Source organism: Aethalodelphis obliquidens, unplaced genomic scaffold (assembly GCF_003676395.1).
Source record: "Aethalodelphis obliquidens isolate GAN/ISIS:26980383/991018 unplaced genomic scaffold, ASM367639v1 scaffold25, whole genome shotgun sequence".
In the NCBI taxonomy this organism is placed as follows: Eukaryota; Metazoa; Chordata; class Mammalia; order Artiodactyla; family Delphinidae; genus Aethalodelphis; species Aethalodelphis obliquidens.
The window spans coordinates 16,178,557-16,250,645 of record NW_020837969.1 but is presented as its reverse complement, the minus strand read 5'-3'; positions in this window follow the sequence as shown (position 1 = coordinate 16,250,645).

Genomic DNA, 72,089 nt, shown 5'->3' with positions numbered 1-72,089 from the left:
TAGTAGTTCATGCATATGTACTTTTTCTTTAACCCATTTTCATTATCCATTCATCTTTCTTAGGTTGTTTCCATGTCTTGGTTATTATGATTAATGCTGCAACAAATATGGGTGTGCAGATATCTCTTTGAGATCCTGTTTTCATTTTCTTCAGATATATACTGAGAAGTGGGATTGCTGGATCACACTGTAGCTCTATTTTTAATTTTTTCAGGAACCTCCATACTGTTTTCCATAGTGACTGTACCAGTTTACATCTCTACCAGTAGTACACAAGGATTCTCTTGTTTATTGCACCCTTGCTGAACTCGTTTATTAGTTCTAATAGTGTTTTAATGGATTTCTTAGGATTTTCTAAACATGAGATCATGTCATCTAAGAGTAGATATATTTTATTTTTTCCTCTCCAGTCTAGACACCCTTTCCTTCTTTATCTTGCCTAATTACACTGGCAAGAACCTCCAGGGTAGTATATAGACTAGAATAGAAATGGTTGGAGTGGACATCCTTGTTTTATTCCTGACCTTTGGGGGAACACATTGGTGTTTCACCATTAAGTATGATGTTAGATGTGTGTATCTATTTTTGCCAATTCTCTCATTTGTTCCAGTTTGAATGACTTATTTTTTCCTCACTATGTGTAGTATATTTTTGTTTCTTTAACGCCTCATGATTTTTGTTTGGATGCCAGACATTGTGAATTTTACTTTTTTGAGTGCTGGGTAATTTTCTAAAAATTCTCTTTAGCTTTGTTCTGAGATAGTTCATTTACACGGAAAGAATAGGATCCTATGAGGTCTTGCTTTTCAGCTTTGTTAGCATTTAGTCTAGGGCTATTTTTTCCCCATTACCAATACAAAACCCTTCTGAGTATCTTACTCAGTGCCCAGTAAATTGCAAAGTTTTCCAGCCTGGTTGGTGGGAATAGGCACTCTTTCCACTCCTCTGTCTGCTTCAGCTGTTATTTCTGGTGGTTCTTTTCTTGGCCTTGAATAGTTTTCACATATACATTCATTAATCAGTAAGAAGCTATGTATATAAGGTACACTTTATGAAGGTGTCTAGAGTTCTGTCTCTGCAGCTCTCTCCTTTCCAATAACCTGTCCTGCAAACTCTAGCTGCCTTGGCCTTTCCAGTCTTCCAGTTATGTCTCCTCAACTGTGTGACACTGCTGGTCTTCACTAATAACTCCCTTCCCTGCATTTCAGCCTAGAAACCCTCTCCAGGCAGCAAGCTAGGACAAGTACAGGGCTCCTCTTATTTGTTTCTCATCTCTCAGGGATCACTGTCTTCATTGCTTAATGTCCAATGTCTTAAAAAATGTTGTTTTTTATATTTTGTCCATCTTTTTAATTGATTCAGGAAGGAGAATAAATCTGGAACCTTTTACTCCATCTTGGCCAGAAGCAGGTGTCTCTTATGCACGTTAAAATTTGACAATCATAATTATGTGGATTTTGGGGCCTCGGAGCTCTGGTTTGAGTTCTGAGTCTGCTGCTCAATCAGTGATACTCTTAGGCAAGTTATTGAACCAGTTTGTGCCTCAGTTTCCTCATCTGTAAAATGTAAAGACAATACCTACTTTGTGAGTTTGTTGACTTTTAGGTGAGAGGAAGTCAGGGAAAAGGGGCTTTTATTTTACTCGATACTATTTTCTACTGCTTAAATTTTTAATGTCAAAAGTTAATGCATATATTAATATACAATTTTAGAATAAAAACCTTTATAATCTAGTTCTGTACTTAGTTGCTAGCAGTACATAAGTCAACAGGCAACATCACCCATCTTCCCTAATTCTACACAATATGCAATATAAAACAACCTTTATTGAATTATGTAGCATAAAAGTTCTCAGATGGGCACTGCATGAATGTGGACCCTAAGAACTACTTTAAATTTATTTAATTTCTTCAAAACAAAAAAAAGGCATAAACAATTAAATGAAAATATGAAGTTTATTTTGAATTATACAAAGGTGTAAAGTGTATAATAAATCCTGTAAATTACACAAATTTAAAAATTATTTTTCTTTGAAATTTTAAGGCAAATTTTACTCTACCATAAACTTGTAATAACATTATATTGGGGACAAAAAAAGAGCAATCTGAGCATGTACTAATTTACCAATTCTTGTTTAATTTGGTAAAACTTTTGAATTAAAAATAGTGAATTAATTCAATCCAAGAGTACTCCTGTGTTACACCAGATTTAGTCAGTAGCATTGTATACTTCTTTTGCTTTCTGCTTTCTCAGCTGTAAGATTGGAAAGTTAATAGTGACAAATACTAGGAGGATGTGATAATGACTTGTAAACTATCTTACACACATCTGACAAGTGTTATAAAAATAAGAATGTCATTTTTATATTTTGAGAAACACAAATTGTCCCACTCCTATTATCAGGAGTCAGCCAAATAGATGTGTTAGCAAACAAATGCTTGTTCAATCTTGAGAGCAAGTCTGCCTTTTGAAGAAAGATTCTTTAGAAATGTTATGACACATCATGAGCTCATGTTATATATATACTAGGAAAATCTTTCTGAATTCCATACCCACTGTTATGGTATTAATTTTTTAAAAAGCAATACCGTTTTTATGTTTTTTTTGTAAGTGAGAGATTGCCTATTTCCCACAAAAGAAATATGCTTCTATTCTTTGAATCTATGGGATATAAGATTCAGAAATACTTTAGTGTTATTTGGTCAAATGCAAAAAGTCAGGAACGTTTTATTTTTCACCACTTATTCTGAATATATGTCTGATGAGATCCTTCTGTTTCTTATAACCTGGGAAATAGCACTACAGGGCTTGCTGTGAAAGGATGATAAGTGAGTTACCACAAAACCCATTTGTGCAAAACCATGGCTGTGGTTCCCCGTAGGAGTTGCTTAGCTGAAAAGACGAAAATATGGTCCAACAGAGAAAGTTGCTGGATCCTGGAGATCAAAATGCAATCTTCTGTGTGACTTGCATGCCTGCATTAGAGTATCTGTAATTTATCTTCTATTCTGGACCTCTGGATATTTGTAGTAGGAGTTTGGGAGAGCGCCTGAGCAAGAAAATGGTACTGGGCTGTGTGTGTGTGATCTTTGTAATAGTTTACATTAAACTTGATCCATTTGTCTTCTAAAAATACATCATTTGTAGTTTATTTGTATTAATAATAGCAAGAGATGTCTGTGTAAATGAATGGACTTGGTGATGTGGATTTCTTGATAATATATAACTGAACAATATAATGACTATCTGAGCACCCAAAGCAGCACTGCCTTACACACAGTCTAAGCAATCAGTTGTCCTTATAACAATCTCAGTGATTTCTCTGGCTCTTTTTTCTCAGGTTAAATCAGAAAACTTGGTTCCATAAAAGGAAAAATAAATAAATGTACCATAGATACACAATTTAAAACAAAACCAAAGAGCAGATCTATGTATTTGTGACTAGCAAAACTTTTTCCAACCCTCTAGCATAGGCAGACAGATCAGCGTGTTGCAGGAACACAACCTAAGTTGCCTTCTAAATTTGTCCAATTAACCTATGTTATGCTCTAACCCTGCTGCTAAAACTTCCTCTAACTCCTTTTTAAAAATATTACTACATGAAGAATACTCTACATGCTCCAGATTTAGCATTATAAACTTAATGGTAAGTTTGTAGCCACAATGAAAAAGGGCAAGAAAAATTATCTGTACATTAGATCCTGAAGGGATCCACGTTTAATCCCAGGCTCATAATAAAAAGTGTAATAGAAAAACTGAGCTATACCATAAATGTCTTGTAGAATTCATCATCCAAATAAGATTTCTTTTTGCTTTTGCTTCATTCCTGTGTTGAATGTCTTGGTTCAGAGCGAGATTGTGTCTACTGTAATAGATTTATAGCACATTAATATGAATTGATGCTCTAATGATGTCTGTTATCTTTGATTTTAGATTGATGCATTAGCTCCACTTTTTTTAAGTAATTTTTTCTTTCCCTCCTATAAGACATATGATCAGTGCTAAACCATCATAGACAGCTAGAGACACCGATGATCTCCCTAATGAACATAGCGGTCCCAGATGACTGATGAAACACTCATTCTTTCTGAGAGGTAATAGCCACAGGCTAGAGACAAATCTTTAGTTTTTCAGCCTAGATCTCTGCTACCGAGATAAAGTAGAAGGCATAATGAATCTGTTTCTAATAACCAAAGAGGTAATGAGCCTGTTTCTAATATAAGCATAGTTCTAGAATAAAGCAAAGCCAAATAAAATGCCAACTGAAATTATAATTATGATGAAACCCGTCCTAAGAGAAGATGGATCGGATCATTTAGAAGCAAGCTTTGGACACATTAAAATTTTTAAACTGTTCAAATTCTACTAGAGATTTGAACTCTTCAAACACTTAGGATTGACTTGCCACCTGGCAGCTTTGAACTCCAAGGTGTGCTACCTTTCAGGTGCAAGTTGCAAATTAAAATTGTGGTTTGCGAAATAAGAGGTGGGTTTATAGTAAACAGGTGGCTTCTGTTCAAAAGAGAATTGCTGGGGACTCTTTTATGACCATGCTGATGCTGTGACATATTAAGTGGAGCTTGTCACTTTTCCATCTGCAGTAGAAAACTGCTGGAGGTGGAACCTGTTTAGGAGGTGGTACACGCCATGCAGCTGCTCCGCCATGTCTCATAAATAAAGAACCCAGTTATGCCTTCATTCTGCTTTATTAAACCCAATTTATGAGGATTGGGTCATTGTTCTTTTAGGCAGTTGTCCATAGAGTATGGCTTTTAAAGAATTTGTTTTTGGATGTGATTCTTTAAAGATTAACTTGGTGTTAACAGAAAAATTGTGAACTGCATTCTGGGTTTATATTTGTTTGATTATACTTTATCCAAATGGCTAGGCTTGATGAAAAGCCCTTCCTTGGGAAGTGAAATGCCTATTTGTCTCACAGGAACTCTGCTGACTTGATTTAATCTCCCCTTGGACACACTTATCTCTAAAATAAGCAGTTTGGTAGAATGCTCTGTTCTCTGCATACATCATTCAACTCATTTACTTATTGCCCTATTACTTTTGTGATTCACAGACAAAACGAACATTAAAAGAAAGGTACTGTTTACTAGCTTTTGTCTGTTTTTCCCAGTAGGGAGTTTGATGCTTCATGAAATGAGATAGTACTGAAAAGCCAAAAGAACATATCCCATTTGGAGATATCAAACTATTTTGTTTAACTTTTAATAGTTTGCAAATCCTGACTTAGTGTTTTGCTTAGAATCAAATGTCTTGCTATAATAAGCTTGGTAGTTGAGGAATTTTTTTTCCTGCCTTAGGTCTGGATTACGTTCAAATCATTGTATAGATTAAATGACATTTAGTACATGTGATTTGTCTGCGAAATCCTTAATGTTAGGAAATTTTGACTTTTCTTGGCAGAATATTCTCACATGTCATGATGTCACTGGCTGATAAAACACATAAAACCACCAAGTCTAATCATGTCTGTGGGTTTCCAATATGTTTGGTAGCAAAAGAATTCCAGTCCCTGTGTACTTTCAAAGTTCACAGTGTACAGCAGGCAAAGAGAGGTATGTCCATCACCCAGAAAACATTGAGGAACTCATGAAGCATGTGATGTCTAACTTGCTCAGAAATTAAATAGTGTAAGTGATTTTGAGTAAGTTTTAAGGTCACCCATGAGTATTTTCTCCTCATTCCCACCATATATAAGTGTCAAGATGCAGTATGTGTTCAGGAAAGATACACATTTTGGTACAGTAGACAAACGTCCTTGATCCTTTCCAGAAATTATGAGTCTGTAAAATGTATTATCAAACTAATTAAGCGAATATATTCAGTTCAATAAAGCAGAACAAAATGTTTAACATTGTGATAGCTTGCTGAATTCTGAATAAAATAAAATAAGCTATGTGTTTGAGAGACTAGCATTGAAAATTGAAAGACCTTTGGTAGTTGAGGTGGACACAGACAGAACATTAAACCTCTGCCACTTCCTCATTTACTGTTTAACAATTGAGAGATCTAAGCATGTATTTAATAGACTGCTTTTATAAAAGATGATCTTCACCTCATTATTCTTTGAAGCAAATTGCTGAACTACTGGCATTACTTCCTATGTCCCAGAATTAGTTTCTTCCTATGTTTGATATAGTTTCATCATGATTTAGTTTAAGTAGCATGCACATCTCTAGAAGGTTTTTAAGACTGTAAATAGTTACATCAGCACAACTGCATTTATATTTCATAATAGTATTGTAGTTTTTGAGCAATAGCTAAAAATGTTATTATTTTTCCCCATTTTTTAACGTGTTTATGTCATGTTGGCTTTTCTCCTTTGATTATTTTCCTCCATGTTTTTGATGTTTTGAAATGAGAACTTAAAGAATTTGGAAAAACAAGTGGTATTTTAATCTCTTTTCAAGTTTAAGTTTATGATAGTGAAATGGCAAAGAATAGATTGGGGTTAAGCAGCTGTCTATGTAGAAGATGTCACATAACAAAATTTGGCTATCTGGACATGAATTTTGATTTTTTATAAAATGAAAAACTTATGGCTTGATTTAGAGATACATTCTATTATGAAGAATTCACTCTGTAAAATCTTACACCTCCTTTACAGAAGGGAGAACAATTGGTAGGGCAGTGCCTAGTGATTTTCAGGAGGACATTATAAAGAATTTATTCTCAGAACATTTGAGAAAGCATTAAATTTTAACAAAAGGAAATGAACATGATATGTTAGGTAACAGTAATACATGTTGAGATGAAAGTCATGATTATGATAATGTCAACAAAAGGAGATAATCGTTTTTCAGAAGAATCTGATCTAAAAGAAGCAGGGATAGCAGATACAAATACATGTAGAACTGTGATGGACAGGTTCTGATTGAGGGACTGTGATGAGAGAAACTGAATGGCAGTGTTCCGAAATAATACTGGAGATTGCCTAACTAGATGGAGGAGAAACTTAATACTTTTCTAATATAGTTCACAAAGCAGAGAAAATATCATGCTGATGGCTGACCTCAGACATTCAGAATACTCCTAAAACTGAACTCATGAGGGCTGTCTGTCCTGACTTTGTGCCGATTTCATTCCTTGGTTAGTGGAAACATGAAGGGAGCTTCTCTTCCATACTTAGTTCCAGAGTTCTAATAAGAAGAACTTTTTGTTAAAATATAAATGATAAGTATGTTGGAAGTCCTTGGAATTTGCCTAAATGAGGAAGGATATGTTTAGATGCATAACTTAGACCAGAAAGTTGCCTTCAAAAGAAAAGATGCCCACAGTTAGTCAGCTAAAGGGAAAAGAGAAGCTATTCAAAAGCATAATATTGACAGTACAATTTAAGATAATTCCAGTGAGGCAAAAAAAGAGAAAGGTATATAAAGAAACCAAAGTGACTGCATCGAGATCTTCCTTTTAAATTAGACTTTAATTATTATATATAGGTGTATGTAAAACAAAAAAATAAAGACATAAAATAATGGTTAGAATTTTGCAAAAGTGTCTGGAAATCAAAAGCTCTAAGAACTGAGCTTTGTGAAATATGTTAAGAATTATAAAAGGGCTTATTCAGTTCTTAACCAACAAAAATCCCTGGCCTAATGCAATTTATAATCTTGTTTGTGGGAGAGAGACGATATGTAATTGTTTTAGTCAGCTCAGGCTTCTTATAACAAGATACCATAAAGTGGGTGGCTTACCAATAACAGAAATTTCTCACGGTCAGAGATCAGGAGTCAGAGATTAGGGTGCCAGCATGGTCCAGTTCTAGCAGGAACCCACTTCCTGGTTGGCAGATGGTCCTCTTTTCTTTATGTTCTCACGTGATGGAGAGCAGAGACAGGAAATAAGCTTTCTCCTGTCTCTTCTTATAAGAGTACCAATCTCATTCATGAAAGCTCTACACTCATGACTTAATTACCTAAATACCTTGATATTGGGGATTAGGGTTTCAAATGAATTTGAGGGAGACACAAACATTCAGTCCATAAAAGCAAGAGGTGCTATGGAAAAGCCAGAGGGGGGTCAGAAGTAGAGATGGGCAGGTGCAATATTAAATAGGGTGGTCAAGGTAGGTCTCATGAGTAGGTGGTGTTTAAGCAAAGACCGACAGTTAATGGAGATATTTGTCATGCATGTAAACAAGGGAAAGAGCATTCTAGGCAGAGGAAACTCTAGCCCGAAGACCTGAAAATGGGAGCTCACTCTGGGGTTTTGAAGTGTAGTTAGTGTGTGGAGTGGAGGAGCAATGGGGAGAGTGCTTGGCTGGGCACTGGCATGAGGTAGGGTGCTGACGGTGTGGAGGGGAGAAGGAGAGACAACCCTAGGGCTTTGACCGTTATACTCACTGAAGTGGGGAGCTCTGACCACAGGAGTGATGTAATTTTACATAGGTTTCAGAAGAATCACTCTGGATGCTGTACTGAAGTAGAGGTTAGGGCAGTTAGGGTGAAAGCAGGGAAACGATTAAAAGGACTCAGAAAGCCAAATGAGGGTGATAGTTCCTCAGACAAAGAGATGTGGCAGTGGAGATGGTCACAAATGTTAGACTGGTGGTTTGTATTTTGAAGAGAGAATTTAATAGACCATATGCCAAATAACAAAGCCTGGACTTTAGAAGCTCATATTATTAACTGCCAGTGTCTCTTGAGAAGCTCACCACCTCAACAAATTTTTGTTGTTTTGTTTTTTGTTTGTTTGTTTGGTTTTTGGTTTTGGCCATGCTGCGTGTCTTGTGGGGTCTTAGTTCCCCAACCAGGGGTTGAACCCGGGCCCTTGGCAGTGAAGGCACTGAGTCCTAACCACTGGACCGCCAGGGAATTCCCTGTTTTTAAATGAATCTTGGCTTTAGACTTTTGGCTGTGTGAATCCAATAAATTGCTACTGCAGGGCCTGTGCCTTTGTGAAGTACATTCTCTAATCTGTACCTCACATGCCCTGTTTCAAATTTTGTCTCCTTGGAGTCCAAGACTCGCACTCAGAGGCTATATATCACTTCCTTACAGTGATTCTTTTTCTCTTGGCTGGGGACATTAAGAGTGAGGATAGACGTTGAATTATCTAAGATAGAAAACACTAAGATTGCTAGAGAGGATTTTAAGTTTCTGAAGTTCGAGAAAAACAGGTGCCAGGAGGATGTTAAAGGAGGAACCACAAGAAGGGACTTTATATGATAAGTGCCCGTGAAAGTTTAGAACACAGCTGACTGCAGCTGTAGAGATTCCAGCTACATACATTTACCTTGTTCTGTATTAAAAATTTATAAATTAGTCTACTTTTTGTATTTGCTTACAATGGAATAAGCCAATAGTTTAATCTTTTCTCCCTTTTCAGTAAAAAACGGCCCTATGATTTATGGTTTTTATAATCACACAACTGTTTTACTTTCTTAGTTGTTTACCTGGCTTCAAATACTATTTTCAGTGTGAGAGGACATAGTAATCTGAGCTGCCAGTGTTGTCAGCAGTAAGGAACTTAAACTGTCAAGCACTAATGTTTTCCAAAATATCTCATTAGACTACCACAGTACTTCTGCCATCAGTTCCTTCATGCTAAATATCCATTATTTTATGTAACTATCAAAATGACAGAATGACCTCAAGAATTCAGCCATAAACAAATGGAAATAGAGCCACTTTTGAAACCCTTTGTAGACACACTGGTTCTAGATTTAGTATGAACATATATAATCACAAATAAACTTAAAAGCATATGTGTATTAAGAGAGTCAGGAGATTCAACATTTAATTCATAGGAATTTCAGGAAAAAAATGACAGAGAAAATGAAGGGAAGGAAATAATAAAAGATAAAAAGAAGAGAAATAAAAAGAAGAAAACAAAATTTCCCAGAGTTCGAAAAGGTAACTGAGACTTAGGAAGAAGAACAAGTGAACAAGATTGAACCCATGCACCAATTTTAAGTAGAAGATTCTGAATGTTTCCAGAGAGGAGAGGAAAGCAAAACAAAGTAAAACAAAAATGACAAACAGTCGACTTACAAAGAAATGAGAATTCAGTTGCCATCAGTCTTCTCATCGGCAAAAATACATGCTATTTGACAGCAGAGCAAATCCAAAGTTTGAGTGAAAATTCATTAGAGCCTAGAATTTTGAAGCTAGAAAACTGTTAATCCTGTTTAACAGGATAAAGATATTTTCAGATATTCAAGAACAAATCATATGGTATACTTGTTGTGAATCCATTCTTAAGAACGATTAGCAGGCAATTGGCCATAAAAGCCGAAGAAGACAGAGATGAGAGATAAAAGGCCAACCAAAATTTTTGTACTATTAAGTGTATTTAAGCTCCTACCACTTGATTTGTCAGCTGCAAGAGATAATCCTTTCCCAGCTAACCATCCATAAGATGGTCATGAACTTATTCTAGTTCTATTTCTTCTCCCCATTCTATATTTTGATAATTTATTCTTTCTATATTAATGGAGTTTATAATAGTTATCCCCTATTTAAAAATTTTTATTGTGGTAAAATATATTTATTTTTATTTTATTTTTTGGTCACACTGCATGGGATGAATGATCTTAGTTCCCTGACCAGGGATTGAACCCATGCCCCATGCAGTGGAAGCACGGGGTACTAACCACTGGACTGCCAGGGAATTGCCATAAAATACATATTTTTAAATGTGTCATTTTAACCATTTTTAAGCATACAATTCAGTGACATTCGTACATGGACATGTGTAACCATCACAGCTATTTCCGAAATTTTTTCATCATCCCAAACAGAAACTCTATAATCATTAAACAGTAACTTCTCATTTCTTTCACTCCCCCCAGTCCCTGGTAAACTCTAATCTACTTTCTGTTTCTATGAATTTGCTTATTCTAGATATTTCATATTAAGTGAAATCATACCATATTTTTCCTTTGTGCCTGGTTTAATTCACTTAGCATAATGCTTTCAAGGTTCATCCCTGTTGTATCATGGGTCAGAACTTTATTGCTTTTTATGGCTTAATAATATTCCATTATATGTATATATCACATTTTAAAAACCCATTTATCCATTGATGGACCCTTCCATTTTTTTCCCCACCTTTTAGCTATTGTGAATAATGCTGCAATGAACAATGACATACACGTGTTTGAGTCTCTTTTTAATTATTTTGGGGTATATACCTAGGAGTAGAATTACTGGGTCATATGGTAATTCTAAGTTTAACTTTTTGAGGAATCATCAAACTGTTTGCTACAGTGGCTGTACCATTTTACATTCCCACCAAAAATGTAAAAGGTATGAGAGTTCCAATTTTTCTACATCATCACCAATACTTGTTATTTTGTGTTTTCTCTTGTTGCTGTTTGTTTGCTTTATTATAGAGTCATCCTATCAGGTGTGAAGTTGTGAAAGGGTATCTTATTGTATTCTCGATTTGCATTTCCCTAATGATTGATAATATTGAGCATCGTTTAATGTTCTTATTGGCCATTTATGTAACTCCTTTAAGGAATATCTAAGTCCTTCGCTCATTTTTCAGTTGGGTTGTTTGTCTTTTTATTGTTTTATAGGAATCCACTATTTTTCACTTTTATGTACCTTTTAAAACTGTGAGTTCTATAAATATATTCGATGCTTATCACAGTTATTTATACTTGAAACATCTCTAATCATTTAATTGTTTATGAAGCACATTGATAAATAAATGCAATGTTCCCATAGTTCTTACATGTTCTTCTTCTCAGTGGCAAAAGCTCAATGATAATTTGGCTAAGTACAAAAATCCTAGGTTCATATTTTCTTTCCTTGAGAATATAAAAAAATGTTGCTCCATTCATTTTATAGCATGTAATGTTGTTGTCAAAAATCCAATACCAATTTGATTTTCTCACTTCTATAAATCATGTGGATTTGGTTTTTGCGGGCGGGCCTGAATGATCAGAACATTCTTAACTTTAAAATCCAATTGTTATATTAATATCCTGGGTCAGCTTTTCCAGCTACTTGGTGTCTCTATATGTAGATTTGACTTTTAATTTCAGGGCAGTTTTTCATACATTTTTTCTGTTCCTTTTCTTTGGCTTTCCATTTAGCACTCCAGATATACTTACCTTTATTTTTTCCATTTTTATCCTTTCCTCCTATTTTTCTTACTGAATTTTCCATAATGTTATTCACTCTTGTGCTTTCTAAAATTTAGTCTTTATAAATTTGATTCTGTCTTATTTCCTACGATCTGTCAGTTCTCATTTTGTATCTTCCTTTGTCTAATCATTTTCCTTCTGAGCTTATCTATTTCTGATCATCTTGTTATCTCCAAGCTTTTGTTATTTCTTAATTTATTTTTAGCTCATTTTGCTAACTGTAACCTAACAGTCAGCCCTCTGTATTGGCTCATCCTCTGTATGCACTGTTCTGCATCCACAGATTCAACCAAGCGCAGAACTGATAGTACTGCAGTATTTACTACTGACAAAAAAATCCTCGTGTAAGTGGACCCATGCAGTTCAAAGCCATGTTGTTCAAGGGTCAAATATATTATTAAAATTAACTTCACGGATTGCTTTTTGTTTAATATAGCTATTAGACAATTTAAATTTACACACGACCTGCATTATATTTTTATTGCACAGTGCTGACTGGGAGAGGCAAGAAAAGGCTATCTAGAGTTGCACCTAAACAAAATATTCCCTACTGTTCCAGTTCCCTCAACATGGTTCATTGTGAGATCCTAAAGGGTATATGCCAAGTAAATTACCCCAGGATGCCCCCTCTCTGTATTTACATTGAAAATCAGTGGCACTTTTAGGGGTTGATAAAAGATTGCAAGATCCATAATCCCAGCCATATATAGTTGCATCATGTTATCATAAAAGCACAAAAGGTTTGTGACAATGTTATAAGTTTTCTACTTAAGGGACGGAAGCAAACAAATACTCAGCGCATAACATGTGCAGTTAAATATCTATTTTTAAACATTTATTCAGTGTCAGTAACTCTTTGACTTTATTAAAAGCTCATTATTAAGAACAGAGTCCCTTTTTGTAATCATCCAAGTCTCAATGTTGTCTCACAATTTGAATAACAGAGCTTTCTCAGTCTAATAAATGGTGGTAGTATAGAAAATGGACATTAATGACATTGCAAACCCATGAGTCTATTTATACTTAATTTGTGAAGTAACAACAACCTCAGGGGTGTGAGGAAACGTAACAAACAACAACAAAAGTAATTTTCTTCCTTTTTAAATCAGCAAAATGGAATGTCCAGAGGTGAGGGAGTCTTTGTTGAATGAAAAGACAAGTGCAATGTGGTAATGAAAGTATACTGTTTAACTTGTCATTTATTCGGAGCCTAGATTCACATGCCAAGCCTCAGGATTCAGCTTGTCTTAAGAACTTTTTAACAGTCACTTTAGATGCTTCCATAGAAAATAAAGAATGATAGGGCCATTAATAAGACATTTTTCAATTCTGAAAAGAATCTGATTTAGAGGAGGTTAAATATTACTTACAAATGGTCTAAATCTTCTACACTGAAAGTTAAGCATGTCACTTGAAGATGCTGTACTTTTTTATAATGAACTAATAAATCTTGCCCCCAAGGTGAGAAATATTATTAATTGACCTGAGGTGCTGTTCGGGTGGGGCCTTTGGGACTCCCACCACCAAGTCTGAGGCAGGGGGCTGGACAGGCCCACACTGGGTGGGTGATGTGAGTCTAATCTGTCAATAGGGCCTGGGGCAGTAAAGACTTAGTGTCTGACCCGGTGGGCTCTTGGGTCCTGCTTGCATGTGGTCAGACTAGAGCTCTCAAGGGTAAAGATTCCAGTATATTGCATCTATAGCTGGTGATTGGAGATTGTCATGTGGGGCAGTCATCTAGCCATCATTCAGGAAGGTGGCCCACTGACCTCCTAAAGTCTTGCAGAAGGCACAGTTCCAGGCCACCAAGATAAGTGTTAATAATGGCTCCCCACTGCCTCATAAGAATAAGGGAAAGAGTAGTGACAAGGATAGTGACCTAGCCCTTCTCCTGTGCCTCTGCATGCCTTGCTGTTGTTGTGTGCTCTCCTGACACCCAAGGGTATGGAGCTGCACATCCATAGTGGCCGGTGGCCCCAGCACTGATGAGAAAATAAAGGGGGTGGGAGGAGCATTTGAGACTCATCTGCTCTCCCTAGGCAAGATCCCTAGCCAGTGTTCCTGTGCTTTGCTTAGCACTGCTGCTCATCACTGTGCCTCAGGATTCATTACCATCAAGGGACTTGAATGCCCCCACCTGGGCTATAGACAAAATGACCTAATCAGATGTGGTACCCTGATCCCAGGAAAATTGACTGGCATGCCCCAGAGGAAGTGGGAGGCCCTGGAGTCCCCCTTTCCCCATAACCACCAAGAAGGTCTGGCACTATGAATGACCAGATAAAGACAAAAACAGAAAACCATGAATATGTGGCTAGGTACCTAAAACAGAAACAAGAAAAGAAAGAAGCCCTCCTGGCAGGAAAAATGGGACCTTAGCAGAGGACAGTTTCAATCTGAGACCTCTGGGTTGTGTACCCATTCTGCTGTGCTACTCAGCTACTTATGATGCTGTTGCAACAAAGACACTAACTCTGAGGATTTTAGGGAAAAACACCCATTGACCCATCATACCTGTGTGACACAGTGAAGGGTTTAATTCAAACCAACGTAAGTCCAGGGTCCTTAAACCAAACCAATCATTACCATGAGGGAGGCACTTAACCCCAAGGATACTGATTTTGGGATGTTTAGAGGAAGAAATTGAATAAATATGACAGAATAAAGAGAACATTTCCCTACACCCTTTCCACAAGTTTATTAAGTGACCAAAAAAGGGGGGGATGAAAGAGAAGAAAGAGATAGGAAGAGAGAAAGAAGAAGAAACAGCTACAGCTCCTATCTCCCCTACAATCAATAATATACTTACACACATGTAGTTCTTGTATGTCATGTTAATTGACAGCTTAGAGGTAAAAGAGTTCCTTGATTTTAAATTGAGATTGTGGAACATTCTATAATCACAGAAAAATCATTGTATATATATATATATATATATATATATTATATCTTATTAGCATTAAGTTACAATAACAAATATTTATTAGTAATAGTAGTTAAAAAACTGCAATAGCACAGTTGTATGTGGGTATCTATGGGGAATGGTTCCAGGATCCCCTGAAGATACTAAAATCAAAGGATGTTTAAGTCCCTTATATAAAATGGTATAGTATTTGCATATAACCTATGACCATCCTCCCATATACTTTAAATCATCCCTAGATTACTTATAATACCTAATACAATGTAAATGCCTGTAAATAGTTGTAAATAATATGTAAATGCTACACGAATAGTTGCTGGCATGCAGAAAATCCAATTTTGCTTTTTGGAACTGTCTGGATTTTTTTAAACAATATTTTCCATCCATGGTTGGTTGAATCCACAAATGAGGAACCCACATACAGAGGGCCAACTGTGTGTGGCAGAAGTGTCACATGTAATACTTCATTTTACATTTAACATAAAACAATATTGTATAGACAATGCCATTATTACTCCCTCCTCCAGTTTAGATGTGACAAATCCTAACAAAGTTAAGTAAATTACCCCGAAGTTATATACTTAGTAAGAAGTAAAGATAAGTGCAAACCTACATCATCTGATTTCAGAGACCATTTACTTAAATGCTCTAAGTACAGCCTTCCTTTGTGAGCGTAACTAGTAGAGAGCCTGTCACATGTGATGTAAGGCAGTGTATCCATGAATCACCTGGGGATCTTGTTAAAATGCAAACCCATAGATCACACTTTGATCAGCAAGGATGGGGGTCAGAGCATTGTGATGAGTGTTTAGAAAATAGTGTTGATGTTCTACTGATGATTTGGGCACTGGCTCACCCTTATAATTACCAGGCTCTAGGACTTCTATTCCTTGCTGGAAAGAAACATGCATTATATGTGGCATCCGTATAGAATATCTGTTGTGTTCTGGATATTGTCCTAGGTACTAGAGATAAAAGTCAAATAATCCATTGTCTCTATCTTCCAGGAGCTTCCTACGCAAAGGACTCTGAATGAAGCTTATAGTTTCCCTTCTGATCAGGGTGGGTGAGTACTATCTCAATGTTGGTGAACTGAAAATTGTCCACTGAATTCGAGGGGGAAGACCACAGCTAATCATGCTCCCACATAGCTGTGACAATAGCATATCTAGGTGATGCAGGTACTCCCTCTATTCTCCAGCATGACATATACCCTCCATGATTATAAACATTTCCTTCTTCCACCCAAATGTCCCTAAATTTTGCAAAGATACAACCATAAACAGCATTCTTGACATATTGTATGGTCCTGATAAATGAAAGTGTTATTATTTTTCACACATTTAAATTTTTTCCCAACTTATGGAATATATTGATTGAATAAATAAGAATGAAGTTTAACTATGCATATCTGTTACAAACTTCAGATATACTCTGTGAGCTGTTTTAAAACTTATTATGCTGTTACATATTTGTATTCTGGACTCATGCTGGCTACCACTTCTTCCCTCTAGCTTACATTAATTAGTCTACCAACAGAGATGAATAAGGCAGCTAGTGAATCAAGACTACTAGCATCAGGTGTAGTAGAATTGTAAATCAGTAACTATCAGAGTGAATACAAATTTATAAATTCAAACTGGATTGTAAAACAGCTCAAAAAGACCAATGACAAACAAAAATCTAAATTAAGGTGGTTAAAGTAGTTCAAGTAATTCCTATCTGGTTTTTGTACAAATGAGAATGAAATATTTACATGTCACAGGTAGCTTCATAATGCTAACAGCAAAATCAGTTGTTCTAGCAGGTGCTGGAAAAATCTATGGCATCATAGGGTGCAAAGCTGATACCAAATTATAAATACAATAATCAAATCTGAAAGTGATCACAGCTTAGAGAAATGTATAGCACATGTGAACTGAAGTTCATTATTAATCTTATAGAGGTATTTACTTACTGATTTATTCTTATTTATTTTTTCATTCATTCATTTTTGTTCATAGGAAGGTTCAAATCAACATATACAATCACCCTGTAAGGATTTCAAGTAGGGAGACAAAGGTATAGATATTTAGATATATTTAATGAATGACCACACAACTCTTCCTATTCTAATGTCTAGCAGTACATTCTTCACAGACATAGACTGGACTTCTTATCTTATGGGCTCTCTGTCAGTATTTTCAAAATTAGATAATAAGTAATGACTAAATTAGAGTATCTGTTACTGGCATCTCACTAAACCACTGTTATACTTTCTAATAGATCTCATAAAAAAATCATTGTTCTAGAGAAGCCTAACACATTTACCTACCTCTCCAGGTTCTTATACACATTTTGTGTATGTGTGCTTACTTTGTGGCCTCTTGGGCCACAAAGGTCACAGAGTATACACACATACACAAAATTTCCATGACATCTGAAGCTGGCACAAGTTCAAGATAAATAACATCTAACAATGTTAGAAAGCTTGACTTTCATGTGCCCATCAGGTAATGGAAGGTAGATGTCACTGCAGAGAAAATTTTCATTACAGGAAAAATGCATACTGTTTGACAGACAATTCATTTTATGCTTTTCACACAAAGATTATATCTCAAGAATTATGTTTCAAAGTCATGAAAAATGGGGAATACATTTTATATTTCTGACTGAAAATAAAAATAGTAATTAGCTCACCTTTGAGGAAATGTGATAAAAATATTAATGACTATTAAAACTCTTTAAAAGTACAGGATTTATAATGACTTAAAATAAATATTGTTTATATGAATTAGTACAGAAATATAGATTAATTTGATGAGTGCAGTTTAAAATTAGAGTGCTTAGGTAAATCATTCAGACATCTGTATGTCAAAAGGATTACTTTATGTGTCTTTATGGTAATTAAATTTCAGTTCTTTACAAAGCAAATGATGTAGATCTTATGGAATAAACATCTTCAATCACTATTACCAATGACGGTATATATGCTTCAGAAGAGAGATCTTGTCAGTACAAAGTAAAGTATTTGATTTATATGGCCTAATCACAGGTTATGAGGATTAACTACCCCTCCCCTTTCAAGATTTTAGAAATAATAGATGGAAAATAACTCAAAGTTCCATTTAAAGATAACACAGCTCTACATAACAATACAGAGATCAAATTTTACAATGGAAGAGAAGTTTCTTAAGTGCAATTTCATGAAGGGGACATATTCCAATATTCCAAAAATGTCTTTTTGACCTGATTAAGAATCTCCTTCATTTACTCTGGTGAATACTTTTCAGTAAAATGAGAAAGATTTGATTTTTTAAAAAAATATTAAATAATTTACATGATTAATTGATTTTCACAGTGCTACTTATGGATTTGTGGTTATATACGTAATGTTTATACATATTTTCTTGACTCATTCCAACACCAGTAGAATATTTTACCATCCAGGGTCATTAAAAACTGGGTTAATTTCTAAAAATTAGGATTGCAGGTGTGTTCAGGGGTGTCTGTGTGTGTGTGTGCGCGCGCGTGCATGCATGTGTAGCTGCTCCTCCTGGCCTATCAGCGTCATTCTTCTAGATCAGCTTTCTCTGTGTCTGGTAACATAGAAGATGACAGTTCTTGTAACAAGTGTTTCATAATTTTTCCAGAGAGGGACTAAATCTGTGTCGCAGTTAGTGTTTGAGACATTTTGAGAGGACTTCGTTGTCATGACTTGGTTAACAGCCTTTCTGACTGCTGGTCAGTGTTTTGGGATAAGGGCTTATCTTGGCTCAGATCTTCCATCCCTTCCTAAATCAATCAATGTTACTAGCAAGGCAGAGCTATGTTTTAACAGAGTGCCAATAAAGGAATGGTATGCTGGAAGATTGAAATTAAAATAATAATACAAATATATTTTATATAACTTATACATATTATGAGATGAACCTTTATGTAGCATATTTGTTATAAATTTTTCCATAGTCGTCTTCTTTTTATATGGTGATGTTATTATTTTACATTTTATATAGTCTCTATGGTGTTTTTTCTTTGACACTATAATTTTAAAAGACAGCTTTTCCAAGTACAGGGAAAAAAAACATCTAATTTTTTCTCTTCTTTCACTTTTTATATTTAACATTGGGATTAATTTCAAACAAGGTGTGAGATCATGGTCTAACTTTATCATTTTATATTCTCTAATCAATATCTGAACACCATGAATGGACAGTTGTTCTTGTTTTGCTGTTACCTTGTTATTCCAGTAAATTGTTTTACCTAGGTCTATTTCTGTGTTTTCTAGTCTCTTCCATTTATATGTTTATTCTTGTGTCATTTCAAATTTGTTTAATTTGTAAAAGTTATAGTGATTTTAGATATCTTATAGTTCTATTTTGTAACATTTATTCTTATTATGTGTTCATTTACCAGGTAAATTTAGAAACATTTTGTCATGTTCCAAAAATTCTTGTTGAAATTTTATTTGAATTTAAGCGTACATATTTGCAAGTTGACTTACAACAAATTAGAGTTAATATAATTGAGTTTCCTATCAGTAATGTGATGTGCAAATCCTTTCATTCAAATTTCCTTTTATGATGTTTAGTCACATTTCATGTTTGGCTCCACTTTTATATCTTATGCCTTTTATTTTCTTGTCTATTTTATTTTCTATATTTCATTTATGTTTTCATTGTTTTTTACATTTTGATTATGTTTTTGTCTTTTTTCTGTCTAGTGATTTGAAAAATATATAGCCCATTGCAATTTAAAAATTTTAAAACTACTTAAAAAAATGTACTTTTTTTAGAGCAGTTTTAGGTTCACAGCTAAATTGAGTGGAAAGTACAGAGTTCTCGTATATCCTGTCTCCACACACATATAACCTCCTGCACCACAATGGGACATTTGTTACAATGGATGGACCTACATTAACACATTATTATCACCTGAAGTCACAAGGGTTCATTCTTGGTGTTGTACATTCTATGGGTTTTGACAGATGTTTAATGACAAAGGAATATTATTCAGATAGAAATGATCTATCAAGCCATGAAAAGACACAGAAGAAACTTAAATGGATATTACTAAGTGAAAAAAGATAATCTTACAAGGCTACATATTGTATGATTCCAACTATATGACATTTTGGAAGAAGGAATACAATGGAGAGACAGTAAAAAGTTCAGTGGTTGCCGGGGGTTGGCATGATAAGGAAAGATGAATAGGCAGAATACAGAGGATTTTTAGAGCAGTGAATCTCTGTATGATACACTGGTGGATACATCGCATTACACATTTGTCAAAACCCATTTTAATTTTTAATTGTATTTTTGTTTTAAAAACCACTTGAAATTTTTCTACAATTATTGCCCTCATGAATGTAACTAGTTGGCTGCCAACAGATGTAATTGGACTCAGCTTTTGTGTAGCTCCAAGGTGGACTCAATAGCTATTCGCTCAATAGCGGACAAATCTGATCTCTAACAATAGAATCGCTTCTCAACAGTGAATCAGGGCACAAGGGCCTAATCAGCTCAAACAGGTCTCTCTTCTTTCTCTACAAATGGCTCAGTTTTTAAACACTTTGTGAGGCAGTTGAGGCTGTATTAACACTAGCATCCAAAATATTCTCTTGCTGCTTATTTCATGAAGAATTTCCAAAGACTTAATTGTTCTAATAAAATCATATAATGGTCTGTATGACTGACTTATATAAAACATCAGTTTTCAGCTCAGTCCTTCCTCCCCTGTTCTGTCAAATCTGCAGTACTCATCCCAGAATATTTTAAAGACTATAATTTTTCATGCCAGCTTACCAGCACTCCTCTGTACTAAGCATCTAATAGTTAGGCAGGCATGGAGGAAATTCACTGGGCACTGAGTGTTAAGGTGAAAATTCATCCTAAGGTGTAACAGGGAATTATAACTCGGGTCAGAGATCCCTTAAGAGGATCCCAAAGTATAATCCAGATTTCAATTAGAAGACCCTCTGCCCCTTAACTATTTAGATATACACAAGTCACAGTCCAAACCTCTGATTTCAGAGTTTACTTTATCAGGTTTTCCTCTTCTGTTTGATTGTGCAACCACACAGACCATCTGTTTCCGCTGCAAGGCCAGCATGGATACAAAATGCTCCTCCTCCATCAGTGGCTGCTTTATCAGGCATAACAATAATTTTGTTATTGTTTCCTGAAAATTTAGGGGTTTCTGGGAAAGAGTCAGGTCTACTCCACATGGCCTTTGGGACAACTTATAAAATTTCTCCTGCTTCTACCCTTGGTCTGGGAGCCTGATTGCACTTTCCCATCATCCTCCCCAGCAACTCATGCTCCTTACATGGTGCCTGCCTCCCAATACACAGCTCAGGGGGTGGGTGCTTTCAGGCCTTCCTCCAGCTGCTGCTTTTGTGGGGCAGTAACCCTACCAAAGTCCTTCAAGGAATTATAATGAATTCTTGGGTAAATGTTTTCCATTTCATGTAAGGGCAATCAACTTTTGAAAACTTTTAATTCTTCTCACTTGTGAAACCAAATATTTCAGTATAGATCCATTTCATAGTCACAAAATCTGCTACAGTGATATTTCTAATTTGAAGTGCATGTATAATACTAACACTTTTGCTTCCAGCAACTTAACATATGGTTTTGGTCCCTAAAATCAAGATTGAAGAGCTAATACTTTATTTCTTGGGGTGGAAATCTGTTTATATTAGCCATTGAGTTATATGTCACCTAAGGCATACAAGCTTTCATTTGTCACAGTTTTAAAGCACTCATGTCATGAATCATTTTTGTGTTTTTTTTAAGCTTTTATTTAATTATACATTAAAATAATAGTTGATTTAACAAGTAGTTGTCCATCTATCTAAGATTTAAAAATATATTATAAAAGTCAGAATAAAATATATTTCATAGTACATTTTAAGGAAACATCATTTTGAATCAGATTTCATGGTGTCTGTACAATGTATCCTTTGCCCCATTTCTAGAACAGATTTATATATAGATGGCAGTGTCAGAAGACAAGAGTTATGATTGTACTCTAAAATTTATTTTACTACAAACATAAACCCTAGAAAACTTTTACAATATATTTTCCCAATTGGTTTTCAGTATGAACTGTGCATTTTGAAAAATACCATGACTATTTTAAAGTCTGTAAAGGAGTGAAAATAAAGATTTACATCTCCCAAATGTAGCTTGTCATATAGATCCTCCACGTTTGTAAATGGACCCTGGTATTTAAGAAAATGAATTTTGTCTAAATTATCTTTGTTGTTATCAACACTTTGTATTATATTTTGTCTTTCATTTAGAGATTCTGCTTAGTGAGCACCCATTATATGTCAGGCTTTATTCCAGGTGCTGGGACATAGCAAGACCAAAACAAAGTCCCTGTCTTCATGAAGTTCACTTTCTAGTGGGAAAGGCAGATAATAAACATGAAACAGAGTAAAATAGGGTATATTAGATTGTGTTAGGTATATGGGTAAAAATAAAGCAAGCAAAGAGAAATAGAGGGGTGCTTGGCCTGGATGATGGAGAATTATGCTATTTTATACTGAATTGTCAAGATTTTATATACAGTTGTCACCCTGATAGGATGATATTGAGCATAAAATAAATAAGGAAATAAACCAAGTAAATTATCTGGGAAAAGGATATCCCCAAAAGGCCCTGGGGAAGGCCGCTGCTTGCCATTTTTAGGACCAGTAAAAGGGGGTCAGTGTGGCTGGAGCAGAGTGAGTAGGAGGGGGGGAGAGCACCTAAGATTAGAACCAAGGAGGGGGTGCGTGTGATCAGTAAAGCCTTGGAGTCCATGGTAAGGACACTGGCTTACTCTGAGTGATAGGGAAAGCCAATGGAAAGCTTCTGACCATAGGAGTAATGTCTTTTCTTTTATTTAAAATCATCATTCTGACCGTTGTGCAGGGCACAGAGCTAAAGCAGGGAAAACAGAATGGATGTTGCAGTAATCCAAGATGGAAGTGTTAGCACACATACACCCGGGTAGTAACGATGGAAGTGAGGAAGTGGTCAGATTCCGGATTTATTGAAGTACGACTGATATAGTTAGCTGATGGTTTGGGTGTGGCTATGAGAGTGAAAAATAGCCCATTTTTTGTTTAGACAACTGAAAGAATGAGGTTGCTGTTAACTGATGTGGGGAAGACTGTAAGCAGAGCAAATCTGAAGATGTAAAATCAAAAGCTGGGTTTCAGACATGAAAGATTTGAGATGTCTCTTAGATTCCAAATGGAGTTGTTCAGACAAATTTAGAATCCAGGAGTGAAGTCTGAGGCACAGATACAATTTTTGAAATCATCAGTATGCGGTTGTTATTTAATGTCATGAATCGGGTTGAGTTCATCTAGACCCTAGAGTGAGTACAGATAGAGAAGATTACTAAGAACTAACTTCTAGGAAACTCCAACATTTAGAAGTGGATTAACCAGGTAAGGATACTGAGTATACACAACCAGTTAGGTAGATAGAGAATCAAGACAGGGCACTTTCTCAGAAGCCTCATGAGTGAGTATTTTGAGGAGGTGAAAGTGATCAACTCTAACAAATACTGCTAATGGGTCAAGGAAGATGATGACTGAGAACTGGTCACTAGATTTTGCAAACCAGAGGTCAACAATGACTGCAAAATGAAGTTATTCAGTGCAGTGATTGGAGGAAAATATTATTAGATATTGATGAAGGGAAAATAGAGAGGAATTGGAGATAGTGAGTATAGGCAGTAATTTTGCTATAGAAGGGGACGAATAAAAACAAGAATTGAGAGTGCACAAGTAGAGATAGTTTTAGTTCAGAAATTTGGATTTGAATGATTAAGAGCAAATATTATTATTATTTTATTATTATTATTTTTTTTTTGCGGTACTTGGGCCTCTCACTGTTGTGGCCTCTCCTGTTGCAAAGCACAGGCTCCGGACACGCAGGCTCAGCGGCCATGGCTCACGGGCCCAGCCTCTCCACGGCATGTGGGATCTTCCCAGACAGGGGTACGAACCCGTGTTCCCTGCATCGGCAGGTGGACTCTCAACCACTGTGCCACCAGAGAAGCCCCAAACATTATTTTTAAGTGAGATTTTAAAGTTTCAAAGTAAAGGAACATAAGTTAATATAAAATGTCAGCTCAAGGGAAAATTATAGCCAAAGAGTCTTTAGGTCACACTAACGCTTTGTGTATTTTCAAAGAAGAATTGAAGAGAGATTATTTCAGATAAAGACGAGTATATACAAGGTAGGAGAAGTATATTCAAGTTCAAGTTATATCATTCCTTTCAGGGGGGCCACGCTGTAGAAGTGGTTTATTGTGTCCAGGGCACCATTTGCTTCAAATGTAAATAAGAGCAGTGTCAGCTGAGTCAGCTCTAAGTCTCTATCTGTTAACTTCTTAAATGATCAATGTCATAGAAGAATAAAAGAGGCTAGACCAGGATTCAAGTGACTTCTCCTTTTACTGAGAAGGATAGAGAATTGAGGGCAAGGGAATTAGGTGGTGAAAGATTCAAACTGATGCTCCTTGGCAATCTGTGTGTGGAAGGAGGGTAGACTCTAGCTATTTTGTGGTTTAAATTTGTGTCTATCAATGACAGAGTCAAAGGGGGAAACGTCTAATATGATTTTTCTCTCCTCACTGCAAACAAAAACAACAAAATCACTTGGTGACGTCGACAGCTCTTCTCTCTCGCTTCAGGCAATTGATCACAAATTGCCTATGCCTTCAAAATATAACCAATACTTGTTCCATTTTCATCCATTCCACCAATACAAATATGATCTAAGTCACCATTCCTCTTTACATGAATAATTGCAGTCGTTTCCTGTTTCTACAGGTCCATCAGGATTACTGTCTCAGAATAAGTCCCCAAATCTACCCAAGTCCTACCTAGACCTTCATTTGCCACCACCTGTCTGGTCTGATTCCCCATCGCTCCCTCCTCATTTCCTCTGATCTCCTCCATTCTTAAATAACAAGCATTATTGTCCCTAGGGCTCCTATAGTTGCTATTCTGTCTGCCCAAAATGCTCTTCCCATAGATGTCCATTGACTTCCTCACTTCCTGTATGTCTCTCAAATGTTACCTTATCAGAGGCTTTGCCTGACTGTCCTATGTTACATAGCACTGCTTATCTCCTTTGCTCTTCTTATTTTCCATGGTAATTATCACCACACTACCCATTGTATGTTTACTTTTTGTTTAGATATTGTGTGCTAGCTAGTATTTACCCAAATGAGTTGAAAACTTATGTTCACACAAAATCCCACACATGAATACTTATAGCAGATTTATTTATAATTGGCAAAAATGGGAAGCAACTAAGATGCCCTTCAGTAGATGAATGGGTAAGCAAACTGTGGCACGTCCATATAATGGAATACTGTTCAGTGATAAGAAGAAATGAGCTATCAAGGCACAAAAAAGATGTGGAAGAACCTTAGCTGCATATTGTTAAGTGAGAGAAGCCAGTGTTATGAGGCCACACACTAGATGAAATTCTGGAAAAGGCAAAGCTAGAAACAGTGAATGGATTGGTGGTTGCTCTGAGTTCAGAAAAAGGAAAACAGGAATGAATAGGTGGAACACAGGATTTTTAGGGCAGTGAAACTATTCTATGTGATACTGTAATAGTGGATACGTAACAATTTACATTTGTCAAAATCCATAAAACTGTACAACACAAATAATGAATCCATGTAAATTATAAACCTTAGTTAATAATAATGTATCAATATTTATTCATCAGTTATAACAAATATTCCACACTAATGAAAGATGTTAATAATAGAGTGGGGGTGGGAGCGATGAGGAGTACTGGAACTTTATAATTTTTGCACAGTTTTTTTGGTAAACCTAAAACTTTTAAATATAAACTAATTAATAAAAATGCATTCATATTTTCATCAATATAATCATATTATATTTATCACTAGCATATATAAAGTTACAATCTAGAACGAAAAGGAACAATACTATAACAAACAAACATGAGAGGTAGTGGAGGGCAATGGAATTTGAGTGGATATCTGTGTGTTCAGATTTCCTCATGTTTCATTGTGGGAACTCAGTAGATACAGTATCAAGTTGATAGATCAAGATATATAAAGATTTTGGAGATTAATCCTTTGTCAGTTGCTTCATTTGCAAATATTTCTCCAATTCTGAGGGTTGTCTTTTCATCTTGTTTATGGTTTCCTTTGCTGTGCAAAAGCTTTTAAGTTTCATTAGGTCCCATTTGTTTATTTTTATTTCCATTACTCTAGGAGATGGGTCAAAAAGGATCTTGCTGTGACTTATGTCATAGAGTGTTCTGCCTATGTTTTCCTCTAAGAGTTCGATAGTTTCTGGCCTTACATTTAGGTCTTTAATCCATTTTGAGTTTATTTTTGTGTATGGTGTTAGGGATATAGATTGCCAACAAACACATGAAAGGATGCTCAACATCACTAATCATTAGTGAAATGCAGATCAAAACTACGAGGTATCACCTCACACCAGTCAGAATGGTCATCATCAAAAAATCTAGAAACAATAAATACTGGAGAGGGTGTGGAGAAAAGGGAACACTCTTGCACTGTTGATGGGAAAGTAAATTGATACAGCCACTATGGAGAACAGTATGGAGGTTCCTTAAAAAACTACAAATAGAACTACCATATAACCCAGCAATCCCACTACTGGGCATATACCCTGAGAAAACCATAAGTCAAAAAAGAGTCATGTACCACAATATTCATTGCAGCTCTATTTACAGTAACCAGGACATGGAAGCAACCTAAGTGTCCATCGACAGATGAATGGATAAAGAAGATGTGGCACATATATACAATGGAATATTACTCAGCCATAGAAAGAAACAAAACTGAGTTATTTGTAGTGAGGTGGATGGACCTAGAGTCTGTCATACAGAATGAAGTAAGTCAGAAAGAGAAAAACAAATACCGTATGCTAACATATATATATGGAATCTAAAAAAAAAAAGGTTCTCATGAACCTAGGGGCAGGACAGGAATAAAGACACAGATGTAGAGAATGGTCTTGAGGACACGGGGAGGGGGAAGGGTAAGCTGGGACCAAGTGAGAGAGAGTGGCATTGACATATATACGCTATCAAATGTAAAATAGATGGTGGGAAGCAGCCGCATAGCAGAGGGAGATCAGCTGGGTGCTTTGTGACCACCTAGAGGGGTGGGATAGGGAGGGTGGGAGGGAGACGCAAGAGGGAGGGGATATGGAGATATATGTATATGTATAGCTGATTCACTTTGTTATCCAGCAGAAACTAACACAACATTGTAAAGCAATTATACTCCAATAAATATGTTAAAAAAAGGATATATAAAGATTTAATTTCATTATATAGTCATTAGGATAAAAATTAAATAATACAAGCTGCGCTTATCAAAAAGAAAACACAAGCAATGAAGTTACAAACAACATAGTGAAATACTTTTAATCAAAGAAAACATTGATAATAAGAACAATGTAAAGTAAGATGGTGGGACTATGAATAAATATGTCATATCAATATCAATACCTCTAATCAGTGTTAAAGCCACTATCATGTTTAATATTACATAAGCATTTCTGTTAAATCAGTAACAAGAGAAAGAACTATTTTGATGAATATTATAAATTCTCTAAATTCTAGAAAAATAAATGACATTTACAGCTTAAAAATGCAAAGGATTAAAAAATCCTTTCTTCTTTTCTGTTACATCCAAGTGGTATTCTCCTCTGTTGGCCCAATTCTACCTCCTCTTAAATCTATCTTCTTAAATTATTTTCTCACTTGTTTCTTCATCTTTTCTATGGATTTTCTGTAGCAGCATTTAAACATGCTCAAGGCCTTCGCATTCCCCCACACAAAAAACAAACAAAAATCAAAACCTTTACTGACGGCAGATGTCCTGTCACATACTGTACTATCTCTGTTAGGCTGCTAGGAAGAATTATTTTTTCACTCTTCACATCTCTGCTGTTTTTTGTTTTGTTTTATTTTTTTAATTCGCTCCTCAGCTCAGGACAGTCTGACTTCCATTCATTATTCCAGTGAAAATCTGCTCGTCACACTAGCAACATCTTACATAATACCTTAATCCAATAGATACTTTGCATCCCTCTTTTGGTCACTCAGCGACAGTGGGCTGGCTTTACTCCTTGAAGCTTTCTCTTTTGTAGTTCCGTAGGAAGCTCTCCCAGTTTTCTTTTCCCAAACACTTTCTGTTAAGTTTCTCTTCAGGCTCCTGTTCTTCTGCATAGCTAAGAACAGTGGACTGGAAATGGAAGAAAATGAATGGGGCCAATCAGGAGATAGGAGGAGGCTTGAATACTTAGGGAGAGGAAGGTGGCAAGGCTTACTTTCTGGTTTCTGGCTTATCCAACTGAGTGGTTGGTAGTAGCGTTTACAGACATCACTTGAGGATGAGTAGGATTGAGAATGAGAATTATGACTTTCTTTGGGGCATGTTGAACTTTAAGGCGTCAGTCGTTCTCATGATCTCACTCATAACTCCTCCACCTTCAAAAGCTACATTCAGCAAATTCACTGTTTCCTTCGAATTTCACTTCATTCACATTGTAAATTCTTTAGTTCATGTCACCATTGTCTTTTCTGTGTTATACAACAACGTCATAATTAATTTTCTACTTTTATCTTGTCGTCCAATTCTTGTTTCCCATTGTAGCCAGAACCGTCGTTGATAAACATAAATTTGTTGTTACTCCTTTGTAATCTTTCAAAAACTTCTTACTCTCACAGTGTTAAAATTCTTTCATGATTTGGGTTCTTCTTGCTCTTCAGCCTCATTTCTAATCAAGTTGCATCTCTGTCCTTTCTGCTCAGTTCTGTAGCACATTGTGTTTCTATCAGTTCCTCAAATGTGCCAAATTTTGGGCCTTTTCACCTTCCTTCTTTCTGCTTAGAACATACTTTTTTCGTATATTTTACTTGACTACCATCTTATTACTTTTCATGTTTTTGCTTAACAATTTCTTCTAAAGAGAGAATTTTCAGATTCCATGAGGCTCAATTAAATGCTTTTCCTATGTGATTCCTTTATTTAACTTATTGTATAACTTATTTTAATATTGTGATTAAATATTTAATTGCTTATACAACATATTTTTCCTTGACTACATGTTTTTTAAAAGAGATGACTATTTCTTGGTCATATCTGTATTCCCTTTGAATAGCATCGTGATCAGGTCATAGTATTGTAACTGGATGAAAAAATATTTATTGAGTAAATAAATAAAAGTCCCCATAATAAAACATAGATCATGAAAGTATGATTTGCCATTATACCAATGTACCATTTTATTAATAGTATAAATGATTGTAATAAATCTTATCACTGATAGAATTGTATAATATTTACTCCAAGAAATTTGTATTATATCAAAACTATTTGAATATTATTCAGTGAAGTTTTGAAAGCCATCCAATGCAGTGCTCTCCCTTACATTCATATCATTTGGCCTTATTGATATGGAGAATCTAATATGAATCAAATACATATTTATAAAACTATTTTAGCTATATAATTTTCTTAAAATATTTAACTTATCTGAGTATCTATAATTTCGTGATTTGTTAAGAGAAAGTTTACTCAGTTTTTATAAGATAAAAGTCAAGCATTGAAGGCACCTTCATTTCAATATTAATTTAAAAAATAGGCTCGGTTTTATTTTTAAATAGTTGATATATAGCCAGAGCATTTGGGGAGTTTTGGTGACATTTATCTGAATGTCTTTAAGTGACCTGGGGGTCATTTGGACAGACTTTGGATAGACAGAACATTCCAGGTAACTAATTTCCTCACCTTATACAAGAAAGTAAGAGTTGAAGAATGAAAATGTGCTCTGTCACCACGTGGGAAAGTACATGACTTTTCCCGGAGGCAAAAGCCTGCATAAGGTTCTTTTCAGCAAAGGGCAAGGATGGCTTCAGTGGAGTCATCTTCTAAAAGGCCAGGAAATAGCTACTCGTTTTCCCCTACTGCCTTGATACAGTTACTCTGTATTTGAAAAGGTGAAACAGAAGTTGACATATTTACGTGAGGGCCATGCCAAAGTGCTTCTGGCCTTTTTTGCGCTCCTGCTTTACTGCCTTACTGAGCCATTTTCTCTAGTGCTTGGTCAACACCTCTGTTACTCACTCTGTCTCAGAGACATCTAAATGAACTAGGACTCTTTTTTTGTTTAATTTTTATATTTTATTTTATTTTTTCCAGCTTATTGAGGTATAATTAACAAAAATTGTTTATATTTAAGGTGGACAATTTTCTGATATACATATACATGGTGAAATAAGTGTCACAATCAAGCTGCTCAAAGTATTCATCACTTTACATTGTGATGACTGTGTGTGGATATGTGTGTGTCGTAAGAATGCATATGAGAACTGGGCCTCTTTACCATTCTAAGTCTCCGAGTGCTTTTGGTTGTTCCTTAGCCCTCCAGATAGGAAGGGTGAGGATTACATGCATTTGATCAGTGCTTCAAACTTGGTTTATGAAAGAAAACATTGGTTTATTGGTTGTCATCACCAGAGGATCTATTGTGCCTCTCACTAAGAAGAGAAGAATCTGAGAGCTCCTTTTTAAAGGCCCATCATACTTAGTCTTCTGTACTTCAAGAACTTGTTTTATAATGTGATTTTTTTCTGCTTTGGAGAAGTCTTGAAAACAAAAACTGGATGTTTGGGAAAAGCATAGGCTGAAGAATGAGGTAGTAAGCATAGGTAAATCTGCTAGCTCCTTTAGTAAAGAAATCGATAATGTAAGCTCAGGATGGGCAGGATTTTCTCTTTTAACTGCTATAGCTGCAGCACCTAGAGCATGGTTCAGCATATGGTAGCTACTCGATAAATACTTTTGGAATGAATGAATAAAACCAAACCCAGGTCCTCTTCGGCTGACTGACAATGGGGAAAACATTTCTACTCAGAGATATGAAGGGGGGCCAACCCGACTCTCCTCCTCTGACACTCCTCCTTTCATTTGATGAAGAAACAAGTGTGTGGCTGTACTGGCGGAGGGTGACAGTGTGACAGTGCACAGCTGTCTGCATAGAGGCTGCACCATCCAGACCTCATGTGCCCAGCTGCTTTGGGGTTTTCACCTTGCTTCTGGCAGTGAGTGTGACTTTGCATGGATAACTGAGAGATATATGTAATTATTTTAAGACCCATTATTCAGTTTGTATTTTGTTTTTCTCTTATTCCCTCTAGGCAAGAGAAATCATAGTCCTCCCCCCAAAATTGCATGTAAGGATTGCTGTTTAGGATCTGGCCTTTCCGTATGGAATAGCATATGGTATTTGACACTATTTGTACCCAGAGCAGTTCTACTCCTTCTGGAAGAAAATTATTGCTAGGTTTCAGACATGCATCATTCTGATCTAATGTGAAATCATTTGAGACACTGTGACAGGTCTAGCACCAAGAGATGGTAATGTAGAAACAGTTTCTAAATTGTCACTTAAAACAGTAACAGATGCTGAGCAAGAAATAAAGTCAGAGTCTTGCTTTCGAGACTATTCTAATTGCTCTCTTATCTTTTGAACATATAGGAGTGTGCATCTTATGTTTAGGGAGTTACGAGTTTCAGAAATAAGTTATTAACTTAAGGAACTCACAAAAGATTACAAATGTGAAAGTGGATGTTTCCTGAATTCCATATATAATTGCTAATAAAATTCATGATGGTAATACTGAGTTAAACACAACTTACTTCCAAATGGTTATAAGCTTATGGTGGATGATGCTGTAGTCCAGCCAAAGAAACACAGAATTCATAATTGTAGATCAAGGACTTACATTAATACTTTTATGTGTGTACACACATATAAATTTTACAAAGTACAAATAATAAAAAATAGTGCTTTAGAATGTATCCATTTAATTTCTACATTTATAAAATTTTTATTTCTGTGACCTGAAAATGGAAAGTTTCCAACTTAACATGATCCCAAATGTGAGAAACAGAGCAGATGCATATAATTCATGCTGGAATGATGAAACTGGCTGCACCTTGAGTGTGCAGCGGTTTAATTTACAGTCTGTCCAACCACCCTAGTAGTGCAAGCAAATAGTGAATTTTTTTTAACCACTGAACTGACAATTTAAGTAATGTAAATATTTATAGCTCTCTTCTAACCCCAAACCTGGCAAAGTTTGTGCAAATCTGATTGCGCATTGTTAAAAAAAAAATGGGAGAGAGAAAGAGAGAGAGAATTTAAAATAACAGCATATTCAGAATAGGAAACTGGATTCTTGTCTTTGAAAATTTTCAAATAATGCTTAGCTGAATGTTATAAGTGATTTGTCTGCTTTATAATTTTTAAATGTTAATTTATATATACAATATGTATTAATTATGTGCCAATTTTAGTATGAAAGTCATTATTTTAGAAATTGATTTTCCTTGTTAAGAACTTAGTATTTAGTAAGAAATTTAGGCTTCTAGTAAATTGAGATTGTAATAACTGTGATGTAGTAATAAAGGTTGTATTTTATTTGTATAGTATAATTTTTAATATCTGAAGAGCCGTCACATATAAACCTCATTTATCCAGCACTATAACATTTTAATGTAGGAAGAGCAAGTATTCATATTTTTAACAAAATAAAGTTTGACATATATCCAGTCTTACTATTAACAAAGAAGTGCTATCTGATCAGATTAAGGAAAAAAAATAGTATCTATGGAGCAGGTACTATGTGCTCTACCTTTCACAATAGTGCTCTGATAATGGGATAATTATCCCCATTAAGATTTTACCTGGTTGAGTGATAGAACTAGAAGTTAAATAAAGATGTTTATATCTGACTTTTGCTGATTTTCATTCTACCAAACATTTTTGCTTCTTCCTGTTAAAGTTGTCATGTATGTATGAACTTGAGTTATAACTTAGATACACTTGCCATGCAGAGGAGTGGACAATTGAGCTGTTTTTAGAGTCCTAAGAATTGGACTGGAGTATGTGAACTGTTGTCCTGAACACCCTGAAAAAGCTTATCTTAAGATAGGAGAAAAAATTTGGAGGTGGTCTTTTTGACCCTTTTGGAAATTTTGATTCTCACATTTCAAACCACTAACATTTCAACATTCTTAATTTCCAAATAAGTTTTTTTTTTTTTTAATTCCTGACTTATCCTATTTCTAATTCTCACTCCTTCATCGATCTTAGAATTCTGAATCTTACCACATCCTTCACTCAGGGATGGAAGTGGTGCATGGATTCTGGCATGAATCAGCATGGTTTTAGTCTCTGTGTGATGCATATAGTTGCAGTGGGTGCACATTTCATAGCTCACAAACTTCTGTGTAGGACAAAAAATGCAAGTTTGTTTTTCTATAACAATTTGATTTATAATATGAACTGCTATTCCATTCTGGTGGCTAAAATGTTAATCTCATGTACTTCTGGGTAAACCCAGTCAATTCTACTTTCTCCCTGGGATTCCATTTAAGCTTTGGAGAGCTTTATTAGAAATGTCAATGTTTGGAGAAGTGAAGGCTGCTTGATTCAGCTGTCAGCTCCTCATACTGGGATAGGATAAGGTACACATTCTTCTTGTCTGATCCTTGGCTTCTTTTCAGTAGCCAGTCTGGCATATTCCACCAGATACTGAGTTCAGTAACTCTCACAATACAACCCACATGAGGGATGCAAGAACTTTGTCTAACCCTATCAATTTATAACTTTTCCTCTATCCTCAGTACAGAGGATCTTTATTTCCTTTGGGGCAGAAAAGTGACTTTCACTTTGTCAGACGTTCTTCCTAATCTATTATTTATAAATGAACTTTGATCCTTGGGTCCTTCCTTGTTCTAGTATTTGGTTTTCAAAGAGGCTGCAAAAACCTTGTCTCCCTTATAAAATGTCTTTTTTTTAAAATCTTTTTTAAATTTCATTTTATTTTTTATTATTTTTTTGATTTTTTTTTTATACAGCAGGTTCTTATTAGCTATCTATTTTATACATATTAATGTATACATGTCAATCCCAATCTCCCAATTCATTCCCCACCCCCACTTTCCCCCCTTGGTGTGCATACATTTGTTCTCTACATCTGTGTCTCTATTTCTGCGTTGCACACCTGTTCATCTGTACCATTTTTCTAGATTCCACATACATGTGTTAATATATGATATTTGTTTTTCTCTTTCTCACTTCACTCTGTATGACAATCTCTAGGTCCATCCACATCTCTAAAATGACCCAATTTCGTTCCTTTTTATGGCTGAGTATAAAATGTTTTTACAATGAGTTTTGAAAGCTTATTTGGAGAAAAAGCCAAGAATAGCCTTGCTATAATCCTCCTTCTCTGAGGTAAGTAATAACTGTTACATACAGGTAACAGGTGTAAAGGGTAAAAAAAATGAATTATTTAGAGGAAGATAGATGGGTTAAAACATTGCATTGCTCTGTTTATTAAATAAAGGACATTCTAAAAGAGAAATGGTTTGTTTTAAGTTATAACATTTATCCTCATGGGATGAATCAAAGTGACTGTGTTAGAGCATGTTTTTAAAAGGATTATAATTGGAGAAATCAACACTTCTCTCACAACAATTGATAGAATACCTAGACAATAAATCAGCAGGAGTATAGAAGACCTTCTTCAACCAACAGGACATAGTCAACATTTAGAACACATTACTCCACAATGACACAATGGACTTCCTTTCAAGTGCCCAAATGTGGTAAACCAAAATAGACCATCTTCTTGGCCATAAAACAAACATCAACATGTTTTTTAAAAATTGAAATCATGCATAGTATGTTCTCTGACCACAAGTGAATAAAACTAGAAATCAATAAAAGAAAGATAACAGGAAACTTTTCAAACACTTGAAATCTAAACAAATATGTGAATAATTCATAAATCAAAGAGAATATCACTAGGGAAGAAAAAACTATTGAACTAATTAATAAAAGTAAAACGTTCTAAAATTTGGGGGCACAGCTAAAGCAGTGCTGGGGGGAAAATTTATAGCATTAAGTGAACACATTAGAAAAGGGAAAAGTCTCAAATCAATAATCTAAGCCTCCAACTCAAAAACTAAGAAACAAAGAGCAAAATACACCCAAAACAAGCAGAAGGAAGGAAATAATAAGAACTGAAATCTATGAAATTGTAAACAACAAAATTACACAGAATCAATAAAACCAAAGGTTGATTCTTTTTTTTAAAATTAATTTATTTATTTTTGGCTGTGCTGGGTCTTCGTTGCTGCACGTGGGCTTTCTCTAGTTGTGGTGAGTTGGGGCTACTCTTTGTTGTGGTGCGTGGTGGCTTCTCTTGTTGCGGAGCATGGGCTCTAGGTGTGCAGGCTCAGTAGTTGTGGTTGATGGGCTTAGTTGCTCTGCGGCATGTGGGATCTTCCCAGACCAGGGCTCAAACCCGTGTCCTCTGCCTTGGCAGGTGGATTCTTAATGACTGCACCACCAGGGAAGTCCCTAAAAGTTGATTCTTTGAAGAGATAATAAAACTGTCAAACTTCTGGCGGAACTGAAGAAAGTATTAAGCAATAAATAAATTAAGGAATATTCCATGTTAATGGATTGAAAGTCTCAACAATGAAAGATGTGACATTCCTATCAAATCCTTGAAAAATTTTTTTGTAAATATAAACAATATTATTCTAAAATTTATATGGGAAAACAAAGAACTAGAGTAGCAATTCTGCAAAAACAAAGGGTAAAGCAATAGGAATCAGTCTATCCAGTTTAATGACTTATAGTAATCAAGGTTGGATGATTCTGGTGGGAGGATAGACACATAGATCAACAGAATAGAGAACCCTTTAATAGACTCATAAAAATAAGCCTTACTGATTTTGACAAAGGCACAAAAGCAATTCAATTGAGGAAATATAGTCTTTTCAAGATAGATGCACCCCGATGTTCATAGCAGCACTACTTACAATAGCCAAGACATGAAAACAGCCTAAATGGCCATCTACAGATGAATGGATAAAGAAGATGTGGTATCCGTATACAATGGAATATTACTCGGTTATGAAAACAATGAAATAATGCCACTTGCAGCAACATGGAGGGACCTAGAGATTATCATGCTAAGTGAAGTAAGTCAGACAAAGGCAAATATCATATGATATCACTTATATGTGGAATTAAAAAAAATGATATGAACTTATTTACAAAACAAAAATAGACTCACAAACAGAAAACAAATATGTAGTTACCAATGAGGAAAATGGGGGGGGGGAGGGATACATTGGGAATTTGGAATTAACAGATACGCACTACTATATATAAAATAAACAACAAGGACCTACTGTATAGCACAGGGAACTATATTAAATATCTTTTAATAACCTGTAATGGAAAAGAATCTGAAGAAGAAATACATATATGTATATACATGACTGAATCACTTTGCTGTAGACCTGAAACACTGTAAATCAACTGTACTTCAATTAAAAAGAAAAGAAAATTAAAAAATTTTCTTGGAAATCATGAATAAATACTTCATATGTTAAACTTTAAATAAAAAGAGAAAAAGAAATATAGTCTTAACAATAAAAGGTGCTAGGACAATTGGATATCCATAGGCAAAAAAAAAAAAAATAGAAAAAAACAAAACTTCACTCATACATAAATTAACTCAAAGTTGATTATAGATTGCAATGTAAAGTATAAAACTATGAAATTTTTAAAAGATAACGTAAAAGAAAACCTTTGGAACTTAAGGTTTGGTGAAGAATTCATAGACATGATAAGAAAAAAATTGCTTAATTAAAGTCAAAATTAAAAACTTGTTTTTTGAAAGACCTTGTTAGTGGGATGAAAAGACAAGCTATAGACTGTGATAAAATGTTTATGAGCCATTTATATTACAAAGTACTCATATTTAGAATTACCTAGGACTCACAAAATTCAACACTAAGTTAAACAATCCACTTAGACGTAAAAGAACATGTTGTTAACATATATGGGTGACATACATGCACTTGAAAATGTATTCAACATCGCTAGCCATTAGGGACATGCAAATTAAAACCACTATGAAATATTTGTATATATCTGTTAGAACAGAGAAAATTAAAAATAGTGATAAAAAATGCTAAGGAGACTGCAGAGACACTGGATATGTCATACATTGCTGGTGAGAATGTAAAATAATATATCTGCTCTGGAAATTAGCTTGGGAGTTTCTTTTTAAAACTATGGTAAGTTTCTTACCATATGACCGAGCAGTTGTACTCCTGGGCATTTATCCCAGAGAAAAGAAAGTTTATGCCCACTCAAAATCTGTATACGATGGTTCATAGTGTCTTTATTTGTAACAGTCAAAAATTGGAAAAAAGGAAAATGTTCCTCAGTGGGGGAACGGTTAAACAAACTGGAGAGCCATGTAGCCATGGAACGCTACTCAGCAATACAAAGAACAAATTACTGATAACTATGACAATTTTGATGGATGTCAAGGCATCAGGCTGAGTGTAAAGAAACATTCTTAGAACATCACATACTGTAGGATTCTATTTGTACAACATTCTTGAAATGGCAAAATTATAGAGAAAAACATATTAGTGATTGCCAGGAGTTAGGGATATTTATGAAAATGGAGGTGGGTGTGACTATAACAGCATGAAGGATACTTTATGGTGGCGGAATAATTCTGCATTTGATGTAGTGGTGGTCACATAAGGATACACATCAGACTTTTCAATGAATGTATCATGTGTGAGAAGAGGGATATGCACAAATATTTGCTGCACAAAGGAGCTAACTATGGAAAGCACTGTTTGTCGACTGCCAGATATATTTTCTCCCTCTTAGGCACGTGCTAAGACTACACTGACCATGCTTCCTGGAGTTAGGTGTGGCCATGTCAGTAAATCCTAGTCAGTGAAATATGAGCAAAAGTGAGGCATGCCACTGTTTTTTTTAATTAATTAATTTTAAAATTTTTATTGGAGTATAGTTGCTTTACAATGTTGTGTAAGTTTCTGCTGTACAGCAAAGTGAATCAGCTGTACATATACATACATCCCCTCTTTCTTGGATTTCCTTCCCATTTAGGTCACCACAGAGCATTGAGTAGAGTTCCCTGTGCTGTACAGTAGGTTCTCATTAGTAATCTGTTTTATACATAGTAGTGTATATATGTCAATCCCAATCTCCCAATCTACCCCACCCCACCTTTGTCCCTTGGTATGCATACGTTTGTCCTCTACGTCTGTGTCTCTATTTCTGCTTTGCAAGTGAGTTCATCTGTATCATTTTTCTAGATTCCACATATAAACGATATTATACAATATTTGTTTTTCTCTTTCTGACTTACTTCACTCTGTATGATGGTTTCTAGGTCCATCCATGTCTCTGCAAATGGCATGCCACTGTTTTTTAAGGCTCATTTACCATAAAGGTGTAAGACCAAGCCACAGTATAGAGAACTTATAATTGAGAAGATATTCTGAGTATACAGAAATATAACCAGTATTATTATATCTGAATTCCTTTATTGTAACTTTATAGAGAAAGAACAATGTGCTGCTGAATCAAACAAATATCCTATAATGCAAATTTTAGTATAATAAATACCAAATGATTATACATATTTGTATACATGAATCAGCTCAATAGACAGTTGATTCATTGATAGAGTGCCTATTTTTTCCTAGGGTTACTTCCTGAAATATCTTTTCACTAGGTAAAGGTACTACTTTGGTTATAGCCTTGGTTTTTTTGAAAGTCAAAAGAAAGACTAATACGTATTCACCAGAAAAAAAGTTTTAATTAATAAGGTTATTTAAAGGATTATTTTAAACAATGTTTTTCATAATAAATATTAGATTTTGGATCAATTAAAGCAAAATTTTAAAAATATTATTATTTAGGAAAGTAATGGAGTTTTTAATTCTTGAGTGTTTTCATTAATATTTTTTCTAATCATAAGTTCTTGACCAGTTATGTTTTGCCATAAATGCTAAACTTGATGTCTTTATTTTTATACGGTTTCAAAACAGAAAATGTGAGAGTGAATAATTTTGTCGAGTTATCCTTTTTGTATTTACATGTGTATATATGTTTTTTTGCTTGTTTAGAAAAAGCTATTTATGTATATATCTTTATTTTTTATACAATTTTAAAGGTTACACTCCACTTATAGTTATTACAACATATTGACTGTATTCCCCAACATATCTTTGTAGCCGATCGCCCCACCCGTGTATTGCCCCTCACCCACCTCTCCCCACTGATAACCACTGGTTTGTTCTCTATATGTGTGAGTCTGCTTCTTTTTTTGTTATATGCACTAGTTTGTTGTAGTTTTTATATTCCACATATAAGTGATATCATACAGTATTTGTCTTTCTCTGACTTATTTCACTTAGCATAATACCCTCCAAGTCCATCCATGTTGCTGCAAATGGCAAAATTTCATTCTTCTTTATGGCTGAGTAGTATTCCATTGTAAATATATACCACATCTTCTTTATCCATTCCTCTGCTTTTAGGTTGCTTCCATATCTTGGCAATTGTAAATAATGCTGCTATGAACATTGGGTGCATGTATCTTTTTGACTTAGTGGGATTTTTTTTTTTCCAGATATATGCCCAGGAGTAGAATTGCTGGGTCATATGGAGTTCTATTATTAGTTTTTAGAGAAACCTCCATACTGTTTTTCACAGTGGCTGCATCAATTTATATTCCCACCAATAGTGCTGAAGGGTTCCCTTTTCTCCACATCCTCACCAACATTTGCTGTTTGTGTTCTTTCTGATGATAGCCATTCTGACAGGTGTAAGGTGACATCTTATGGTGGTTTTGATTTGCATTTCCCTGATGATTAGTGACGCTGACCATCTTTTCATGTGCTTGTTGGCCATCTGCATTTTGTCTTTGGAAAAAAGACAAAAAAAATGTTCTTAGATTGGAAGAATTAATATTGTTAAAGTGACCATAATGCCACAGGCAATCTAGAGGTTCAGTGCAATCCCTATCAAAATGCCAGTGGCATTTTTGACAGAACTAGGACAAATAATTTTAAAGTTTGTATAGAAATATGAAAGACTCCAAGTATTCAAAACAATCTTGAGAAGAAACAATCTTGAGAAAGAGAACAGAGCTGGAGGAATCACGCTCCCTGACTTCAGACTATACTACAAAGCTGCTATAATCTACGGTAATCAAAACAGTATAGTACTGGCATTAAAAAAAAGACCCTTAGATCATTGGAACAGGATAGAGAGCCCAGAAATAAACGCATGTACTTACGGTTAGTTAATCTATGATGAAGGAGGCAAAGAATATACAGTAGAGAAAAGACAGTCTCCTCAATAAGTGGTGCTGGGAAAACTGGACAGCTACATGTAAAAGAATGAACTTAGAACTTCTCTAACACAATATACAAAAATAAACTCAAAATGGGTTAAAGACCTAAATTTAAGACCAGTTACTATAAAACTCCTAGAAGAAAACATAGGCAGAAAACTCTGATATAAATAGCAGCAAAATTTTTGGGGTTCGTCTCCTGAAGTAAAGGAAATAAAAGCAAAAATAAACTAATGGGACCTAATTAAACTCAAAAACTTCTGCACGACAAAGGAAACCATCAACAAAATGAAAAGACAACCTACTGAATGGAAGAAAATGTTTACAAAATGATATGACTGATAAGGGATTAATATCCAACATATACAAACAGCTCATACAACAACATCAAAAAATCAAGCAAGCTAATTAAAAGATGGGCAGAAGAACTGAATAGACATTTATCCAAAGAGGAAATGCAGATGACCTACACATGTATATATATTTTTTAAAGTTTATGGGTCAGTAATAGCAATTCAGTATAAATACAGGAGAGAATTAAAGCCAGTAGTTAAAAGTACTTTGCATAAACAAAACCAGAAAAAGAACATACACATGATAATAGTAACCCATTAACAAAGAAAAATGGGATATTTTTCGTTGATAAACTTTATATGGATATAATATGGTGTGTCATTTAGTAACGTAAGTTTTCATGCTGATGAGAGGGCATTATCTATTTGCCTGTGGCATTGAAAATACAGAGAGATTGAGCTGGGAATTAGAAATGATATATTCGAATATGACAAGGTTTATCTACAACCAAAATGCAAATACATTATTAGATTAAGAGACATCACTGTTTCAGACAATTTTAGATTTTCATTTAACAACTCAAATTTGAGCTAAGTTATTTTTGAATATCATTTAGATAAAGAATAAATCTTAAAGAAAGAATAAATCTTAATTCAAGAGCAAATGGAAGATTGAACATTCATTGAGGAAGTACCATTACGGATGAAATGTCTGTTCCACTGTAATGCATTATAAAAATACTTTCCCTCAGTGTATGTTTTCCTTAAGTCTTCAAGTTAAACAGTGTGTGTTAAGTATGTGACTTAAGGTGAAAAAATATAGTGGAAAAATTTTGAGTTGTAATTAAATTATTGTTGCTCTGCATTGCAGTACGTGATTCTTTACTGGATTTGCACATGTGCTTATTCTTAGGCAGATTTGAGTGCTTTAATTAACTGGAGCTGGGTTTCTTTGTAAAGGTACAGAGTTCCTAAGTGAAAACAAGAGCTTCTTGCCATTACATAACGTTATTTAAATGATTCGTTTCACAGAATGACTGAAAATCAGGAAGGACCCTGCTGTCTTATAACAGCATGTGACGATACACCCCTGGGCCAATCTGGTGATTGTCTCTTAGGTATCTCCTTTATTTAAAGCAGTTTTATTCTAACTATATTACATTTAGATAATAATATGGTACAGAGCCAGGACTGAGGAAAGCTGTTGGCCCAAAACAGCATAAATAATTAAAATTTCAAGTAGAGTCTTGTGAATTTTATATTGATGCCATATTACTCCAGGAGAACACTGGCTCTGAGAATGTTTGTTTTTTGTAAATTGAATTTTTTTATTTTTAGATCCTATTTTTGCCTCTTAACAGAATTATTTCAGTTGCTAAGAAACTTTGTTTTCCTTACTAAAAAAAAAAAAGAAATTTAATTAAGGTCTTGTTACAGAGTTTCAATTTTCTTTTTTCTTTTGCTATCTAATTGATTCTCTGTTAGATTAAAAACATTTGATATTGGGAAAATATTTTCTTTTTTATATAACCAAGACTTCAAACTGGGAGATGATGATCTACCTTCTCAGTTTGTCATTATATTTTATTACTTTTTTTTTTTTTTTTTTCGGTATGTGGGCCTCTCACTGTTGTGGCCTCTCCCGTTGCGGAGCACAGGCTCCAGACACACAGGCTTAGCGGCCATGGCTCACGGGACCAGCTGCTCCGTGGCATGTGGGATCTTCCCGGCCAGGGGCATGAACCCGCGTCCCCTGCATCGGCAGGCGGACTCTCAACTACTGCGCCACCAGGGAAGCCCCTGTCGTTATATTTTCTAAACTCATTTAATGCAAGGACTGTGTCATTTCTGAAGTTTCTTTGGTGATTTGCACAGTACGTTACACATAGTAGAGTCTATTTAATAATTTTAATAATTTTTCTTGAATTAATAGAAGCAGAATATTAGAGATACATTGCCCAGTTTAAATTGTAGAATGATTCTTTTCTCTTAGAATCTCTAGTATTTAGGGTTTTAAAATGGTTATAACAAATCAACTACAAAATGTCAATGATTTACTAATAGACGTTTTTTTATTGCACACAGAACAATGTGGGTGTTCATATCATTGAGCAGTTATCCTATTAGCTGTGATTCTGGAACCTGGGTTCCTTCCTTTTTGTAGTTTTGCTGTTTCCTAGGACCTCCACAATCTCTGAATTTACCTAGCAGAAGATTAGAAAGTATGGGGAAGGTACAACCACTTCTTAAATGCCTAGGTACAGAAAGGATGCTCCTAATTCCTAGTTACATTGACTGGAACTAATTTCGTGGCCATGCCCAGATGCAAGGGGAGAGACAGAGAAGTGGAAGGGAGAATTTTAAACAGAAGGAATTAAAATAAAAAAAAGAAGGCACAAGAGTGCCTGTTACATTCCGAGAACAGAGAGTTGTCTGCTTTGTCTTCAGTATTATGAGATAGAAAATGTGTGATAAGGACTGGAGCTGAAAGATGAGGTAAAACTAAAATGTGAAGCGTCTTGAAAAGGAGGTGGCGAGATAATTTTTTTTGGTGGTGGTGGGGAGGATCTGAATTTTAGAAGACAATATTTATTTGTAGCCCTGTGGAGGACTGGAGTCATGAGTGAGTAGATCAGAAGATAACCTTCCACACAAGGCCCACCATTTCCTCAGATATTTTTAAGTGGTGGAAGGAGGAGGAAGGCACTTCAGTTTCTCCTTGTGTCTGAGGGCTAGGCTGGGTGCAGCACAAAAACACCCAGCTGGGAGAATAGAGATATCTAAAAAGACAAGCCTGTGACAAGCTAAACCTGAATGTTTTATTATTATCAGTGTCTTCTTCAGATCTTTGGAAAATACACACATAACATAATATTTAGAAATAACATTTTTGCCTCACACAGATTTTTTCCTCCATTTTTACTTATTACAAATAATTAACCTACACCTATATACTTAGGTAATATATATAGGTAACTCATACCTATTACAAATAATGTATAAAGCAACAGCATGCCTGTTTTTTGGTTTTTGGTTTTTGGTTTTTTTTGCGGTACGCGGCCCTCTCACTGCTGTGGCCTCTCCCGCCGCGGAGCACAGGCTCAGCGGCCATGGATCACGGGCCCAGCCGCTCCGCGGCATATGGGATCCTCCCGGACCGGGGCACGAACCCGCGTCCCCTGCATCGGCAGGCGGATTCCCAACCACTGCACCACCAAGAAAGCCCCAGCATGCCTGTTTTAACACCGCCTCCCAAACCAGGATATCTTTTGTTTCTAGACTGAAACACAAATTTTAGTAACATGATCTAAATAGGTTGGGTTTATCTAGGAGCTAAAACATCACTGGAGTGTAACTTATTTAGAAGTAAGAGGGGATTTATGGCAAGTAAATGCAGTTATTACTGTTAGTATGAAGCATATATTACTATTAGCTTGATTTCTCCATTAAAAAATTAATGATGGGGCTTCCCTGGTGGTGCAGTGGTTGAGAGTCCGCCTACCGATGCAGCAGACACGGGTTCGTGCCCCGGTCCGGGAAGATCCCACATGCCGCGGACCGGCTGGGCCCGTGAGCCATGGCCGCTGAGCCTGCACGTCGGAGCCTGTGCTCCACAACAGGAGAGGCCACAACAGTGAGAGGCCCGCGTACCGCAAAAAAAAAGAAAAAAAAAATTAATGATGGTTGTGAAGGTAACATTTTTATTTAGTCCTGGTTCTCTTTAGGAAAAAAGGTATAAAAATAGTGAGAATGAGGCTGAAGAACTACAGATAAAATAATTTGACACCAAAGTACTATAGCTTTAAATATGATCTGAATATGAGTCCCTTATTCACAAGAATATTATTAATGATAATTTATTTTCTAGCATGATATAACAGAATTGCCTTTATTTTGTTGTTTGGATAATTGGATAATGAATATTAGTGACAGTAATAAATAATTTGAGTTAATTTTCATTTATTTTGTGAGAAGTAAAAAACAGTGGTAAGAAAAAATATAAACTTGCTTTTTGGCAGTTCAGCAGCATTGAAAATGCCAGTTCTAAATAGTTATTTGCAGTGGAGTAGCACAAGTATCCCTGTGGGGAAAAATGAATATTGAAAAATGTTTTCTTTTGATTTTGGATTTTCATGGATGAGAAAAGTGCCTTCAAGGAATGGACAAAAAAGCTACATAAATTGAATTATAAGGACAAAGTAAAATACCAAATTAATCAGGAAATCTAGATGAAATCCCATTGTTCCATAAAAAGAAAAAATCATTATCTTTTTACTTCTTGGTTAATTGCAATGGATGGTATACTCAATGTCAAATCTTAGGAGACTGACAGTTAATTTAGAAGAGAATCATTTTATTTAGAAAAGCAAAAGAGGCATTTATACACTTAAGTTGGAACAATATGACTATTATGCAGCCTATGCAACCATATTATGTGCAGTGTTAGGGTAGAAACAACTTAGTGCTCTTCAATTCCAAATGACTTACATGGTTTGCTTTATAAATTTTCTCTTTGGAAAGCACAGAGAACTCTTCAGCTCCTCCGTGGCTGGCAAATGAACCAACACTGCAATGCCTGTTACTGGTATTTTAAAAGTTGTACTGCAAATTGAGGACACTAAAGAGCATTTCTAAATAAATAATAGAGCATTTCTAAATAATAGAGCATTTCCAAAACAATAAAATTGAGAGCAAGTTATTATTCCTTCTGTAATGCTTGTTAATTTTATATAGTTAGAAAACTTTTAGAACTGAGTATCATTTCTCACATATCAGATTGGCAACAATTGAAAACTTTGAAAACATACTCTGTTGAGCAGGGTGTGGAAAATCAGGCACTCTGATGTATTGTAAGGGGGGTTCAAATTCATAAAACCCCTGTGCAGGGTAATATCTAAGAAACTTGTCACTCTGTTTACTCCTTGCCTTAGCATTCTCATTTCTATAAATGTAGCTGGAAGATTCACCTCCACAAATAGGGAAAAAACATGCACAACATCCTTTTGTGTGGCATTATCTGTAAAAACAAAAGATGGGGAAATAAAATTAACGTCCATCAATCTAGGATGAATAGCCAAATGTAATATTATCAACTGTACACACACACACACACACACACACACACACACACACACACACACACACACACTCGAGGAATGAAAAAGGTTTCTGCTGTAGCAGTTTGATCACCAGGATATATTTGTAAGTGATCAAAGCAGAGAATACAGGATATTGTATGTATTGTGTAAAAATAAGGATAAATAAGAATACATACAGCTTTAAAAAATATGTTTAAGTGGAGTTGAGTACAATAGGAAATTTCCTCCTTGTTTCTACCACTGCATAGTGTGTGTGCGTGTTTTAAACTTCTGTAACCCTATACTATGTATATATTTTTTTCATTACCGTAATTAATTCTCAAATTGGTTCTCCTCTCACCCTGTTAACTTGCCATTTTCCTCTGGAACTTTTGTTTCATTTAAATGAATTTGTGGGCTTCCCTGGTGGCGCAGTGGTTGAGAATCTGCCTGCCAATGCAGGGGACACGGGTTCCAGCCTTGGTCTGGGAAGATCCCACATGCCCTGAATCGGGCAGGTCATCACCGTATCCCTGACCCATGGATGCTTTCATCACACCTTTTCTAGGCCCTGAGACCTACACTTCTGTAATATCAAATTCAAAAATATCTGGCCTGGCATGCCAGGCTCTTGATATGCTTATTCCATTTACCTCTCCAACTCACTGAAATGAGTCTATTTGCAGTTCTGTTATATTCTCCGCCTTACATGTCAAACTCAGGTTTTCTCCTACTGTAGATTTCTACACCTTATTATATGCTGTATTTTGTTCTTTTTTTCCATGATGATATGAATAAGCCACTTAACTTTTTTGAACATAACTTTTTTGTTTTGCAAATTGAGGAGTTAGATTAGACGGTCTTTAAAATCGCTTTAAATTCTAATCCAAAGTATGATTTATGATTTTTTTTTAAATCTGAAATTCTTCTATCATGTTTTGATGAAATTAAGGCAAAATAGTAGAAAATGACCTATTTATTTCTTTTATACAAGTGAATAAAAAATAACATCAATTACTGAGACTTTATACTTTTATGTTTTAGTTACTTGTGTTGTATTATTTAATAACAAAAAGAAAATACTGCTTAGTCTAGACATAAATACTTTGTTCTTTTCTTCTGCTAACCATAACTTTCAGATATGGGCTTATAAAACAATATTTGCTATGAAGCACCAGTTGAAAAATTTTGGCAATTATAAATATCTTATGTAGGTTTTTGTGGGCATATGTTTTTCTTTCTCCTAGTGAAGTAACTAGAATTGGAATTACAAGATCTTGGGATATGTTAATTTTATAATAAAACTTTTTTTTCAAAGTTAATGCTACTATTTTACATTCTCATTAACAATATATGAGACTTCCAGTTGTTTTAAATCCTTGCACATGTTAGGTGTCACTAATTTTTTTTCTGTGTCTTACATATCTCCTTGTAGTTTTAATTCATCTTTTCCTCATGGCTAATGGTATTGAGCACTTTTCCATGTAAATATTGGCCATTTGTAATCCTCTTCTGAATCACTGCCAAGATATTTCATATGAGGTTGATTGTCCTTTTATAAAATTTAAAAAAAACTTTATTTCTAGAGCAATTTTAGGTTTACAACAAAATTAAGAAGAAGGTACAGAGATTTTCCATATACTCCTTGCCCCCAGAAATATATAGCCTCCCCCATTATCAACATCACCCACCAAAATGGTACTTTTTTTTTTTTTTTTTTTTAACTAAGAATAAGTCTACTTTGATACAACATAATTAGCCAAAGTCCATAGTTTACCTTAGGGTTCACTCTTGGTGTTGTACATTCAGTGGTTTTGGACAAATGTCCACCATTATAATATCATACAGAGTATTTTTACAGCCCTAAAAATCCCCTGTGCTCTGCCTATTCATCTCTTCTGCCCTCTATCCCTGGCAATTACTGTTCTTTTTATTGTCTCTGTATGTTTGCCTTTTCTAAAATGTCATCCAGTTGGAATCAAACAGTTACTAGCCTAGGCTTCTTTCACTTAATAGTATGTATCAATATTTAAGGTCCCTCCATGTCTTTTCATGGCTTGATAGCTCATTTCTTTCTAGTGTTAAATAATATTCTTTTGTCTGGTTGTATCACTATTTATCCATTCACCTATTGAAGGACATCTTGGTTGCTTCCAAGTTTTGACAGTTATATATAAAGCTGCTATAAATATTCATGAGCAGATTTCTGTGTGGGCATAAATTATGAACTTCTTTGGGTAAATCCAAAGGAGAGAAATTCTTGGATCACATGGTAAGAGTATACTTAGTTTTGTAAGAAACCACCACACTGTCTTCCAAAGTGGTTGCACCATTGTGCATTCACCAGCAATGAGTGAGAGTTCCTTATGCTCACATCCTTGCCAGAATCTGGTGTTGTCAGTGTTCTGAACTTTGGTCATTCCAACAGTTAGCGGTATAGTAGTATCTCATATTTTAATTTCCATTTCCATGATGACATATAATTTGGAACATCTTTTCATATTCTTACTTGGTATCTATATATGTTCTTTGATGAGGTGTCTGTTAAGGTATTTGTTTCAATTTTAAATCAAGTTGTTTATTTTCTTATTGTTGAGATTTAAAAGTTCTTCGTATATTTTAAATAGTAGTCCTTTATCAGATGTGTCTTTTGCAAATACTTTCTCCCAGTCTATGGCTTGTCTTTTCATTCTCTTGACATTGTCTTTGGCAGAGCAGAAATGTTTAATTTTAATGACGTCCAGCTTATCAATGATATTTTTCTGGGATTCTGCTTTTGTTATTGTAACTAAAAAGGCATCACCATACTCAAGGTCATCTAGGTTTTCTCCTGTGCTATCTTCTTGGAATTTTATAGTTTTGTGTTTTACATTTAGGTGTCTGATCCATTTTTAATTAATTTTTGTAAAAGGTGTAATGTCTGTTCTGTTTTTTTCTTCCCCCAATCTTTGTTCTCTTAGTTTTCTTGGTTTTCATGGATTCTATTGATATATTCTCTAGCTCAGAGATTCTTTCCTCAGCCATGTCGAGTCTACTAATAAGCCTGTCAAAGGAGTTCTTCATTTCTGTGACAGTGTTTTTTTTATCTCTAGCATCTCTTTTTGAGTCTTTCTTGGATTTCCCTCTCTCTATTTACATTGCCATCTGTTCTTAGGTTCTGTCTGCTTATCCATTAGATTCCTTAGCCTATTGATCATAGTTGTTTTAAATTCCTGTTCTGACCTTTCCAACACTCCTGCCAAGTCTGATTATGATCCTTGCTCTGATCTCTTCAAATTGTGTCTTTTACCTTTTGATATGCTTGGTAATTTTTTTTTAAAAGCTGGGCATGATGCACCTGATAAAAGGAACTGCTTAAATAGGTCTTTAGCGATGTGGTTGTGAAGTGTTGGAGGAGGAAGTGTTTTATAGCCCTGTGATTAGGTTTCAGTCTTTTCGTGAGCCTATGCCTCTGGACTGTGAATTTCACAAATGTTCCTAGGTTTTTCTCTTTCCCCCTCATGTGGGACAGGGTGGCTAGACTGTGCTGGAGTTCAGTATTTCCCTTTCCCAGCTTAGTTAGGCTCTGATAATAACCCAGCAAGTTAAGGTCTGGTTAACTAGTTTCCCCTGAGGGCAAGACTTGTAAACAACAGAGAGGTCTTCTATATTTCAAAATGATTCCTTTCCCCCTCCCCCTTGCCAGAAGTTTGTGGGGATTTTTCTGTCAGATATTTACTGTTTGAACCTCAAGTTCCTTGCGGTAAATCTCACAATACTGTAGGCCCTCCCTTTGCCTGGGTCCCCCCGTAATTTTTAATGCTCAGACTTGTCTGCACTCAGCCTCTGGCAATTCATCCATTACAGTTCAGGTTTTCCTACTCTGGCACTGTTGCCTCTGGCAGTTTCTACTCATGAGTCTCTGATCAGTTAAGCTGCAACTCCCTGTATTTGCCTGTGCGATTCGCCAACCTTAAGGGCAGTGATTTGCCCTGTGTTCTCTCCTGTCTTATGGATCCAAAAAGAATCGTTGATTTTTCAGTCTCTTCAGCTTTTGATTTGTTAGGATGGAATGGCAACTTCCGTAAGGATCTGGCATGTATCTTTTCCAATTATAGTTTTCTCCAGATAAATACCCAGGAGTGGGATTGCAGGATCATATGGTAACTTTATTTTTGATTTTTTAAGGAACCTCCATACTGTTCTCCATAGGGGCTACACCAATTTACATTCCCACCAGCAGTGCAAGAGGTTTCCCTTTTCTCCACACCCTCTCCAGCATTTATTATTTGTAGACTTTTTGATGATGGCCATTCTGACTGGAGTGAGGTGATACCTTATTGTAGTTTTGATTTGCATTTCTCTAATGATTAGCGATGTTGAACATTTTTTCATGTGCCTTTTGGCCATCTGTATGTCTTCTTTGGAGAAATGTCTATTTAGATCTTCTGCCCATTTTTTTCTTGGGTTGTTTGTTTTTTTGACATTGAGCTGTATGAGCTGTTTGTATATTTTGGAAATTAATCCCTTGTTGGTTGCATCGATTGCAAATATTTTCTCTCATTCGGTAGGTTGTCTTTTCGCTTTGTTTATGGTTTCCTTGAAGTCTTTTGCACCCACATCTTACCTCTTGGAGTCCTTACTGAATTTCTCCAGTCCATGATGGTATCCCCTTTTGCTAAAATCTTTCCCAGTGATTGTTTGCACTAGTATCAGAAGTATACAACTCATAAGAAAACTCCATGGGTAACACTGTTTAAGCCTTATTCACCAATCTGTCCTTGTGACTAGCTCCATTCCTGACTTAGAGTATGTGCTCATTATATTTGGATAAATGAATGAAGAAAAGCAAGGGCGCTATTTTCTGGGGGCAGGAGGAATGGAAGGAACCATGCGAAAATAGTAAGTCAGTAAGGACACTGGAGAAATGTGAAATAACCAAGATTTGCTGTAGAGTATCTGCTGAGGAAGGAATGAAGGAGGAGTTTGAAAGGGGATGCATTTTAACTGTTGCTGAGACTAGGCATGAAGACTGGAGAAAATGATAGGGAGGGAGCAGGAGGCATCATTTTATGTCCTTTTCAGAGGAAGACTTAGAACCAAAAGTGCAGTATTCTGGATTCCTGAGTCAAAAGATGGATATAATTATACCAATATGTTTATTTAGATTTATGATGGAAGGAGGCAACTGGTCTTTAAACCTTTATATTTCTGCTGCATTTAGAATGTAGCCTGAAGGCCAGCCACATTAACCAGGTAAACTTCGTTTGTCTAACAAATTTGGGTCATGTCTGAGTGAACAGCTATGAGATACTACATTGTATTATTTATATTTTTTAATATTATTTTTAAGTGTTTGGCAGTATATATCGTGATTTGGGCTGAGTCAGGAGTGTTGGGTGAATATAAAACACATTATGGGGGATCCTTGCAGCCTTGATAAATATTTTGACAAAGGCCTGCAGATGCCTCTCACCAAGAGCAGGAACTGAGTTTCACATACCTCTCTTAAGTACCTCTCAGTTTCAGATATGGTCAAGTGTTTCTGTTGATAAGAAAAATACAAAAACAGATTGATGGAAATATAGAACATAGAAACATTAGGAGAAATGAAATCACCAAGTTTTTTATATTAAATAACCACAAAAGTCCAGAAAAAGAAAATAATGTCTAGATATTTGCAGTACTAGGTTTGAATTATATGAGAGTAAGTAATAGTGATAAATCACTCTTCAAATTGCAATCTTCATATGTCTTCATATACAATAATTTATTTTTATGAACTTGTTAGAGTATTTATCAAATCTTCATGAATCTTTTTAGAGAAATAGGGGAAGGGAAGAGATATATGGTAGTAGAAAGATACAGAAATGTAGGTACTAAATTTTTTCCAGGCCAAAATATAGACCAGCTTTTGTTCTTCAGCTCCAAGGGCCAAATGCCCTGGTGGAAATAATGGCTAACACATGAATGCCGTCAAAATATGGTCTGCCCACCTATTATGAGGTTTGCTTCTGTATACTACTCACTGATGCATCCCTAGAGTCTGCATGAGCACCTGGTGCATATAATGGTCACATGCTCAATAAAATGTTTATTGATCTGAAACCAACTTTTATAAGAGAGGCATGAACATTTTGAGTCTGGGTTTGTTTAGAGGATATTTTTAAAAAGTGTTTATTCTTTTCATATGAAAATAGGAGAGGGATTCTTCAATTCTGATACTACACGTAACTTGGACTTAATGCTGTGTTTTCTACCTCTTATAATCCAGGAAACCTCCAACTTACAAATGAATTTTACTAAAAAAGTTTGCACTTTTTTTGCTATTGCATTTTCACTAGTGCATTTTATCAGTTCAATTTGGTAAATATGTGTTGCTTGTATACACATACAATTGTTATGTAAATTCCAAAGAGGAAACACATCGTTCTAGACACAGAGTTTAGCAACTAGTGGAGGGAACACAGGTATACAGAAATAATTTCAATATAAGGCTGATGGCCAAATATGCTAGAGTGGAAAACATAAACAATGTGGTATTTGAAGATGAGATAAGATATAAATTCTAATTAGCAGAAAAAAAATTTATTTTAATAAAATTATAAGGCAGAAAACAAAACTGCTCTGTATATTTTAAAATCTATAATAGCACTTGAAAACTAAGAAAACATTTGTATAAATAAACTCAATTTCTAAGACAACAAACATTATTATTATTATTATAGATGAACCTATAGTCATAGAGAAACATTTATTAAAGGCCTACCCAAGGACCAAACAGTTTAATAAATTGAGAGCATTTTGAAATATGCTAATTACAAATTATTTTGAAAATCATCAAACAAAAAGTGATTGTTGCTTTTCATGGGTTTACTTTTTAGGGCATTTCCTACCACTGGGATCCAGGTGGTTCATAAAAATGCCAAATTGTATTTGCCTTCCTTCCTGCTTTATTGTTAGTCATTTCTTATTTATGTTGGGAACAATGAACTATTTCATATGAACAGAAATCCCAAATCAGAATGTTTTTATTGGCATTAGTAGATGTTTTTTAGAAGGATTTAGCCACTGTCCATCCTCCATGATTTTAATAACCATTATATACAAGAATCCAACCACCTTCTTAACTTTCACCTTTAACCATTTGAAACCTTCTTTAATGTATTTCATTTAACAATTATTTCATTAACTTACTCATTTTTCTGATATCGATTAAATTCTTCATGCATGCTAAGCATAGATCAGTGAATAGATTGACACAATCCCTGCAAAGTAAGTAACATTGGAGGGGACAGTCCAGCAATGGATGACCAAGTAAATATAATAATGTGGGCACTCTAGGAACACAGAAGGAAAACATTTTCAAGAATAGGGCTCAGAGAAGGCCTTTTGGAAGAGGTCACACTTACACTCAATCTCGCCAAGATGAGAATCCCTTCTCCAGGTGAAGAGAGAAGGAATGAATGACAGGGTGCAGGTAGTGGTGAAATGGCCTGGAGGCAAGAAAGAGACGAGAAGAAGGTAAAGAAACTCAATATTGTTGAAGGATAGAGTACAAGGAGGACATTGACGAAGGATGAGTGAAGAGTTAAGCAGAAGGCAGGTGGCAGAGGACTTTGGAAACTGTTTAAGGGCATTTAGCTATAATACAACAGTCAAAAGCCATGAAGGTCATTAAAGTTTTAGACAGGGCAATGCTACATTAAGGAAGGTCACTTTGGCTGCAATATGAGAAATCTATTGCAAGGGTACAGAATGTGAGATAGGAAGGGGACATTTTGGTTATACTTCAGAAGAGAAACAATGGAGGTCTGAATTAATATAGGACCCAGGGACAGAAAAGAGTTGAGTAGCAATTGAAACTGTCAAGACTGGACAGTTGGCTTGGTGTCAGGAGGTGTTGATGATGTTTTCCAGGATTTGCGATTAGGTGATGGGAGAGATGGTAATGCCTTTTACTGAGGCAGGAACACTGAAGAAAAAAGTGATTTGTTGGGGGTTGATCTGATGGAAGAGAATGAGCAGTTCAATTTGCAGTCTCAGTGCTATGAGACCTCCCTCCAGGTGAGGATGTATAGAAACTTACTGGATGTACAGATTTAAAACTTAGGAAGGACATATGGTGAGTGTGTATGTGTGTTAGAGAGATGATGGCCTAGGTGAAAAATAATATTTGATGGATTGATGGATAATAAGTGAACTTCCAAAGATATTGAGAAGGATTGACAGAAGGTAGAGGAAGAAAAAAATCACACAAGTGGTATCATGAGAGGAGAGCATTTTCAGAAGGGTAAGACAGTGAACAACATAAAATGGCCCTGAGAAAACAAGCACTGTATGATATCATATGTGTTGCAACATGAAGGTCATTTGTCCTTTGCAAGGTCGTTTGTGGAGGACGATTGGGGTGAAAGCTCAGTTGCAGTAAAGTAAGGATTTCTTAGTTCAGGGTGGAACATGTAGCTGGAACTTGTAGACAATTTGGTTTAAGAAGTTTGTTCTTGAAGGTGAGGAGAGAGCCAGAGTAATAACTAGAAGGAAAGAGCCAGTCAAAAGAGATTTTATTTTATGTTTGTTTGTTATATTGGGAGAGACCTGAAAAAATTTCACTGATGATGGGAAGGAGCCTATAGAGAGAGTGTGAGAATATAGTAGCGGCCAGAGATGGAATACAAACTGAAATAACTGAGAAGGTAGGAGAAGGCAGGATCCAGAGTCAAGGAAGAGAAAGTAACTGTGCATAGAAGAAACATATCTTCTAACAGATTATGGCAGAAGGAGGAAAAGGAAGGTGTGGATTCCACCAAGGCTTTATAGTTTGTGATGGAATATCTGAAGGGGTTCGTTTTTGGTGATGGTTGTTTTCTCTAAGAAGTAGGAGGCAAGGAACCACAAAACTACTTGATTTGGCAAACTATCATTTTAATATCCACTTCATCTAAAAAATAGGGGTATTAATATTTGACCGGTTTCCTCTGGATATCAAATTGAATGTGCATATCTTTATACATTTATCACTTGATGTTGGAGGTTACATAATGATATCAGAAAGAGGATATCAAGGTATTGAAAGTTTGAAATATATATGTATGTATCATGATACAAATAAATGTATATGTATCATTGGAGATATATGTATATCCAATGATTGTGTGTGTGTGTGTATACAAATATATATATTCATACAATTGACCCTTGAACAACAAGGGTGTTAGGGGTGCTGACCCCTCTACGGTTGAAAATCTACATATAACAGTGTGGTTGACCCTCCAAATATGGGTTCTGCATTCAGGGATTCAACCAGCTACTGGCAGATCGTATAGTACTGTGTTATTTCTTGAAAAAAAATCCACATATAAGTAGACCCCTGCAGCTCAAACCTGTGTTGTTCAAGGATCAACAGTATCTATATGTATGCAGGACTGACTGACAATAATTGTATCTAACCTGTAGATCCATTGTATGTGTATCTACTGATTGACTGTAAATTCTTCTCTCATTTCCACCATTACTACCACCACCATTACCACCAGCATCACTAAACAATTTTGTGTATCTTACATGTCTTTTAATCATCATATCTATCCTCAAAGGTAATATTAACATTTCCATTTTAATGTTGAGGAAACCAAAACAAAGTTCAAATAACTTGTCAAAAGTCAAATAACTTGTCTCCTACACAGCGTGTAGGAGATAGATCCAGGATTTTATTCAGACTATCTGACTGCAGAGCCCTGATCCTGGCTGCTAAGCTGTACTGGTGGTTAGCAACATCAAGTTCACTCATCGTTTGAATGAGTTACTTGGAACCCAAAGTTCATAAATGTTTAGAAAGAAGCATTTGGAGAGGAGTTACTCCACTATATCCTGTATTGATAGTTATTCCAGAATGTAAGAGAGCCAGAATGAAAATTTGGTTATCATTCTTATACATACATGCATATTTTAAAATGTTTTCAAACACCTAGTGCTATAGGAACAACTGATTATGGATATTTTTCCTATACATTTTAAGAAAATAGAGAAAAATAAACCTTGTCTTTTGTTTTAAAACTACCTTATTCAAGTTTTCATGAGTGCCTTGAAATTGCATTCATTTTATAAATTAGTAAATAATATTTCTCTCATTGTATTAACATTTTTGTGCATACATACTTTAACCAGATTCCATTTCAACCTTTTTCTTTCATGGTAAATTAATAATTTTATGTATTCTAATATGGAAAACCACTTCATTATGGATTTTTAAATTCGTATCTTGTTTAAATATTTCATAGAGGGAAAACAAAAAGCTATTTCTACCTGGGTATTATATAGAACAAGCAGTTTCTATACCTTTCCAAAGCTATATCTTCTTTGGTTTTGAGTAACAACAAAGACATATCCAACTTTGACATACCTGGAAGAATGTAAACTTTTGGATCTGATACACCTAGGTTATAGACTATTTGTCACCATAAAGTTTGACTCCTTTTCAAGATGAGAAACAGGACCTAATTTTGGCTTCATAAAGACATGCCACCTTTCATGGACGTATATACAGTACCAAATGTAAAATAGATAGCTAGTGGGAAGATAGCAAGGGAGATCAGCTCAGTGCTTTGTGTCCACCTAGAGGGGTGGGATAGGGAGTATGGGAGGGAGATGCAAGAGGGAGGGGATATGGGGATATATGTATACATACAGCTGATTCACTTTCTTATACAGCAGAAACTAACACACCATTGTAAAGCAATTATACTCCAATAAAGATGTTAAAAAAAAAAGACATGCCACCTTTTTGATCTACATACTCAACCAGCAAACAAAAACACAAGAGGTACATTTATCTAGCTGATAGGCTTCTGCAGTATCTCTTCAAGCCAACAGGATCTGTGCCCCTGCAGAACAATGTAGTCAGTATGTCTATGGCCCTGATAACCCTGAAAAATTATCCATACATTTTCTACATACCAGACTAACCAGAGCCAAGGGGAATATCGTGTCCCTACTTTGTTATTATCTGTCTGATAAGTTTAAATGGGGAAAATGCTTTTCAGTTTTTTCCATAGTCATTGAAACTATTTTAATCTAAATAGTAACCTTAACATCAGTGTGACATTCCAGAGCTACTGTCTCATACAGTTTTAGTTTTCCCCCCACTTTGGAGAAATGACCTTGCACCACTGTGTTAAAAAGCAAGTAGCTGCTTCAATATTGACATCAAAGGGTTTGTTCAGTACATTTCAGTATAATAATTACAAACAAGAAGAGAATGCATTTTTGCATATCATAAGTGTCTTCTGAAAGTCACTAAAAATCCTATATCAATCTAGACACTGATTATGGCCATTGTCTCTTTTATGTAATATTTATTTTCACAGAAATGCCTCAGGTGAATACAACTCTTTCCAGCTTGAGGTTTGTATTTTGGGAAATAATTCACAGAGTTCAGTGCTTCCAACTTTGATAGAGTTATTGTCATGGCAGCGCCAAACATCTTTTTCTGATACTTGCTTACACATAGAGACTCTATGGGCCAAGTGATGAGAAGCAGAAGTTTAGTGCAGGTGCTTGTCCTAGTATACACATATTTGGTATTCAGCTCTTGGTAATAATGTTTACTTGCATGATGCATTATTGTTTTCAGAGAGCTGCCATATCCATTTCTCTTTGCTACAGACCTGTGGCTGTAATTTCTAAATCACTTCAAAAGGTGTCCTGCTTGAGAACATGTGCACTATCACTCCTGCTAGAACTGCATATCTTTGGACATTGTTATTGCTTCTAGATAAAATAATAGTGAGAGGAGATATGTTCAGGTGTAAGAATTGAGGAAATATGTTTCATTTAACAAAGAGCTCATCAGGTGTCCAGTGGAAATCAGTGATTACTTTTAGTGAAAAGTTCTTCCCCAAGTAGAGCTTCTTGACCTATTGAAGGTGGAGGTATTTTTCACTGCTTGCTTTTTCTCAGAGAAAGCAGAACCATTACTCCTTGCAGTGCTGTGGGGCAAGAATAGTGGGAGCTCTGCTGTCCTACAGTGATTCCGCCATGTAGAACCTGGGTAGGTTCAATATGTTAATCTGTTGTGTCATTCCTTTGTTGAGGACAGGTCAAGGATTTCCCTTTGCCTGCAGAGTAAGTAATATTTATGGTTCTTCGCGTGGCCCATAAAGCTCTGAATATTTCCACCCTCGCCTTCTTCCCCAACATCATCGTTACCATTCTTCTGTTGCCCATTTTACCCAGACAGACAATTTTTATTGCTTAAAGCTATCTCAAAGCTTTCAGCTGGTTTTTCTGAGTTCAAAATTGTTCTCCCAGATACTTAGAGAGCTGGTTTATTTCCATTGTTTACATTTTATTTCAGATGCTAGTTCCTTAAACAGGTCTTTACTCACCAAAATAACCTGCCCTGAACCACCCCTTGAGTCATTTAGTGTATCTTATCCTGTTCTGTTGTCTTCATATCATTTATATGTATAAATACTACATAACACTATGTATAATGATCTGTAGGTATTTGTCTGAGATCTGATTTCTCTCTTCCTTAAGCTCCAGAATTTAAGGTCTGTTAAGTAGGGACTGTGTCATATGCATTGCTGATTCTCCAGTGTCTAAAACAGGGTCTGCCCCTGAAGTAGATACACAGAAATTTTTGTTAAAAATTAAAAAAAAAAAAAAAAAAAACAACCCCAACAACCCACTTATTCCTTGTAAATGCTTTACTTCAGGAGAAAAAAAGACCATTTAAATGACTCAGGCTAACTTTTGAAAATTAGTACTGTAAAGATTCATTTATCTTCTGAAAACTTTTTAGAGTTCCTTTTATTTTTATTTATTTATTTATTTTTTACATCTTTATTGGAGTATAATTGCTTTACAATGGTATGTTAGTTTCTGCTTTATAACAAAGCGAACCAGTTATACATATACATATGTTCCCATATCTCTTCCCTCTTGCGTCTCCCTCCCTCCCACCCTCCATATCCCACCCCTCTAGGTGGTCACAATGCACCGAACTGATCTCCCTGTGCTGTGCGGCTGCTTCCCACTAGCTATTTTATGTTTGGTAGTGTATATATGTGCATGCCACTCTCTCACTTTGTCCCAGCTTACCCTACCCCCTCCCCATATCCTCAAGTCCATTCTCTAGTAGGTCTGTGTCTTTATTCCTGTCTTACCCCTAGGTTCTTCATGACATTTTTTTTTCTTAAATTCCATATATATGTGTTAGCATACGGTATTTGTCTTTCTCTTTCTGACTTACTTCACTCTGTATGACAGACTCTAGGTCCATCCGCCTCATTACAAATAGTTCAATTTCGTTTCTTTTTATGGCTGAGTAATATTCCATTGTATATATGTGCCACATCTTCTTTATCCATTCATCCAATGATGGACACTTAGGTTGTTTCCATCTCCTGGCTATTGTAAATAGAGCTGCAATGAACATTTTGTTGCATGACTCTTTTTGAATTATGGTTTTCTCAGGGTATATGCCCAGTAGTGGGATTGCTGGGTCATATGGTAGTTCTATTTGTAGTTTTTTAAGGAACCTCCATACTGTTCTCCATCGTGGCTGTACCAGTTCACATTCCCACCAGCAGTGCAAGAGGGTTCCCTTTTCTCCACACCCTCTCCAGCATTTATTGTTTCTAGATTTTTTGATGATGGCCATTCTGACTGGTGTGAGATGATATCTCATTGTAGTTTTGATTTGCATTTCTTTAATGATTAATGATGTTGAGCATTCTTTCATGTGTTTGTTGGCAGTCTGTATATCTTCTTTGGAGAAATGTCTATTTAGGTCTTCTGCCCATTTTTGGATTGGGTTGTTTGTTTTTTTGTTATTGAGCTGCATGAGCTGCTTGTAAATTTTGGAGATTAATCTTTTGTCACTTGATTCATTTGCAAATATTTTCTCCCATTCTGAGGGTTGTCTTTTTGTCTTGTTTATGGTTTCCTTTGCTGTACAAAAGCTTTGAAGTTTCATTAGGTCCCATTTGTTTATTTTTGTTTTTATTGCCATTTCTCTAGGAGGTGGGTCAAAAAGGATCTTGCTGTGATTTATGTCATAGAGTGTTCTGCCTGTGTTTTCCTCTAAGAGTTTGATAGTTTCTGGCCTTACATTTACGTCTTTAATCCATTTTGAGCTTATTTTTGTGTATGGTGTTAGGGAGTGATCTAATCTCATACTTTTACATGTGGCTGTCCAGTTTTCCGAGCACCACTTATTGAAGAGGCTGTCCTTTCTCCACTGTACATTCCTGCCTCCTTTATCAAAGATAAGGTGACCATATGTCCATGGGTTTATCTCTGGGCTTTCTATCCTGTTCCGTTGATCTATGTTTCTGTTTTTGTGCCAGTACCATACCGTCTTGATTACTGTAGCTTTGTAGTATAGTCTGTAGTCAGGGAACCTGATTCCTCCAGCTCCGTTTTTCATTCTCAAGATTGCTTTGGCTATTCGGGGTCTTTTGTGTTTCAATACAAATTGTGAAATTTTTTTGTTCTAGTTCTGTGAAAAATGCCAGTGGTAGTTTGATAGGGATTGCATTGAATCTGTAGATTGCTTTGGGTAGTAGAATCATTTTCACAATGTTGATTCTTCCAATCCGAACATGGTATATCTCTCCATCTATTTGTATCATCTTTAATTTCTTTCATCAGTGTCTTATAATTTTTCAGCATACAGGTCTTTTGTCTCCTTAGGTAGGTTTATTCCTAGATATTTTATTCTTTTTGTTGCAGTGGTAAATGGGAGTGTTTTCTTGATTTCACTTTCAGATTTTTCATCATTAGTGTGTAGGAATGCCAGAGATTTCTTTGCATTAATTTTGTATCCTGTTACTTTACCAAATTCATTGATTAGCTCTAGTAGTGTTCTGGTGGCATCTTTAGGATTCTCTATGTATAGTACCATGTCATCTGCAAACAGTGACAGCTTTACTTCTTTTCTGATTTGGATTCCTTTTATTTCCTTTTCTTCTCTGATTGCTGTGGCGAAAACATCCAAAACTATGTTGAATAAGAGTGGTGAGAGTAGGCAACCTTGTCTTGTTCCTGATCGTAGTGGAAATGCTTTCAGTTTTTCACCATTGAGGATGATGTTGGCTGTGGGTTTGTCATATAGGGCCTTTATTATGTTGAGGAAAGTTCCCTCTATGCCTACTTTCTGGAGGGTTTTTACCATAAATGGGTGTTGAATTTTGTCGAAAGCTTTCTCTGCATCTATTGAGATGACCATATGGTTTTTCTCCAATTTGTTAATATGGTGTATCACATTGATTGATTTGCATATATTGAAGAATCCTTGCATTCCTGGAATAAACCCCACTTGATCATGGTGTATGATCCTTTTAATGTGCAGTTGGATTCTGTTTGCTAGTATTTTGTTGAGGATTTTTGCATGTGTGTTCTTCAGTGATATTGGCCTGTAGTTTTCTTTCTTTGTGACATCCTTGTCTGGTTTTGGTATCAGGGTGATGGTGGCCTCGTAGAATGAGTTTCGGAGTGTTTCTCCCTCTGCTATGTTTTGGAAGAGTTTGAGAAGGATAGCTGTTAGCTCTTCTCTGAATGTTTGATAGAATTCCCCTGTGAAGCCATCTGGTCCTGGGCTTTTTGTTGGAAGATTGTTAATCACAGTTTCAATTTCAGTGCTTGTGATTGGTCTGTTCATATTTTCTGTTTCTTCCTGATTCAGTCTTGGCAGGTTGTGCCTTTCTAAGAATTTGTCCATTTCTTCCAGGTTGTCCATTTTATTGGCATAGAGTTGCTTGTAGTAATCTCTCATGATCTTTTGTATTTCTGCAGTGTCAGTTGTTACTTCTCCTTTTTCATTTCTAATTCTGTTGATTTGAGTCTTCTCCCTTTTTTTCTTGATGAGTCTGGCTAATGGTTTATCAATTTTGTTTATCTTCTCAAAGAACCAGCTTTTAGTTTTATTGATCTTTGCTATTGTTTCCTTCATTTCTTTTTCATTTATTTCTGATCTGATTTTTATGATTTCTTTCCTTCTGCTAACATTGGGGTTTTTTGTTCTTCTTTCTCTAATTGCTTTAGGTGCAAGGTTAGGTTGTTTATTCGAGATGTTTCCTGTTCCTTAATGTAGGATTGTATTGCTATAAACTTCCCTCTTAGAACTGCTTTTGCTGCATCCCGTAGGTTTTGGGTTGTCGTGTCTCCATTGTCATTTGTTTCTAGGTATTTTTTGATTTCCTCTTTGATTTCTTCAGTGATCACTTCGTTATTAAGTAGTGTACTGATTAGCCTCCATGTATTTGTATTTTTTACAGATCTTTTCCTGTAATTGATATCTCGTCTCATAGCCTTGTGTTGGAAAAGATACTTGATACAATTTCAATTTTCTTAAATTTACCAAGGCTTGATTTGTGACCCAAGATATGATCTATCCTGGAGAATGTTCCATGAGCACTTGAGAAAAATGTGTGTTCTGTTGTTTTGGGTTGGAGTGTCCTATAAATATCAATTACATCCATCTTGTTTAATGTATCATTTAAAGCTTGCGTTTCCTTATTTATTTTCATTTTGGATGATCTGTTCATTGGTGAAAGTGTGGTGTAAAGGTCCCCTACTATGAATGTGTTACTGTCGATTTCCCCTTTTATGGCTGTTAGTATTTGCCTTATGTATTGCAGTGCTCCTATGTTGGGTGCATAAATATTTACAATTGTTATATCTTCTTCTTGGATCGATCCCTTGATCATTTTGTAGTGTCCTTCTTTGTCTCTTGTAATAGTCTTTATTTTAAAGTCTGTTTTGTCTGATATGAGAATTGCTACTCCAGCTTTCTTTTGCTTTCCATGTGCATGGAATATCTTTTTCCATCCCCTCACTTTCATTCTGTATGTGTCTCTAGGTCTGAAGTGGGTCTCTTATAGACAGCATATATATGGGTCTTGTTTTTATCCATTCAGCAAGCCTGTGTCTTTTGGTGGGAGCATTTAATCCATTTACATTTAAGGTAATTATTGATATGTATGTTCCTATTCCCATTTTCTTAATTGTTTTGGGTTTGTTATTATAGGTCTTTTCCTTCTCTTGTGTTTCTTGCCTAGAGAAGATCGTTTAGCATTTGTTGTAAAGCTGGTTCGGTGGTGCTGAACTCTCTGAGCTTTTGCTTGTCTTTAAAGGTTTTAATTGCTCCATCAAATCTGAATGAGATCCTTGCTGGGTAGAGTAATCTTGGTTGTAGGTGTTTCTCCTTCATCATTTTAAATATGTCCTGCCAGTCCCTTCTGGCTTGCAGAGTTTCTGCTGAAAGATCAGCTGTTAACCTTATGGGGATTCCCTTGTGTGTTATTTGTTGTTTTTCCCTTGCTGCTTTTAATATGTTTTCTTTGTATTTAATTTTTGACAGTTTGATTAATATGTGTCTTGGTGTGTTTCTCCTTGGATTTATCCTGTATGGGACTCTCTGTGCTTCCTGGACTTGATTAACTATTTCCTTTCCCATATTAGGGAAGTTTTCAACTATAATCTCTTCAAATATTTTCTCAGTCCCTTTCTTTTTCTCTTCTTCTTCTGGAACCCCTATAATTCGAATGTTGGTGCATTTAATGTTGTCCCAGAAGTCTCTGAGACTGTCCTCAGTTCTTTTCATTCTTTTTTCTTTATTCTTCTCTGCAGTAGTTATTTCCACTGTTTTATCTTCCAGGTCACTTATCTGTTCTTCTGCCTCAGTTATTCTGCTATTGATCCCTTCTAGAGTATTTTTAATTTCATTTATTGTGTTGTTCATTGTTGCTTGTTTCATCTTTAGTTCTTCTAGGTCCTTGTTAACTGTTTCTTGCATTTTGTCTATTCTATTTCCAAGATTTTGGATCATCTTTACTCTCATTATTCTGAATTCTTTTTCAGGTAGACTGCCTATTTCCTCTTCATTTGTTAGGTCTGGTGGGTTTTTATCTTGCTCCTTCATCTGCTGTGTGTTTTTCTGTCTTCTCATTTTGCTTATCTTACTGTGTTTGGGGTCTCCTTTTTGCAGGCTGCAGGTTCATCGTTCCCGTTGTTTTTGGTGTCTGTCCCCAGTGGGTAAGGTTGGTTCAGTGGGTTGTGTAGGCTTCCTGGTGGAGGGGACTAGTGCCTGTGTTCTGGTGGATGAGGCTGGATCTTATCTTTCTGGTGGGCAGGTCCACGTCTGGTGGTGTGTTTTGGGGTGTCTGTGGACTTATTATGATTTAAGGCTGCCTCTCTGCTAATGGGTGGGGTTGTGTTCCTGTCTTGCTACTTGTTTGGCATAGGGTGTCCAGCACTGTAGCTTGCTGGTCGTTGAGTGAAGCTGGGTGCTGGTGTTGAGATGGAGATCCCTGGGAGGTTTTCGCCGTTTGATATTATGTGGAGCTGGGAGGTCTCTTGTAGACCAGTGTCCTGAAGTTGGCTCTCCCACCTCAGAGGCACAGCACTGACTCCTGGCTGCAGCACCAAGAGCCTTTCATCCACCCGGCTCAGAATAAAGGGAGAAAAAGTAGAAAGAAAGAAAGAGGATAAAATAAAATAAAATAAAATAAGGTAAAGTAAAATAAAGTTATTAAAATAAAAAAATAATTATTGAGAAAAAAAATTTTTTTTAAGTTAAAAAAAAAAACGGATAGATCCCTAGGACAAATGGTGAAAGCAAAGCTATACAGACAAAATCTCACACAGAAGCATACATATACACACTCACAAAAAGAAGAAAAGGGGAAAAAATAATAAATCTTGCTCGCAAAGTCCACCTCCTTAATTTGGGATGATTCGTTGTCTATTCATGTATTCCACAGATGCAGGGTACATCAAATTGATTGTGGATATATATATATATATATATTTTTTTTTTTTTTTTGCTGTACGCCTCTCACTTTTGTGGCCTCTCCTGTTGCGGAGCACAGGCTACGGACGCGCAGGCTCAGCGGCCATGGCTCACGGGCCCAGCCGCTCCGCGGCATGTGGGATCTTCCCAGACCAGGGCACGAACCCGTGTCCCCTGCATCGGCAGGCGGACTCTCAATCACTGCGCCACCAGGGAAGCCCGATTGTGGAGATTTAATCCGCTGCTTCTGAGGCTGCTGGGAGAGATTTCCCTTTCTCCTCTTTGTTCTCACAGCTCCCAGGGGCTCAGCTTTGGATTTGGCCCCGCCTCTGTGTGTAGGTCGCCTGAGGGCGTCTGTTCTTCGCTCAGACAGGACGGGGCTAAAGGAGCAGCTGATTCGGGGGCTCTGGCTCACTCAGGCCGGGGGAGGGAGGGGTACGGAATGCGGGGCGAGCCTGCAGCGGCAGAGGCTGGCGTGACGTTGCACCAGCCTGAGGGGCGCCGTGCGTTCTCCCGGGGGAGTTGTCCCTGGATCACAGGACCCTGGCGGTGGCGGGCTGCACAGGCTCCCGGGAGGGGAGGTGTGGAGAGTGACCTGTACTCGCACACAGGTTTTTGGCGGCGGTAGCAACAGCCTTAGCGTCTCATGCCCGTCTCTGGGGTCCGGGCTGTTAGCCACAGCTCACGCCCGTCTCTGGAGCTCCTTTAAGCAGCGCTCTGAATCCCCTCTCCTCGCGCACCAGGAAACAAAGCGGGAAGAAAATGTCTCTTGCCTCTTCGGCAGGTCCAGACTTTTCACCGGACTCCCTCCCGGCTAGCCGTGGCGCACTAACCCGTGCAGACTGTGTTCACACCACCAGTCCTCTCCCTGTGGTCTCACCGAAGCCCGAGCCTCAGCTCCCAGCCCTGCCCGCACCGGCGGGTGAGCAGACAAGCCTCTTGGGCTGGTGAGTGCCGGTCGGCCCCGATCCTCTGTGCGGGAATCTCTCCGCTTTGCCCTCCGCACCCCTGTGGCTGCGCTCTCCTCCGCGGCTCCGAAGCTCCCCCACTCTGCCACCCGCAGTCTCTGCCCACGAAGGGGCTTTCTAGCGTGTGGAAACGTCTCCTCCTTCACAGCTCCTTCCCAACTGGTGCAGGTCCTGTCCCTATTCTTTTGTCTCTGTTTTTTCTTTTTTCTTTTGCCCTACGCAGGTATGTGGGTTTTTTTTTTCCTTTTGGGAGGTCTGAGGTTTTCTGCCAGCGTTCAGTAGGTGTTCTGTAGGAGTTGTTCCAAGTATAGATGTATTTCTGATGTATCTGTGGGGAGGAAGGTGATCTCTGTGTCTTACTCTTCTGCCATCTTCCCCTCTCCTCCCTAGAGTTCCTTTTAGATGTAAGTTTGTTGGCATCCCTGAATCTTTTTTGTTTTTTTTTTTAAACTTTATGCATTGCTTTTAATAATGTGATGTGTTTCTGTGGGAAAACTGGTTTGTACCATATTTGCAAGTGTTGACTGATAACCACCTGCAGTGAATGACAGTTTGGCTTCCGTTCAAGGAGCAGACAATAAAAGGAACCAAATTAACGTTCTGAATTCTGCTCATGGAGAAAAGAGGTTAGGTGGAGAGCTGCCCTTCGAGCTCTCTGTGCCAAGACAGTTAGTGGGAGAGGGTAATAGACTGTGGGGCACCGAGTGAAGAAAGCTCTCTACAGAGGCTCAGAGCACTGTCCAATTCTGCTGGCTTATCAGATTTTCTCATGTGTTTCCAGTGATTGTTACCCTCCCTTGGGTCTGCACACTTTGACTACTGTCTGTGTTCTTCTAGGTGTGCTGATCTATACAGCTCTTTAGAAAGAAGCTAGAAAGCAAGTCATAATTTCTTAGTTAATGCAGCACTTTAAATTGCAAAGGACTCATCTTTCCTTGGAGGACTCAGATCATCCCAATGCCTAGCATAATCAAAGATCTTCATAAAAAACTGGAGAATAAATCAATGATCACCCATTTCATTTTGATTACTGGTCATACTGTCTAGTTAAAGACAATATTTAAATTAGCAGTAAGAGTAAAGGATAGAACTGAGCTGGGCTGTATATATTTTCTACTAGCTAAAGGCAATTCATTATGCTTACAGGATAGTCTTGGCCTCTGTGAAGTTTTAGTCTGTTAATTTTCTTGCCTCGCTATCCAGTTTCATCTCTTCTTTTTGCCACCTAAACACGTAAACTCCTTGGGAGTCAGTTGTTGCCCTATTCTTCCTCTTATATACTCCTGTCAGCACCTTGTCCACTTTCATAGCTTCAAATCACCTCTTTGTGTGTAACTCAGAACTATGACTTCTGTGATCTCTCTTCTGAATTCCATTCTTGTCTTCAACATATTTTCTCACATTTTTATATTTATCATTTATTCTGAAAATCGGCTGCCTGTTGTCATTATTTTTATAACCTCGAGTAGAATAATCTCATTTTTTATATGTCATTGACTCTCTAAATTTGAGGTCATGTTTGTATAAGGAGACTAGCATAGTGGTACCTGGGCCATCACCTCCTGTCCCCACTGTGAGGGGACTGATTATGCCTGGTTTGCAAATTTATTATTAATCTACCCATTTATATATATCTCTTCTTAGCTCAGGAATTAGCAGTGGCTCCATAACTGCCAGGATCAACCAAAAGACAACATGATTTCTATTAGTGTGTGAACTTGCAGAAGTGGTTTTACAATAAAATACTGTTTCACTTTTAATGAAATTTAAATTCACTATTTAAATGAAAATGAGAAATGTTCATTTTCAAGCATGATGTCAAACATTTTTCAAGTTTTATTAAGCAATATTATTCACACAAATGGATGGAGACACGCACTTACACCCATTTGAACAAATACTTCTTTTTCCCCAAAATTCATTTAGTGTTGCTCCAGAGTGTCATTATTAAGTTCTTTCCTTCATCCCTCTGTCTCTCCCTCCATTTCTGGTTTCCTTCCTTTCTGCATTTCTTTCCCTTTCTTCTTTCCTTTATTTATATGCCTAAGAAATTCACTCAGCTCTCTGTTTACTTAACTATGCATTTTTAATCATTGATTTCTTTAAGTGACATTTTTGTTAAATCATCTGAATATTTCTGATTTGGGGATTCAGATTTTAAATATTCTAATTTCCAGATAATTTTTAATTTTGTTCTTCAATAAAATGTGTCCTTTAAGAATATGAAAATTCGAGCTTTCAAGAACACATTATAAATCTAATTTTCTACTTTCTCCTTTGATCTATGGATATGACTTAGCAAAATTATAAATAATATTTAATGAATTATAAAAGCCTTACATCCATAAGTCTTGTAGAAATGTTTAAGTAATTTTGAAGCATCACTTTTCAAGCAGTGTTATATTTATGTTATATCAATTTTATCTGAAGTCTTTTAGCTGTTAGTTTATACAGTATTTCTAGTTTGGAATATTTCCTTTCCAGAAATTCCTGGAATATATGAAAAGCAGTACTTTTATTTTTGCTGCAGTAATATTAATCTGGTTAACTCCAGTAGTCCAACATTAATTTAATGGTTGGCAAACAAATTTGGTTGAAATCCCTCTCCTAAGCTATCAGACTCCACCTTAGTAGTCTGTCACAGAATTTGTGGGTGATTTAAGTCGTTGGGCAATCTCCTGACTCTGTGTTATCTAACATCTTCTCATGATACAACTCCCAAATACTTCTGCTTCAGTTATCATTTATGTATTATCTCTATTTTAACATCATTTTGTTCCTATATTTTTGGATTTCACAGTTAGGTAAAATTTCAAAACAAAAATTGGGATACCAACACCAGGTTATCTGATTTTAATTTTTAATGTTAGAATACTAAAATTTAAATTAAACAAATTCCTCTCACCTAATGTCACAGTCAGTCATCTATTTTTATCTATCTATCTATCTAATTTTTCTAATTTTACTATAAACTGGAACACCATTTACCTTCCAGGGAAGGTGAAACTCTCCTTGCTTTCTTTTAGATTTGTAATTTTTTTTTCACTAGCTGTCTCTTGTTTACTCTTTTTCCAACAAACAATGTCTCACTTTCATACTTCCATGGTAACCGTTTTCTATCCTGCCAATTTACAGAGTTCCTCTCTGTTTGTACCTCTCATAGTTACAATTAAAGAGCTTTCATAAATAAACAATCTTAATTAGAACTAATTTATCACTGAGAAAATCTTGTTACTTCTGCAACATGCAGAGCAGCTAAAAATGACATAAAATGGGTAACAAAGAAGTCTGATGGAATGCAATTTTCCAGAAATATTTATTTCTTTGAGTTACATTGTAACTGTCTCTATATTCAAAATATATATGCAGAGGAATCGGTATGAACGCTTCAGTCATTACAATTTTCTTCAGTCCATGTTTAAAAAGACCAGTGTATCAAGATCCTGTGGGATTTTTATATATACAGACTAGCAAATTCAGCTAGCCAAATTTTGAGTTTAGACTTTTTCCAGTTGCGCTGAGAAAACCTACGTGCTGGAAAAACACTGGTATTTATTCTTCAATGATGAAGAAATCCAGAACAGCTTTTAGCATTTTTCTATATTATTCACCAAACTAATAATATAAACTCAGGAGTTACCTCTTCTCTGTCTTTACAGCCCATTATTGTCTCTTAATAGAATGGTGTAGAATGGTATCATCAAGTTACTTATACATGCTTAGGCCTATTAAAAGAGCCTCAAACACTTTGTTCAGTTTGATTCATGTAGGAACATTGACCTAACCATTCCAAAAAATATTTTTTTGTGCACCCTTCTCCTCCAAATATGGTACCATGTGATGGAAATAAAATGGTAAATGGGATAGTTAAGATAACTACATGGATATTGGTCAAGCTTATATTTTAGAGAGGGAAGTATGCAATAAATAGGAAAGCAGGTAGAAGGAAAAAAATAGAATAGTTTCTTCTTGTGAGTTCTTTGAAGCTTAAGGAGGCCTAATTTCTGTTGAGTGATCAAGGACAGCCTCTTTGCTGTACTGATGTGAAGCTGAGGTCTAATAGACGAGAAAAAGTCAGACATGCTGCCTTCAGGAAGAAGGAACAGGAGGTGAAGAGGTGTTGGGTGAGAGAAAGGGGTGGGAACTGACTGAAGGCCAGTATGGCTTGGGATGCTAAGTGCAGGGGAGGGTGGATAGAAATGAGGCCAGGGTGGGGAGTGGTAGGGCTCTCTAAGCAGGCCTCTTAGGCCAGGAGAGAGTTTCCATTGAAGAGTTTGCTCATTTCACTGCAACAACTGCCAGAGAATTATGTATATTGAATGCCTTTGTGTTCATATACGTGGAATGAATGTGTGACAGGAACTATTAAAGGAGTAAGAAGAATGTTTTCATGCAGCAGCAAAGCCAACTCAGTACATTCTGTCCCCAAGAATCACAAATGAGCTTTAAACATGGGCTGTTTTCATGAAGATTAGTTTACAAGAGCCCACAAACCACAGCTGAAATTCTGTTTAATGATCAAGTACAACTTGGTCATTTGAATCCTGGTTATGAAGCCCCTCATGGATTATTTAAAGAGTTCACCCTGGTTTGTTTAACCACAAAAATGCAAATTATTCTACAGTTTTAGAATTGTAACTTCTTAAGGGTGTTATCTAAAGAAAAAAAAATCATATTGAACAGTGTTTGAACACAAGAATTTCTATGTGGGTAAGACAGGTTTCTCTTTCTCTCTTTTTCTCTCTCTCTCCCCTTCCTTCCCTCCCTCCCTCCCTTCCTTCCTTCCCTCCCTCACTGCCTTTTTGTAAAATATATTTATTGGAGATTTATACTCAGTGAAAAAACTTTAATATATTAGTTAGATATATTCCAGTAGAAATGTGTGAAATAGTTCTAGAAGAAAAATTTCTCTATTTGAAAATACAGTGTCATCAAAACATAATAAATGTAGAATGGGAGCCTCTCTGCTCTGGTTTTCTGTTTCCCCACCACTGGTGCCTTACTTGGACTACAGTAGGATACACACATTGCCATGACTCCACTTCCCTGGGGCAATTTTGCAAGTGTGCACATAATCCTGGTTTACATTCTGCATTCTCAGAGAATAGCTGAGACTGGATTTAACCAACTGGTGTTTATGTCATACTTTCCAGGGGAGTGAGAATTGTGTGGTTGATAGAAGGTGTGTTTACTGATTTTGTCAAGAATCTGGCTCAAAGCCCTACCACCAGACAATGAACACTTTCATAGAGTTTGGTTCTAAAATCACAATCATAAAGGAAAAGAAAAGAATAAAGGAAAAGAATCCCTTTTGGAGTATTGAATTATAGGTTTGGTATGTTATTAGAAACTCCTTTTCACTCTCAAATCAATATCCTTGTTAAGAAGCTGGAAGTACCAGACACTAGTTTTCAAATCATTTTTTTCCTGGCCATATTTGTTAAAACAATACTTTGAAAATATTCACATATTATTTTCCCCAATTTTCCCTTTTTTCTCCTATTACATAATTCGAGAACATACACTTGATTCAAAATATTTTTGCATCTTATAAGTACAGTGTGACTAAACAAGAGATTAGCTCTTTCATTTAGAATCCCCTGTGTTCAGATGTAATTGTCACAGGTAAAGCCTGTGCCATAAAGAGGGGCATTAACATTTTAATTTAACAAGGTAAAGAGTGTAGAGATATTCTGTGATCCGGCTAACAAATCACTAAGGACGGCTTGCTGATGAACTAAAATGGCAGTAACATTAAACCGAAGAATTTGGACAAGGAACATTGTGTTTCACTGAGATAGCCATTAGGAAGTGAGGAAATTCAGCTGAGTATGGAAAAGCTACGGTGTCTGTGTTCTTATGCAATCAGGTATTTATTCTCTCTCTCTTTCTCTCTCCCTCCCTCGCCCCTATTCTTGCCATCAATACAACTCTCACACAGTCTTTGTAATGCAGTTTTCTCTCAAAATTTTATGTTCCCCTTCAGTAATATCCTACTTCCCTATTTCTAAAGTTGGACTTCATCTCTTAATACAGCAATTTAGGAAATCTATATTTGCTTTCTTTGTTACTTAAATTCCCACTTCAGCCTTTATCATAAATTATTTCTTTACATAAACTATTCTCTGCTGAATTGTGTTCTGCTAGCCAACTCCTAAGGGGGTTGTTTTGTATTTTCACTTATTTTACAATTATCTATAATCATAACACGTTATCACACTGTATTATGCTTTTGTAATTCTTGGTAATCTCTTTCTACTGAGTGTCTGAAGAGCAGGGAACATATTTAGGGTGCTTACTGTTGTACCCATAATGTCTATCTAGTATAGTGCCTGGTCTATAGAAGGGTCAAATAAATATTTGTTTAATTAAAATCTTAATAAATTAGTTGTAGAAAGTTCAGAAGGTGCAAAGTAATGCAAAAGAAAACGAAATTTTAGAAGTTTGTATTCTCATCATCCAGAAAATTTTAGTTAAAAATCCTATGTACAGCTCCATATTTTCCATGTGTGTACAGATTGATGTGGTTCATTGTGTTAAGAGTGCAAAAGATTTTTCTTACTTAGAATCACCACTGTTTCTTGAGGTGTTTTACTTTTTTTTCCCCAAAGTGAAATTTTCTTCATATCT